The sequence below is a fragment of the Alnus glutinosa genome, chromosome 8 (assembly GCF_958979055.1).
Source record: "Alnus glutinosa chromosome 8, dhAlnGlut1.1, whole genome shotgun sequence".
In the NCBI taxonomy this organism is placed as follows: Eukaryota; Viridiplantae; Streptophyta; class Magnoliopsida; order Fagales; family Betulaceae; genus Alnus; species Alnus glutinosa.
Genome location: NC_084893.1, coordinates 14,952,648 through 15,024,736, shown reverse-complemented (window position 1 = coordinate 15,024,736; position 72,089 = coordinate 14,952,648). Strand labels below are relative to the sequence as shown.

General features: G+C 37.8%; 2 protein-coding genes across 7 annotated transcripts; one reads left to right on the top strand and one right to left on the bottom strand.

The window, feature by feature from the left end:
- Window positions 1–27,190: 27,190 nt before the first annotated feature.
- LOC133876155 (galactomannan galactosyltransferase 1-like) lies at window positions 27,191–28,541 on the top strand. The gene has a single exon (XM_062314438.1). The coding sequence runs from the start codon at window positions 27,191–27,193 to the stop codon at window positions 28,373–28,375; it is 1,185 nt and encodes a 394-aa protein (XP_062170422.1). The 3' UTR covers window positions 28,376–28,541.
- Window positions 28,542–29,367: 826 nt separating this feature from the next.
- On the bottom strand, window positions 29,368–60,245 carry LOC133874892 (BTB/POZ domain-containing protein At1g04390). 6 transcript variants are annotated; one of them, XR_009901404.1, is made up of 9 exons: window positions 60,070–60,245; window positions 49,501–49,630; window positions 48,335–48,842; window positions 48,113–48,246; window positions 47,580–48,022; window positions 46,219–47,367; window positions 45,573–45,725; window positions 30,311–30,403; window positions 29,368–29,576 (listed from the first exon to the last, which is right to left on the bottom strand). XR_009901404.1 is itself a non-coding variant. In XM_062312785.1 (9 exons), exons 1-9 carry the CDS (start codon window positions 60,174–60,176, stop codon window positions 44,382–44,384), a joined length of 2,985 nt encoding a protein of 994 aa, XP_062168769.1. In that variant the 5' UTR covers window positions 60,177–60,245; the 3' UTR covers window positions 44,105–44,381. The 6 variants fall into 6 exon arrangements, 5 of the variants coding, with proteins under 5 accessions (XP_062168770.1, XP_062168771.1, XP_062168769.1 ...); XM_062312785.1 differs by lacking the exons at window positions 29,368–29,576; window positions 30,311–30,403 and adding an exon at window positions 44,105–44,826 and having other exon boundaries at window positions 46,219–47,074; window positions 47,159–47,367; XM_062312786.1 differs by having other exon boundaries at window positions 29,368–30,403.
- Window positions 60,246–72,089: the final 11,844 nt, after the last annotated feature.

The following is a 72,089-nucleotide window of genomic DNA, read 5'->3' as shown; positions in this document are numbered from 1 at the left end:
GAATTTGTGAAGCTCAAAACTGACGCACGGCTACAGCTGGGTAAGACGTGTGTCTTTATTTGTTCTTGCACCTGCTTATGGAAAGAAGACGTGCTGCCCTGTTTTGGAAAGCAAAATGTGTTTTGCTCGATGGGTGCCCATGCCAGAATAATGTGCGTGAAGAATTCGTGGCTAAATATCTGCTCTGTTGGCCCTCTCCCACGTCTACGTAATTTCACAAGAGAAAAAGATTCGGTTGCTCCAGGTCACGTTCGTCAGTTATGGAAAGAATCGCTGCCTCATTCTGGAGAACAAGAACTCAAACAACGCTTCAATTCACATGTCCACATTTACAAAATATGAAGAATATAAATTCTTCAAGTCGGTCCTGGTAGTTCACGTGTTGAGCTGCTGCTGGCTTTTAAAAATTGGCTCCCACATTTCACATTGACTCAAGGAGCCTCCACGTGTGCCTTCAAGAAAAAAGAAACAAAATTAGCTCCAAGTCCCTTGCTCCTGCTAGGTTGTTTGGTCCTCTTAAAAACTTGTGTTTCCTCTTTGACGCTGCAAGAACACGTTCAGAACAAGACAAATTTCTCCATGGTGCCGCAAGATCTGCTTCTTTGCAATTCAACGTAAATATTGCAATTTTCTCTCAACAGTATGTGAAACACTAAAACATTAAAACTAACCAAAAATATTAGAAAATAACAAAACTAAAGGCTTAACAAATGCAAATTAAGGGGTCCAAATATACAATATTTGGCATTCATCAGGTAGAGACAAGGGGGTTCAGAAAGTGGTAGCTCCTGACCCTAGAAACAAGTCAGAGGGTTGCATCTCCTGGGTACGGAATGAGCCCTTGGGGTTGGAGCCTCATTGGGTGGATCAAGTGTAAGTCCAGTGGGTTGTAGCTCTTGGCATCAGAAACTAGTCCTGGGGTTGTAGCCTGGAGGCAAAGAAATAAAAATGAAATAATGAGCATGCATGGCATTGTGATGTATGATTGGTTGTGCTAGACGTATTGGTATGCCTATGTTTCCTGGTATGGGACGGGGAACATATGTATAGTGATATTTGGCTGGTTTGTATGGCATACTATGAGATGACATGTATTCAGGAGTGTATGCAGTACATGGATTCCCCAAAGGTCCAGAATGTTATGTATGCATGTGCGACCGAGTACTGACGTTGAGTAGATTTCATGAGATGGCATGTGTTAGGTGTGCGAGCAATACGTGTGTTCCCCAAAAGTACAAAGCGTTATGTATTCACGTATGATCAAAGTATGACATTGCATGGATTGGTTATGTTGTTTGAATCATATTGATGTAAGGTTTTGGAATGTATATATGCATGTATTCCCCTAAGGTATGGAAGAAATGCATGTGTACATAGCCGGAATGTTATGTCAAACATCTCTATGCGATACCATGTTTGGGAGTGTATGTATATCAGGATTCTCCTAAAGTATGGATGACTCATATGCACATACGGTCGAAACATAGTGTCACCCATTGCTTAGATACTCGTGTGTGCTTGCAATTCCCCAAAAGTACAGAAAGCTTGCATATGGGAATGTCTAAGTCACACATTTTATTTATGTATATTGTTTGTAAACCAATTGCCATGGTTTACTTTATCGACTAAGAAACCTTTTATAAATATACCATTTCACAGCTAACCGTTATTATAAACATATAGAAAAATATAAAGGTCGGCTCACTACGAAAACCAATGAGTATTATACTGCTGAGACCTCAGTTTTACTACTAAGGTGGTGAACTCATACTTTCACCTGTACAGATGTGGTTAACCCCACAACTGTGCAGATATTGATGCTTTGGCTGCAGGTGTAGCAGATGTAGGAGATGACCCCGTAGCACAATATTTGGGATATTGCGACTGAAGCTCGATGCGACAGTTGTAATGTGTTGGACCATGGGTTGTCCATTTTTTGTGGTTATTTTGTATATGGATATTCTCGTTTGTGGCACATAGTTTGATAGCCATTCTTTTGTGGTGTAATTAATGTTAAGTTTAAGCCTTAAACAGATAGACGTATGTATGGCTCTTTTATGCTCTTCTAGGGCATGCTTTAAATGTGGCCGAGAAGGCCATTTCGCCAGAGATCACCAACAAGTTGCCGCCTAAGTCAAGGACCCTAAGCGAGCAACTATCAGCCAAGACAATTTGCTCAATTAAGGTGTGCCCACTCACACCGAGCAATGTCAAAGCTGATGCGAATGCTATTGACGTAGTTACAGGTACTGTACCTATATTCGGTAGTGTTGAGTGCATCATTTAATTTGGGTGCTACACATTCATTTATCTCATTTGCATTTGTAAAGTTATGCAAATTGAGCATCGAACCCCTTAGATTAGAACACATGCGTGGCCACTCTTGTTGCTGACGCATTCACTTGTAGAAAAGAGCGTGGACAAACTGTGCCGATAAGGGCGTAATCATGTACACCGGGCAATGTTCAAACTAATGCAAATGCTACCAATGCTACCAAAGTTACTATACCTTTGTTTCGTAGCATTGTGTGCATTTGATTGAATTTGATTTGATATGAGTGTTGCACATACTTGTGTCTCATATGCATTTGTGTAATTGTGCATAATGAGCACCAAGCATATAGAACTAAAACTTGTACGTGGCCACTTCTATTGGTACGCATTTGGTTATAGGAACATGTAGGTAGTTACCCTAGTAATATAACGTTAAGAACATTGCTAGCTCTAGTGTTTGACATGATGAGCTACAGTGTTTAACTTAATTGGGCTTTGATGTCATTCTGGATGGATTGATGATCAAAGCGTAGAGTGAACATAAGTTGTCATGAGTTGGAAGTTACATTCCAACTGCACGACAGGATAGTATGGTTAAGTTCTACAGGTCTCGTGTATGAGCTACTTCGCTGTTCCTCTTTTCAAACAATAATGAGTGTTTAAGAGAGCACATTTGTGTATTTGGCTTATGTACAAGCCAAGCCCAAGACCAAGTTCAAGTGGGAAAACATTTCGGTAGTGTTATGCTATCCGAATGTCTTCGCTATAGTCATGGTCTATGCGATTGTGCATAGACTATTGTGCGCTAAACCGAGTGGCAAACAATCAGAAGTGTTCCTTATTGAGAACTGACGACTTGTTTAGTCAACTCTAGGGGGCTTCGCTATTCTTGGAGATTGATCTTTTTTCGAGATGCCATTCACTCAAGGTGCAAAAAGAAAATGTGCCATAGTCAGCAATCCGAACATGGTATGGCCAATACGAGTTTTTGGTGATACCATTCAGATTGGCTAATACACCAATGGTATTTGTGGACCTGATGAATCAAGTATTCCATGAGTACTTAGACTTCTGCATAGTAGAGTGTACTGATGACATGTTAGTCTATTCGACTAACCATGTCGAGCATGAAAGACACTTGGTGATAGTGTTGGAAGTGCTTGAGAAAAGAACTTTTCTGCCAAGCTCATGAGATGTGAGTTTCGGTTTGAGCGAGAGACCTTCTTGCTTCGGGTTGTGAACCAGAACGGATTCGTAGTTGATCCAGCTAAAGTAAAAGCTATGGATGAGTGGGATTAGACCAACGAACGTTCGGGAGATCCGAATTTTCTGAGGTCTAGCAAGTTATTACCGGAGGTTCGTTGTGGGATTTTTCGCAATTGTCGGGCCACTCACCACCCTCACAAGGAAGAATGCCCCATATGTTTGGAGTGTCGAATGTTGAAGCGAAAACTCATAACTGCAATTGTGTTTACGCTACCCTTAGAAATTGTTGGGTATGTGATTAGTACAGGTACATCACAATAAGGGCTGAGATGCGTCCTATGCAGCAAGGCTGAGATGTGGCCTATACTTTAGGGCAACTGTGAATCATGAAAGCATAGTCCTACTCATGATTTGGAGTTAGCGGCAGTTGTCTAAGCCCTAATAACGTGTTGGTACTACCTCTATGATGAAGTGTGTGAAACCCACACTTATCACCTAAGTCTCAATGCGTTCCTATGTTGAGAGACTAAAGTATGAGGCAACAATGATGGCTTGAAGTGCTGGAAGATCTTGATGGTAAGGTGTTCTATCATGCAACTTGAGCCAATGTTGCGACTAATGCACTAAGTGGAAATCTCATGTTGGCGAGATTGACTTTAAGTATACCGGGGGCAATTGGCACAATATTTTGCAATGGAGCAAATTGGAGTGTGTTGACAACTTAAGTGTGCGAACCCAAGTGCAAGTTGTCGCGAAGTAGTAATTCTTGGAAGGTCGAGTGTCGAACCATTGAGATTTGGGAAACAAAGAACACTAAAAAAAATAAAATTAAGAAAAATCTATGACAGATGATTTAGTTGAATGATGCAAATAAAATATATAACGTAAATATTTTATGTGTTGGACTGTGATCCATGGTTCACTTCGAAGTTTTGGTAGGGATGGTGAACGGTACTGTAACGCCCCCAAACCGCTAAGGGTTAGGTTCGTCAATTTTCATACACCAAACTGCAAAGATTCGTAAGGTCTGCCAACAACCTAGCTAATATGCTGAATTCAATAACAAAAATAATAAAGATTTTAAAACTCAGAGCTTTAATAAATGCGGAAACAGTTATTTCGAAATGAACAATTATGTTTGATTTAGTAATTGAAAATCTAAAGAAAAACTAAATTTATTGTGCAAGTGCACTTATTAAGGTAACTGAGATGCAATGTCCTAATGCTAGCCTAGATCCCATCCCGGCCGCCTAGGTCTCTCTGCTCATAACCTGAAAACAAAATAAAATAAGGGGTGAGCGAAAAATGCTCAGTAAGGTAACCCTCAACCATAAAACGGTTGAGTTAACTTCATTTTCTTTAAGACAATTATTAAAATACACTTGAAATCTAAATTTCTAGAATACAAATAATAAAGAAATTCGGCATTTTACTTAACACATAAAATTACTGGTTGATAAATAAATTTCTCATATGTAGGGCCCATGTACACTATTACGCCCTGTGTACTAGGGTTGCGCGGTCTACTGCGACCTCAGGCAGGTAAACTGTGGCCACAGGCCCTGCCCCGTCAGCTAATTAATTGAAGTGCACTTAGCATGACATAGGGACGGATCCGCTCTCTCTAAGTCTTTGGGCGGTTGCGCTTCCATCCAAGCAACGGTACCGAGCTTCAACTCTGTAAATCTCTGTAAATATCTCTAGGGCCAAAATAATAATCTTCTCCACACACACGTGCCTCATTTTCAAAAATTATTCTTATTCCTTTGATAACTCTGGAGGCCACGTGTGGGGAGGGTTTTTGCTCTCCTTTTCTCATTAATTTCAAAAAGCTGTAATTTCTCGTCTCGGAAACTAACTACACAATTTACGAATAACTAGAAAATCTTTTATAACCAAAGCTTCTTTTAAAACAGTGATTTCAAGATTAACATTTATACCGACAATTTTTATCTCAAAACTACTTTTAAAACAGTCCTTCATGCATCAATATAATTTGAAATATAAAACAAGGACAATTAATTGTAAATACGCTTTAAACAAAGGATAAAGTAATATGACATAAACAATTTGAGAAGGGGTAGAGGATCCCTTACCTCTCTGATTGCAATAAGTTGCTGGACTAACTCAACTGCTAACTAGTCACCTGGTACAGGTTTAAATAAATCAATACCTCGTGCTAGCCACTAAACTACACACTAACACCACTAGGATTTGTCTTGCTAACCTACTGAGAATGGATTCTCTAGATATGTTTAACGACATTAATTATTCTAATAATAATTAAATCATTAAATAAGAAATAAAACGTTTTCTTTTATTGACATTAGGAATACGACTCCATAAAGGTAATTGTCATTAGAAATATTTTATTTTATAATTATAGAGTTTAATAAATTCCGATATCACAAACTATACCCTTAAGTAAAATAATTTATAAAATGATCCATGATTTTTAAGGAATTTACAAGAACTTTCAAAACCCTTGAATTAAAATTCTTTTTCTTATAACTTTGTGGAATAGATGCGAATTAATTAAAATAATTGGGAAGATAGAAACATGGCATGAGAAAACTTATTGTGAATAGAATGGGATAATTCAGAAGGTCCAAGAGTAAGGTAACAAGAGGGGAAAACCAATGAATACTGGGCTAAAATAATTTCTCCTGCGACTACATACTTGTTCAACGCAGAAAATAAAATAAATAAATAAATAAATGCAAGACTACGGAAATCATACCACAAATAGGGAATCATAATAAAATAAACATACAAATAAAAGTAAAAGGGTGAAAAGGACAAGTCATAATGGCTTGTATTTGAGAGAAGGGGGAGAAAATAAAATTTAAGGAAAGGGAAGAGTGTATCAGAGAGAAGAATGAGTAAAGTAAAATAATGAAAGTCAAGCTTGTGGTCCTACCCATTTGATGAAAGAGAGAAAAAGGATAGCAGCCAAGGGTCACGTCCATACATTGAAGGAGTAAACGAAGGAAATCCAAACAAACAGACAACCATGTACTCGATTTTTTTTTTAACAGATAGAAGAGAACAAAATAAAAGAAACAAAGCGACAGGCCTACTGTGATACGCCAACAATAGAAAAGAAAAGAAAAGAGATTAGAATATACCTGCAATGTTTTTGAGAGAGACAAAGGTTGTAAAAATTTCTTCTGAGAGAGAGAGAGACGCTTGAGAATTTTATGAAGGAATAAGAGAGGCTGACGGCTAAAAGATTTATTTATAGGAGTAGAGTTTCATTCTTTGGCTGCTAGGGTTTTATATACTAAAACAGGTATTTTAATAATAATAAATCAGATATCTAATATTTTTAATATAAAAACTGGTCCTCATATTTTAATATAAATATAAAATATAAAAGTGGAACTTAAATTGATATAAATTTATTAAATTTAAAAGTAGGTGTTTTAATAAAATATAGAAGCAGTTATTTAATAATAAGAAATAAAATTTTCATACGTAAAAATAATCAAGTGTTTATTATTCCCGTCTAGTTATCCATTCTCATAGGTCGTAAAGACTATTCTACCCTCGAAAGGGGGTCGGGGTTATTACAATCTCCCCTCCTTATAAGAATTTCGTCCTCGAAATTCGGTAATCGACTACGACAATAGCTATGAAAGGTACCTGATATATCAAAGTCGTACTTAGTCTGTTCTTCAACTCCTTAATAAATCAGTCCCATGCTTGACGAGATCGGGAACTAGGGCCGTGCGCTTTGGTTCGTCTGGTGTACGCCCTGAGGTTGTTATTGCACATGTTAATCGAATAGTTAACTACTAGGCCTACTCAAATCCAAAATTAGTTTTACCTACCTCAGCTTTCTTATTCTACTAGGCAAACAAATGTGGATAATTGTCACGCATAGTCTCTTCCAATTCCCACGAAGCTTCCTCTGGCGATTGGTGGTTACTCCACATTACCTTTACCATTGAGATTCGTCTCCGACGTAATTCGTTCTCTTTCTTATCAATGATCTTCATGGGTACCTCCTCGTATGACAAATTTTCCCGTATGGGAATCGTTTCAACCTCCAACACGTGTGAGGGGTCTGCGACATATTTTCGTAATGCCGATACATGGAAGACATTGTGCACTCCAGACAAACATGGCGGTAATGCTAAGCGATATGCTAAAGGGCCAACTCGATCCAATATCTCGTAGGGTCCGATGTATCGAGGGTTCAGCTTACCTCTCTTCCCAAAACGTGTCACTCCTTTCATTGGTGCTACCTTAAGAAACACTTTATCTCCATTTGCGAACTCCAGATCTCTCCGTCGGTGATCCGCGTAGCTCTTTTGTCGGTTTTGAGCCTCAGTTAATCTCTGCCGGATTAGTGTAACCTTCTCTGTTGTTTCTTGGATTAGTTCTGGTCCCGTCAATTGTCGTTCTCCAACCTCGTCCCAATAGAGTGGTGATCGGCACCTTCTTCCGTAGAGGGCTTCATATGGTGCCATCTTGATGCTTGCTTGGTAGCTATTATTGTATGCAAATTCTATTAAAGGAATATACTGACTCCAGCTACCTTTGAAATCCAGAACACACGCTCTCAACATGTCTTCCAATGTCTGGATTGTTCTTTCCGACTGCCCGTCCGTTTGAGGGTGGAATGCGGTACTAAAGTTTAGCTTCGTTCCCATTGCGGCTTGCAGGCTCTGCCAAAATCGAGAAGTAAAGCGTGGGTCACGATCTGAAATGATTGACACTGGCACACCGTGTAATCGTACAATCTCACTCACATACTCCTTTGCCAAACGACTCATGTCATATGTTGTTTTAATGGGCAGAAAATGTGCCGACTTCGTCAAACGATCGACCACTACCCATACTGCATCCAGTCCAGTCATCGTCTTCGGTAAACTTGTGACAAAGTCCATGGCTATATGTTCCCACTTCCATTCTGGAATGGTTAATGGTTTGAGCATCCCTGCTGGTTTCTGATGTTCTGCTTTGATCCGCTGACAGGTAAGGCAACGTTCTACAAACTGTGCAACTTCCCTCTTCATGCCGTTCCACCAATAGTGCTCCTTTAAGTCCCGATACATTTTAGTGCTTCCCGGATGTACTGTATACAGTGATTGGTGAGCTTCTGCTAAGATCACCCTTCTTAGATTGTCTTCCTTCGGTACACATAAACGGTTTCGGTATCTTAGCGCCCCGTCTTCAGAAATACTAAAATCTTCTCGTCCACTTTTACCGACTTCCGCCCGGATTTTCACTAGTTCATCATCTACTAGCTGGGCCACTCTAATCTGTTCTAGTAAAGTTGGTTCCAAGGTTAACCTTCCGAGGTAAGACTGCACTTCTTCCACTGCCAGTTCAATGCCCGCTCTATCCATATCCAGAAGTAACTCCTTTTGAGTTGTAAACATTGCTGCTACCCTTCCCACTGTAGTCTTCCTGCTGAGGGCGTCGGCCACCACATTTGCTTTCCCAGGGTGATAGTTGATGGAGCAGTCGTAATCACTGAGGAGTTCTAGCCACCGTCTTTGGCGCATGTTGAGTTCCTTCTGGGTAAAGAAATACTTTAAGCTCTTGTGATCTGTGTAAATTTCGCAATGCTCCCCGTAAAGATAGTGTCGCCAAATCTTCAAGGCGAAAACCACTGCAGCAAGCTCAAGATCATGAGTCGGATAATTACGTTCATGCACTTTTAGTTGCCTTGAGGCATAGGCAATCACTTTCCCGTTTTGCATCAAAACACAACCTAATCCCTTGTAGGAAGCGTCGCTGTAAATTACGAATCCACCAGTCCCGGATGGGAGAGTGAGAACAGGTGCTGTGACCAATCGGTGTTTCAGCTCTTGAAAACTCCTTTCACAATCCTCCGTCCAAATGAACGCCTCATTCTTCTTGGTAAGTTTGGTTAAGGGTGCAGCTAGCTTGGAAAACCCTTCAACGAATCTTCTATAATAACCTGCGAGGCCCAAGAAGCTTCGTATCTCATGGACACTCATAGGCCTTGCCCAATTAACCACGGCCTCCACCTTACTGGGATCCACCGAAATTCCTTCCTTTGATATAACATGCCCCAAGAATGTTACTTCTCCCAACCAAAATTCACACTTCTTAAATTTCGCAAAAAGTTTATGTTTCCTCAAGATACTCAATACCGTAGACAAATGCTCCTCGTGCTCTTCTCGACTCTTCGAATAGATTAGTATATCATCAATAAATACCACCACACACCTATCGACGAGTTCTCGAAAGGTTCGATTCATCATGTCCATGAATGCGGCCGGCGCATTGGTTAGTCCGAACGGCATCACTAGGAACTCGTAGTGCCCATAACGTGTTCTAAATGCTGTCTTTTGGATATCTTCTTCCTTAATCTTGAGTTGATGGTATCCGGACCTTAGGTCGATCTTAGAGAATACTTGGGAACCGTGTAATTGATCAAAAAGGTCGTCAATTCTTGGTAGCGGGTATTTGTTCTTGACGGTTACCTTGTTCAATTCCCTATAGTCGATACACAACCTCATCGATCCATCCTTTTTCTTCACAAATAAAACGGGCGCTCCCCAAGGAGATACACTTGGGCGAATGAATCCTCTGTCTAGGAGTTCTTGCAATTGCTCTTTCAACTCTTTCAGTTCGAGTGGTGCCATCCGGTACGGTGCCTTGGATATAGGTCCCGTGCCCGGTAATAAGTCTATGGTAAACTCGATCTCTCTGTCGGGAGGTAACCCAGGTAGTTCCTCCGGAAACACATCCACAAAATCCCGTACGATAGGAATCTCCACGAGCATTGCTTCTGGTGCTTCTTTTGTCACACACGCCAAGAATCCCGAACACCCTTGCTTCAAAAGCCGAGTCGCTTGCATTGCTGATACTAGCTTGGGTAAGTTGGAACCCCTATTCCCTTGAATTTTGAATTCTGCTGCTCCTGGGGGTCTGAACACTACTTCCTTGCAAAAACAATCGACACAAGCATGGAACATGGATAACCAATCCATACCTAGGATCACGTCAAACCCGCTCATTTCAAATATAACAAGATTAGCCGGCATGACATGACCTTGTATGGAAACAGGGCAATTTCTAACTACTGAAGTACACACTACAGTTTTCCCTACAGGGGTAGCTACTGCTAGGTTTACATCTAACCATTCAGACATCAAGTTACAGTCTCGGGAAAAAGAGTATGACACAAATGAATGCGTTGCACCAGAGTCAAAGAGCACAGTAGCCTGGTGGGATGAAATCAAAAGTGTACCTGTCGCTACTTCGTTTGACGCTGCTACATCACTTGGAGTCAGGGCATATACACGTGCAGGCGCAGTATTCTGTTGTTCCCCTGGGCGATTCTGATTGGTTGGATTATTGGCAGGGGCCCTGCAATCCTTAGCGAGGTGTCCTGGTCCACCACACCGATAACAACCCGGCTGTCCGAGTCGGCATCTCCCATAATGCATTTTCCCACAAGTCTGGCACATAGGGCGTTGTCCACCTCCTCCCTGATAATGAGGCTGCTGATGGGTCGTGTTTCTTCCACCCGTTGGGTTGAATCTTCTTTTGTTGTGATCTTGGGAATTTCCACCATAACGACTCCCTTGTGGAGCACTCCTCTTTCTATGGTTGAAGTGCTCTGCATTGATATTCAGCGTCCGCTCCACCACCGCCGCTTTGTTGACAAGTTCCGTTAGATTTCCAATTTCGAATGCAACCACCTGGTTCATGATCCTTGGCTGTAAACCCCTTTCGAACTTTCCTGCCTTTAGGTCTTCCGTGGGTACTAAGTACGGCGCGAACCTTGATAGTTCTATGAACCTTGCTGCATATTGCTCCACTGTCGACGACCCTTGCACTAGGTCTGTAAATTCTTGTGCCTTAGCCAGTCGAACTGACTGAGGAAAGAAGCGTTCTAGGAATGCATCTTTGAAGTTCTTCCAGGTGATTGGTACGCCTACGCCTACCTGTTGTTGCAGGTGGTCCTTCTTTGATGTCCACCAACGTTCTGCTTCAGCTGTTAATTTGAAAGTAGCATAGTTGACCATCTGTTCATTCGTACAACACATAACCTCCATTAGCTTCTCCATCTGCAATACCCAGTTCTCTGCAGCCACCGCATCTGGAAGTCCTTCAAAACTAGGGGGGTGTTGCTTATTGAATTGTTCAAAAGTACGACCCCGTTGTTCTTCTTCATTCTGTCTCACCTCCCGGTTAGCATTTGCACCCATCTTCAGTAGGTCCACCAGTTGAGCAGCCAATGCGGTCAAAGTCTCGGGGTTTCCGTTCGGCGCCTGGTTTCCCACATTTCCGCTATTCTCGTTCTCAGGGAGATTTCCTTGGTTGCGAGTATGGGGTGCCATCTATACAATTGATGTCGTAAGCGTTAGTGTTAAAAAAAAAAATAGGGAATGATTCCCTAGCACTGAATACAAGACAAGAAAGGACTGACTCTGCTAGGCCGGAATGTGATTCCCCATTACCCCACTAAGTCTATCTTAATGATCTGGCTCCTAAAGTCTACAGAACCTTATAACCTTTGCTCTGATACCAAAACTGTAACGCCCCCAAACCGCTAAGGGTTAGGTTCGTCAATTTTCATACACCAAACTGCAAAGATTCGTAAGGTCTGCCAACAACCTAGCTAATATGCTGAATTCAATAACAAAAATAATAAAGATTTTAAAACTCAGAGCTTTAATAAATGCGGAAACAGTTATTTCGAAATGAACAATTATGTTTGATTTAGTAATTGAAAATCTAAAGAAAACTAAATTTATTGTGCAAGTGCACTTATTAAGGTAACTGAGATGCAATGTCCTAATGCTAGCCTAGATCCCATCCCGGCCGCCTAGGTCTCTCTGCTCATAACCTGAAAACAAAATAAAATAAGGGGTGAGCGAAAAATGCTCAGTAAGGTAACCCTCAACCATAAAACGGTTGAGTTAACTTCATTTTCTTTAAGACAATTATTAAAATACACTTGAAATCTAAATTTCTAGAATACAAATAATAAAGAAATTCGGCATTTTACTTAACACATAAAATTACTGGTTGATAAATAAATTTCTCATATGTAGGGCCCATGTACACTATTACGCCCTGTGTACTAGGGTTGCGCGGTCTACTGCGACCTCAGGCAGGTAAACTGTGGCCACAGGCCCTGCCCCGTCAGCTAATTAATTGAAGTGCACTTAGCATGACATAGGGACGGATCCGCTCTCTCTAAGTCTTTGGGCGGTTGCGCTTCCATCCAAGCAACGGTACCGAGCTTCAACTCTGTAAATCTCTGTAAATATCTCTAGGGCCAAAATAATAATCTTCTCCACACACACGTGCCTCATTTTCAAAAATTATTCTTATTCCTTTGATAACTCTGGAGGCCACGTGTGGGGAGGGTTTTTGCTCTCCTTTTCTCATTAATTTCAAAAAGCTGTAATTTCTCGTCTCGGAAACTAACTACACAATTTACGAATAACTAGAAAATCTTTTATAACCAAAGCTTCTTTTAAAACAGTGATTTCAAGATTAACATTTATACCGACAATTTTTATCTCAAAACTACTTTTAAAACAGTCCTTCATGCATCAATATAATTTGAAATATAAAACAAGGACAATTAATTGTAAATACGCTTTAAACAAAGGATAAAGTAATATGACATAAACAATTTGAGAAGGGGTAGAGGATCCCTTACCTCTCTGATTGCAATAAGTTGCTGGACTAACTCAACTGCTAACTAGTCACCTGGTACAGGTTTAAATAAATCAATACCTCGTGCTAGCCACTAAACTACACACTAACACCACTAGGATTTGTCTTGCTAACCTACTGAGAATGGATTCTCTAGATATGTTTAACGACATTAATTATTCTAATAATAATTAAATCATTAAATAAGAAATAAAACGTTTTCTTTTATTGACATTAGGAATACGACTCCATAAAGGTAATTGTCATTAGAAATATTTTATTTTATAATTATAGAGTTTAATAAATTCCGATATCACAAACTATACCCTTAAGTAAAATAATTTATAAAATGATCCATGATTTTTAAGGAATTTACAAGAACTTTCAAAACCCTTGAATTAAAATTCTTTTTCTTATAACTTTGTGGAATAGATGCGAATTAATTAAAATAATTGGGAAGATAGAAACATGGCATGAGAAAACTTATTGTGAATAGAATGGGATAATTCAGAAGGTCCAAGAGTAAGGTAACAAGAGGGGAAAACCAATGAATACTGGGCTAAAATAATTTCTCCTGCGACTACATACTTGTTCAACGCAGAAAATAAAATAAATAAATAAATAAATGCAAGACTACGGAAATCATACCACAAATAGGGAATCATAATAAAATAAACATACAAATAAAAGTAAAAGGGTGAAAAGGACAAGTCATAATGGCTTGTATTTGAGAGAAGGGGGAGAAAATAAAATTTAAGGAAAGGGAAGAGTGTATCAGAGAGAAGAACGAGTAAAGTAAAATAATGAAAGTCAAGCTTGTGGTCCTACCCATTTGATGAAAGAGAGAAAAAGGATAGCAGCCAAGGGTCACGTCCATACATTGAAGGAGTAAACGAAGGAAATCCAAACAAACAGACAACCATGTACTCGATTTTTTTTTTAACAGATAGAAGAGAACAAAATAAAAGAAACAAAGCGACAGGCCTGCTGTGATACGCCAACAATAGAAAAGAAAAGAAAAGAGATTAGAATATACCTGCAATGTTTTTGAGAGAGACAAAGGTTGTAAAAATTTCTTCTGAGAGAGAGAGAGACGCTTGAGAATTTTATGAAGGAATAAGAGAGGCTGACGGCTAAAAGATTTATTTATAGGAGTAGAGTTTCATTCTTTGGCTGCTAGGGTTTTATATACTAAAACAGGTATTTTAATAATAATAAATCAGATATCTAATATTTTTAATATAAAAACTGGTCCTCATATTTTAATATAAATATAAAATATAAAAGTGGAACTTAAATTGATATAAATTTATTAAATTTAAAAGTAGGTGTTTTAATAAAATATAGAAGCAGTTATTTAATAATAAGAAATAAAATTTTCATACGTAAAAATAATCAAGTGTTTATTATTCCCGTCTAGTTATCCATTCTCATAGGTCGTAAAGACTATTCTACCCTCGAAAGGGGGTCGGGGTTATTACAGGTACAATGGGACCAAGCTGAATGTTAGCACAACGTACCATTTACAAACCGACGGCTAATCCGAGAGAACTGTTTAGACACTCGAGGATATGCGTAGGTTGTACGTGTTGGACCTCATGGAGTTAATTACGATACCTGTCACTAGTTTAGTATACTTGCAACAGTAGTTTTGTATGGGCGCGAATGTGGATTGCCACTTCCTTAGGATGAAGTTGGCGTGAGACAGTTAAAAAGCTCTGAATTGGTGCATGATTCAAGAGAGGATTACATGCATTCGAAACGGATGCTCACTGCTCATAGTCGATAGAAAAACTATGCGGATAAGCATCACCGTATTCATGAGTTCGCATTTTGGTGACCTTGTGTACCCCCAAGTGTCGCCTATGCGGGGCGTGTTACGCTTTGGTGATAGGGTAATCTCAGTTCAAAGTACATTGGATTGTTCCTAGTGCTAAACAAGCGAACCTACAGCGTGCACAATTGTGATGTCTCCTAATTTGGCAGGCATTCATGGCATTTCTCAATTCCTTTAGTAGCAACAATATGTTTCTGACCCCTCACTTGTGATGAGCTTCTTCATATTCAATCTAAATTGACTTATGACAAATTGCAAAGCAAATGTCGGATCGTGAGAAACACAAACTGAGAATTAAAACCATTCTGATAGTGAAACTTCTGTGGTGAAATCACGATGTTGAGGCAGCCACATGGGTGCTTGATCAGCAAATGCGGAAGTAGTTTCCCCATTTATTCAAGTTGACCCGGATATAATTGCTTTATCAAACTACCTTCACACGTGTAATTCGCGTAAACGCATACTCGCATGTGTATTTCTACTAAAATGCATGCTTGTATGTGTATAAAACGATTTAGAGTCCAAATTTCGAGAACAAAATTTTTATAAGGAGGGAGGGATGCTATATCCAAGATATTAATTAAGTGTTTAAAATGTAAATTAGAATAATTAAATGATTATAATTAGTAAAACGTCGAGAAAATGGTTAGAAAACACTTAGGGTCGAGTCCGGGTGTAAAAGAATGCCCAAATGCGCATTTTGGTTGCAGAGTTTGCAAGCTGTCCGGACCCTCATGGGACGCATTTGCTGACTGTCCAGGCCCTCTTGCAAACGCTGAAGTCTGAGAGCTCACATTCGCACCTCGTCCAGACCCTCTTGAGGACGCGCGCGATTTAAAATATGCATGTTCGGACCCTCACTTAGCCCGTCTGGACGGCACCTGAGATAAATGCGAGAATGAATCTTTTTGGACTCATTTCCACCGGATCACACCCCCAAACATGATTTCCTCTTAGGGTTTTCACCTAAAACCCTTGATGATTTCCTAAGCTCCATACCTCAAATCCAACCTAAAAAACATGATCTACGAAGCCTGATCTACATTTTGAGGGTTTTGAAATAAATCGCTAAACTTGTATTTTTGAGATTTTTAGTTAAATCATGTAAAATATGAGTTTAATCTTGATCATTCTTTAGGTTTTGGGCTATTTAGAGCTTGCAAAAATCCCCCAAAATCCGGGTATTGTTTGGGTGAATTTTTGGGTAAGTTTCTTCAAACCCAAGATTATGGATATTTAGTTTAAATAGTATTTTATGAGTTTAACATTTGCATAGTTACTGATGCAGATCTGGAGAATAAAGACATGGACCCATATCCAGTTTTGATGGTTTTTAAAACTATTATCGGATTATTATATGCTAGCCTTGAAATAGCTAGTTGTATTTATGTATGTCTTATCTTTTGGCATGTAAATATTTAGAACAATGTTTTATTTGTTATGCTTTATGTTGTTGCATGATTGTGTGCCACCTGTGGCACTAATGTTAATGCACCTAGTGGGCATGCGATATGTAAAGATAAACCTAAGTAACTTTTAATTAATGTATCGAGGGATTTCAATCAGCTCTAATGCGTTATATTATCAATTCATAAGACTTTAGAAAAAAATATATTCCGCTGCGAGAGTTCTATCTCTGATGTAATAATGTTACGTGACAATTGAAGGTTTCTGCTTACGAATTTGCTGGTTAAAATTTGGGGCGTTACAGAAAACTCATAAAAAACCTATTGAATCAGATTTCCTTATTATTTCCTAAACTAAAGAAACACCAAGAGAACCAAAAGTTGTACTTTAGATCTAGTGAAGCAAAAATGGTTCCCTTAAAATTATTTTAATATAAAAAAATTTATCTTTCCTCTATCATCCTCTACCATTTATTTGAAACAATATTCATATGATTTTTTTTTTTTCTCTCTTTCCCCTAACATTTAATTTAAAGAATATTTAAATGGTATAGGGAAATGATTAGAGTACTAGCAACAGTTTTCCTAAATCTCGTTTCCTTCCCTACATCATATAGAGAAAACTCTTAAAAAATCACTTGAATCAGATTCATTTGTTGTTCCCAAATCTAAAGAAACATCAAACGAATTAAAGTTGTACCCTATATCTAGGGAAGCAAAAGTGTATTTATTTGAAACAATATTTAAATAATTTCTCTTAGCATTTAATTTAGTGGGAAAAAAATAATTTAATTTCTTAAATTGAAGAAAAATTTAAAGAAAGTTGTTATTAGTGCTCAAATATGGAAGCATTACTATCACATGCCAAACATAAATATTGATTTTATAAAGCAAATGGGTAGTTCTTCCAGTTTCTTAACCGCGCTACGTTTACCAAAGTCATTAACAGATTTGCAGTAAATGAACCCTGCAATCTCATTTATCAAATCCAATTTGGAAATATATAGTTAAATAAATGAATAGATCACAAATAATATCTTTAATGAAAAAATCAACTTCAGAAAGTGAAAATACTATAAAAATCGATTTGGTCATAGATCTATCTAGACTTGATGTTAATAAAATTCTAGTCAATTCCTTTTAAACCAATTAACCATTAATTTATGAGTATGGCTAGAAATTGTATTTTTTATTTTATAATTATTCTACAATATTGATGTGGCAGTTTCAATCAATTCTTATATATATTTTTTTAACAAGTACTGATTTAAAAAGCTGCTTATTTCTCTCTAGGAGTGTACATGTAGGCGGATAATAACTGTTTGCATCCGCTATCCACTATCTGCTATCCGCACATGCGGATGCGGATGCATACGCGATTAGCAATATTAAGACAAGAGTTACAAGAACTCAAGAGACAATAGTTACAAACACTCAGAGATAAGAGTTACAAGATTAATTATATAAATTAAATTTATTGTTGTTAATGTAGAAGTAGAAGAGACATGTAACGTTCAGACTCTTTCTCCATAAATAAAGTCTTGTATACAATCAAATGATGAAGGAAAAATGTAGCCAAGAAAAAGCTTTTCACGTGTGGATGTAGGCCATAGCCAAACTACCTTAATTCTCTTTGTCTCTCTTTCTTGTTCTCATCTCTTTTCTAGATTATGCGATCTTAAAACCATAAATCACTATTAGCATATACGGATGCAGATAGTAGTTTTCGGGTATGCGAATGGAGTTCATGTACATCGTTTTTGTTGGTTGTTGTGTTTTCTCGTGTAACACTTGGACAAAAATGCAAAAGTAACGTGAAATCAATATATTTTCAAAATATTAAGGCTTAAAAAAATATATTAAAACAAGCCTAAAATACTAAAAATCGACACCAATTATTTTTAAAGTCGTTTAAAATAGGCTCTAATAGAGAAACAAAGAAGGCCAAAAAGACCCATTATCTAATATACGGATAGCGGATAATAATTACATTTAATAACCGCATGGATGCGGATATTGTAATGTCCAAGATATTAATTAAGAGTTAAAAACACAAATTAGACTAATTAAGAAAGTAATTAGGTAAAGAATGGAAAAGAACACTCAGAAATTTCTTAAGAGTATTAATTTATGAGATGTGTGTCTGATGGGTTAGGCAGTAGGGTCTTGTTCGCTGTCCTTTCCGGACAGCTTGCGGATGGTGTTGGCAGTAAGTCCTAGATTCAACGTGCGTCCGGACGGGACATTTTGGTGTTCGGACGGTGTGAATCGAGAGTCAAGATGCGCGTTTTACTTTGGGCATGTCTGGACAACTCATTAACATGTACGAACAGGCATGGGTAGAAAATGGTTGAACACATTTTCAACTCATTTCTCTCCCACTTCTCTTCTTTGCTAACTAAAATCTCTCTTCTCTCTCCTAGGGTTTGCACCCAAACCTTATATTCTTGTGTTTTGAAGCTTCCAAATTCAAATCTGACACTGGGAACACATTTCTTGGCACATTTTTTTTTTTTTTTTTCACTAATTGGTTTGAGGTAAATTCATAAATCCTAGCTTTTCTTATATTTTTGGTTGATCTTTGGGAGTTTGAGTTAATCTCTCAAGTTTCTCTAGGTATTTTGTGTTTAGAGGTGCTCTAGATAACTTCCAAGCACCGGGTTTATCTTTGGTGAGAAATCAAGGTAAGACCCAAACCCTAGATTTTGTGTAAGTGTTGTAAGTTGGTGATTTTGGTGTCTAACCCTAAGATTTTCTTATGGGTTAGTGTTATTAGTTATTGAGTTGTCAAATGAAACCCTAGATATTCTATGGGTTTACATGGGTTGTGGCTTTTGAGAAAAATCAAAAACCAAGTGGGATTTAGAGTTATAAATGTTGTGGGTTAGTTTGAATGTGTTATTGTAATGTGCAATGTAAGGTACGTTGCAAGGCTTACGTTGAGAATTCCTTCTTGAGCCACCAATCAAGCTGCCTAGGAGAATATTTAACTAACTGAGAAAAGATACTAAGTTATATTTGTTGATACGAGAATGTTATATTTTGTTTAATTTGAGCCGATAATATTTTATAATGTTATATAGTTGATTTTGCTTTCAATACTTTGAATTATGTTATGATATGATTTGATGATAGTTTGTGAGCTTTAATATATGTTTATGAGAATTTTGGTTGAGATATATTTTATGAGCTTTACGATGAGTTAAGATTCTATGATATGTTTGAAAAGAGTATGAATAACATATGATATTAAATGATGCATGAGTTTGTGAAAGTATGTAAATGATGATTAAGACACAAATGCATAGCATGGAACGAAATCATTAACGCTGAATGTAAGACCGTTTAGGTTGAAGTCCTATCGGCAGTTCATGTGTAAGACTAGTTGAGTGAAAGTCCCATTGGCATCACCAACAAAACAAGGAAAACGGATGAAAGATAAGCATGACATGATGTATGATATGGTTTATGATTTATGATGGTTTTTATGCTAGATGTATCAGTATGTACATGATTTTGAGTGGAACAGAAAATATGTATATCGTAACAGCTAGTTTGCATAGAATGTTTTATGTGGTATTACAGGCTAGACAAATTAATATGCCTATGAGTTTGAATGGAACAGAACATATCTATATCATTACGCATAGATTGTATATAATGATTTATGTGATGTTATGCTTAGATGTACACGTATGTCTGTATTTCTTGAAGGTTTGGAAAGCTTGTATTCTAGTATAATTGAGTTATGATGTTGTTTGTTTATTGCTTAGACGTATCGTATATTTGTATTTCCCGAAGGTTTGGAAAGCTTGTATATGAGTATAACTGAGTTACAATATATATATATATATATATATGGTTTTTATGCTAGATGTATCAGTATGTACATGATTTTGAGTGGAATAAAAAATATGTATACCGTAACGGCTAGTTTGCATAGAACGTTTTATGTGGTATTACAGGCTAGACATATTAATATGCCTATGAGTTTGAATGGAATAGAACATATCTATATTATTACGCATAGATTGCATATAATGATTTATGTGATGTTATGCTTAGATGTACACGTATGTTTGTATTTCTTGAAGGTTTGGAAAGCTTGTATTCGAGTATAATTGAGTTATGATGTCGTTTATTTATTGCTTAGACGTATCGCATATTTGTATATCCCGAAGGTTTGGAAAGCTTGTATATGAGTATAACTGAGTTACAATATATATATATATATATGGTTTTTATGCTAGATGTATCAGTATGTACATGATTTTGAGTGGAATAAAAAATATGTATACCGTAACGGCTAGTTTGCATAGAACGTTTTATGTGGTATTACAGGCTAGACATATTAATATGCCTATGAGTTTGAATGGAATAGAACATATCTATATTATTACGCATAGATTGCATATAATGATTTATGTGATGTTATGCTTAGATGTACACGTATGTTTGTATTTCTTGAAGGTTTGGAAAGCTTGTATTTGAGTATAATTGAGTTATGATGTTGTTTGTTTATTGCTTAGACGTATCGCATATTTGTATATCCCGAAGGTTTGGAAAGCTTATATATGAGTGTAACTGAGTTACAATATATATATATGGTTTTTATGCTAGATGTATCAGTATGTACATGATTTTGAGTGGAACAAAAAATATGTATACCGTAACGGCTAGTTTGCATAGAGCGTTTTATGTGGTATTACAAGCTAGACATATTAATATGCCTACGAGTTTGAATGGAACATAACATATCTATATGATTACGCATAGATTGCATATAATAATTAATGTGATGTTATGCTTAGATGTACACTTATGTTTGTATTTCTTGAAGGTTTGGAAAGCTTGTATTTGAGTATAATTGAGTTATGATGTCGTTTGTTTATTGCTTAGACGTATCGTATATTTGTATTTCCCGAAGGTTTGAAAAGCTTGTATATGAGTATAACTGAGTTACAATATATATATATATATACATGATTTTGAGTGGAACAGAAAATATGTATACCGTAACGGCTAGTTTGCATAGAACGTTTTATTTGGTATTACATGCTAGACATATTAATATGCCTATGAGTTTAAATGGAACATAACATATCTATATCATTACGCATAGATTGCATATAATGATTTATGTGATGTTATGCTTAGATGTACACGTATATTTGTATTTCTTGAAGGTTTGGAAAGCTTGTATTCGAGTATAATTGAGTTATGATGTCGTTTATTTATTGCTTAGACGTATCGTATATTTGTATTTCCCGAAGGTTTGGAAAGTTTGTATATGAGTATAACTGAGTTACAATATATATATTGTATGTTTGTGATTCCAAGTGGGAGATTTGAATATATATGTATTCACAGCTATGTAGTATGATTTCATATGTTTATAAAACGTCAGTGTTTACCTTATCAGCCATGAAATGTTTTAAAAAGGATCTATTATACTAATAGTAGCTATTATTGTAAGCGCATGGCAGAAAGAAAGAATTGTCGGCTCAATTCGAAAACTTAGCGAGTTATATACTACTGAGACTATGGACTCATTATTCCACATATGCAGACGTGGCAACCACGACGATCGTATAGATACGATGTTTTGGCCGCAGGTATTGTAGACATCGATGAGGGCCATATGGCTTTGTCTTTAGGATATTACGACAAAAAAGACATATCGTATCGGTCGCATGGGTTGGACTTATGGATAGTCACTGTTGTTTCATTTTTATATATGGCAAAGTGTCACATGTGACACCCTTTTGTATAGCCATTTTTTTGATATGTAAACAATATTTGATTAAGCCTTAAACAAATAGACAACAAAATAGCTCTAATGTTGTAAACAAATAAAAAAATGGGTCGTTACAGATATCTAAAAGTGATATTTGCATTTTGCAGATGCGGTTGCGGATATTGCAAATAACCGCATTTGCATGTACAACCTCTCTCTCTCTCTCTCTGCATATGACTACAATTTCAGAAGTACAAAGCTACGCAATGCTACGAAAAATATTTGGGCTTGCTAGCAATGGTGGGGAAATAAAAAATGCGAACCTTCAAGAGCGTTAAAGACAAAATTTGGAGTAGGATGAGTACCTGGAAGGAGAAGTTTTTGTCAAAAGCAGGGAATGAGATATTTTTGAAAGCTACCGTTCAAGCCATCCCTACTTATACTATGAGCATTTTTATGTTATCTAAAACTTTATGTAAGGATATTAACTCCATAATGCAGAGATTCTGGTGGGGATAGCAGGAAAAAGAAGCAAAGATCTATTGGGTGAACTTGGCAAAAATGGGAAATTCAAAATGGCAAGGGGGTCTATGGTTTCATGATCTGGAAAGTTTTTAATAAGGCACTGCTAGCAAAGCAGTGCTTGAGACTACTTCAAAATCCCAAGTCTTTGGCTGCCAAGATTCTAAAGGTAAAATACTACCCACATTGTTCTATTCTTGATGCATAGTTGGAAAATAGACCCTCTTATATATGGCGTAGCATATGGCTTCCTAAACTCACTTCCTACCTCTTGTCCAATCGCCAAGATGATTGTTAAGCGAAGAAGCAATAGTGGTGGATATTATTAATAAGGAGGATACTAGACGGTGGAATACCCCTTTGATCAAATAGGTGTTTGCGGAGGACGAGGTAGCAAAAATCTGTCAATTTCATATTAGCTCTTTCAATGGTAGGGCCCAACATATTTAGAGATGTACAAGGAATGGAGAGCTCTTAGTTAGAAGTGTCTATCACCTAGAAAAGGAGTAAGGATCAAATAATAAAGGGGAAAGTACACTTTACCCCCCTGATGTATCTACGTATTAGCAATTTGACGCCTAATGTTTAAAAATTGGTAGATGTCCCCCCTAATATAACCAACGTTGGCACTTAAAACTTTCCGTCCACTTAATCCATCCAAAGAGACGGAAAAGAGGTCACGTGCAACGCACATGACCACTTAAAGCTCAGTTTTCCAAAAATACCCCTGTTCAAAACAGTGAGTTTCCACTCTACACTTTCATACATAGCAACTAAGTCCCAAGCCAAGTCGTAACCGCCATGGACGAGTCTCCAGCGGAGCTCGTTGTGGACATGGAGAAGCTCTCGGTGGTGTCACCGCCATCGAACGATTCTTAGCCAACGTAGGAAGAGCTGGCGGCCAAGGCAATCGCTCCCGTAAAGAAAGAGTTTCTTTGTCCTCCACCTCCCAGACCTTCCTCCACCTTTACCAGTCTTCAGTACGTAGATGTGGTCGTTTTCAGCAAAGACTCCACGACCCATATATATAGGACTTAGGAGTAACAACAGCAATGGTGACAACATAGTTCGTGGACGTGGGCATGAACACTATCTTAAGAGCTGCCATGATTGGAGGGATGAGTAACTTGTTTTTGTTGTTCACTAAAACGCCCTTGCCATCTTCGTCCTTCTTTCAGCTTCCATCATCTTTTACAGGTTCACATATTCATCTGCTCCAACTCTCCTAACTCAACAACTACTTTGCACTGCACAGTACTCTTCTTTAACATTTTCTTTTTTATTTTGATTTGCCAAAAAAGAAGTCTTCCTCCAATAACTTCTTCAGTTTTGTGTAGAATCTTTCTTCTTGGCCTGCTAAGGTGCTTTTCTTGTTTAATTGAGATAATAGGAGTTCAATACGCACTCAGTTACTCACTCACCATAGCCATGGCCGCCCATATCAAGCTCCACCCATTCGCCATCATTCTCATCCTCCTCTCCTTCTCACCCTTAAAGAATGTTATGGGTTGTGCATGTTCTCGTGTTTTTATTTAGAAATGCTTAACTTGGACTTTAATACTGTGCATGTTCTAGTTATGGCTGGCTTAATTCAGTCAAGGTCCAAATCCCATTAATTGCACAACAACAGGGTATGACTGAAAATTTGTTCAAAGGGAGGAGCAATGCCTCAAAAGACTTGGGTCTTCCTCCTTTTTCTTTGTGCTCTGTTTTGGGTGGTCTAAAACAGAGCATGGTCCTATGATTTGCATGCACCTAAGGGTTGAGCCAAAGTGGGATGATCATCACTCTGTTCTTTCATGGAACGCAGTTGTACAATGTACGTGACCGACACTTGATCTCATAGGATGTGGATGAGGTGAAGAGCCATGTACTTGAGCCAAAGTGGGACACGTTGCTGGAACAATAGAAGTTTCTGGGCGTACGTGTAGGTGGTTCACATGATGTGGGACACGTTACTTTAGCACTTGGTGATTCACTTGGAAAAAAGGAAGCTTCTAGGACAGCAAGTGTTTCACCCGAAATAGAACACGTCGTTGGATGAAATGGGCTGGAGATAAGAGTTGGTGTGTCCAAAGTGGAACACGTTGCGTCAGCTGCACTTGTTGGAGAAGAAGCTTCTGGGAGTGCTAATTGAGTGGATGCAAGGTGCATGTTTGAGGATCCCGTAGGTGACAAAACACTGATGTTTTGTGGAAGAACCATTTGTACACCATGTGGTACCTGCAAATCAAAAGGATTAGAGGATTCCAGAGCAGCAAAAGGGGTGAAGAACTGATCATGGATGGTTGAGATCAAGTGTCGGTCACGTACAACAGGTTCTTGTACAGGTTCTTAGGTTAATTGTTTTCACTGTTTTTCTTCCAACAGGTTCTTGTACAGTGCACTACGTAGCAGAACTGAACAAAACCAGGCTTGCAGGAAATCAAGGAGGGAAATAATACAAACGCTGCGTTTTCACTTCTTGGGACTTTCTATACACGTCTATTGTTGAACATGCAAAATGGAGAGCTCGGTTTCCAAGCCAAGAAGGTTCAGGGCTCGACTAAGTTCATCGACGGTGATGATGCCATTGTTGTTCTTGTCAAAGAGATCGAATATGCAGCGGTGAAGGTGAAGGCTATCTCAGTGAAAATGTGATACAGATTGCGAATACACTGAATATTGAAGTCGTTGGTGCCGGTGATGAGCCTCGCCGGTAAGTCATTGGTGAAGTTGGAGAGCTCGTTGATGGGAACTCGGCTCCCAGATATCAAGGTACCTGATTCCAGGACGGGGGGCGGCTCGGGTCGGGGTCGTAGGCACGATGCAGAAACTGAGTCGGAGGATGTAGCCTCTCGAGGACCCAAACACGGGAGACCTGATTGGAACGTTCCAGGAGGATGGCAAAGCTAGAGCTTGGGAGAGAAGAGCATGAAGATGGTCCCAGGTGTGAAACTCACCGTTTTGAACAGGGGTACTTTTGGAAAGCTAAGCTTTAAGTGGTCCTGTGCGTTGCACGTGACCTCTTTTCCGTCTAATTGGATGGATTAAGTGGACGGAAAAATTGGTTATATTAGGGGGGACATCTACCAATTTTTAAACATTGGGCGTCAAATTGTCAATACAGGGGATACATAAGGGGATAAAGTGTACTTTCCCCAATAATAAAGGAGAATGCTCTTTAGTAAGGTGGCAAAGCAATGTATGGAAAAGAATATGAAAAATAATTGTTCCCAATACAATGAAGGTGTTTATGTGGAGGGCGTGTAATAACGCATTGCCCACAAAAGCAAATTTGATCAAAAGGAAATTAATAGAGGATCCGTTATGTCAAATTTGTGGCTAAGAGGCGGAGACTACGAGGCATATATTGTGAAGCTGCATGGTAGCAAAAGTTAGATGAAGTATGTATGGGAGGAAACTATAAAAGAACTGCATGGAGAATGAGGAATTTATTCATATTGTGGAGGATTTGCAAAATAAATTGGAAAATGAGGATGTTGAACTCATAGCGGTTGTGGCTAGAAATCTATGGTTTAGGAGGAACTCTGTGATTCGCAAAGAAATTTTTAGCCATCCTACTCAAATTGTGAGGAAAGCATCGGAATCCCTAAATGCTTTAAAAAATGCTAATGCAAGGCGGCATGAAAGAAGGGAAGGGGGTCATATTTTGAATACAAAGTAGACAGCATCTACCGTGGGTTTTGTGAAAGTCAATTGAGATGCAGCTGTGGACAAGGATAAAGTGAAGATAGGCATTAATGTGATTGGGAGGAAGTATATATTGGCGACGTTTATAGCTCCTAGACAACACATCAATGATTCTACAATTGCAGGAGCCACGACGGCACTAAGGGGCTCTACTATATTTGCTAGGGAATTGGGGCTGCAAAAGATAGAGCTAAAATGGGATGCTCTCCAGGTTGTGCAGGCACTAGGGAAGGAAGAAAAGAATTGGTGCAGATGTGGCCAGTTGATTGACGATGCTAGAGTCATGTTGAATAGTTTGCAAAATTTGAAGGTGAATCATGTCATATGGGAAGGCAGATGGAGTAACTCATAGGGTAGCCAACAAAGCGGTTTCTCCTATAGACAAACAAGTTCATATGGAAGAAGTCCCATTGTATTCTGGACATTATAGCTGCTAAACACAGTATTCAAGTTCTTTCTCATTAATAAAAAGATTGCTAGACTGAAATAAAAATAATAATAAAGATGAAGAAGAAATGCAAGTTAGTTAGACTCGTAAGAATACAAAAATCAAAGATTAGATATATAATGGGGTGACTGTAGTAATCCAATGAAACTTTGGTGGTAACTTGGCAAGGCTGGTTGGCTCCTTCCAAGAAGGCAGCACATGCACGCATTAATCACCATTCAAAGCGATTTGCGCTTGGGACTGAAATCATGGGCCGCGATTCCTTCGTTGGGGATCTCCATGACTAGAATCTCAAAAAATCTTTTTTTTTTTTTTTACCTGGTTCCTAAATCAAGCAAATACAAAAGAGGATAGGGGAAGATTATATATACCAGTGTTCCGGATACAGTCCATCGATAACAAAAAAAATGGTGCTGTCTAACTCTCAAACATCGCCTACTTGGAAACACACAGCCTCTTCTTTAGTCGCTCATGGGTTTCTCTTTGTAAGCGGGGTTTCTCTCGTTTGGGCCCTACTATCCTTCGTATACCACCCTAACCCTAATTTTGAAACCTTCAAAACCAATCCTAACCTTTGTTATGATCCCCCTCAAACTACTTTCTATGACGACCCTCATCTCAGCTACGACATTGAGAGACCTATGAAAGACTGGGACATGAAGCGAAGAGAGTGGTTCAAGCATCATCCCTCCTTCAATGCCGGCTTACGCAATAGAATCCTCATCGTGACAGGATCACAACCGTCCAAATGTCAAAACCAAGTTGGAGATCATCTGCTATTGAGACTGTTCAAGAACAAAGTTGATTACTCCCGACTCCATGGCTACGACATCTTCTACAACAACGCCTTGCTCCATCCCAAAATGACCGGTTTCTGGGCAAAGTACCCCCTCATCCGCGCCGCCATGCTGGCCCACCCGGAGGCCGAGTGGATCTGGTGGATCGATTCAGACGCAATGTTCACAGACATGGAGTTCAAGATCCCATTGGAGAGGTACGAAAACCACAACCTGGTTGTGCACGGTTGGAAGCATTTGATATACAGCAAGCAAAGCTGGACAAGTGTGAATGCCGGGGTGTTTCTCATGCGGAACTGCCAATGGTCCATGGACTTCATGCAGGCATGGGCCAGCATGGGGCCACAGACCCAAAACTACGACAAGTGGGGCCGGATTCAGAAATCAACTTTCAAAGACAAGATGTTCCCTCAATCTGATGATCAATCGGCTTTGATTTATCTTCTTCTAAACAAGAATGAGAGAGCAAAGTGGGAGGACAAGATATACGTAGAGAGCGAGTACAGCCTCAGTGGGTACTGGCTGGGAATAGTCGACGATCTTACCAACGAGCGGGGGGCCGAGCTGATGATGGGCGACTGCCGTGGTGCAGTTGGCAGCTGGAGAAGGCCTTTTGTTACGCACTTTACCGGGTGCGAGCCATGTAGTGGAGACCACAATCCCATGTACACGTGGGAAGCTTGTTGGAAAGGGATGCTCAAGGCTTTGAATTTTGCAGATAATCAGGTGCTTTCTACATTCGGTTTCGTGCATCCGGACCTTCTCAATTCCTCCTGGGTATCCAGAAGAGCCTGATTGATTTTTGTATTATTACTTTCCATAATTGACTGACATTTTCAAGTCAAAGAGTACTGTAAAGTAACATAACTTCTGGCTGGACCGGCTAACTGGGTCAAGGCTTTTGGGTTTAGCTCCGTGTTTTTTGAAAGGCCTGATTCGTCTTTACTGTTTGTTTGGCATGATTTGCTTTTCTAGTCGACCAGTGTCTTTTTGGATTGCCCGCATATATTTTCTCAATAACCAAATTAACAAGCAAGCATTTAGATCTACGTACAAACACACAATGTTCTAGAAATAAATAAATAAAAAATATACAATAGTTGGTGGACTGGAATTTACTGAGAAAAACCAGAAGGGCAAAAAAGTGAGAGCTAAGAGTGGCGGATGCAAATGCGTAGAAGGGTGAACATGCGTGAGAAACTAACAAAAATAAAATATCTAGGTGTGTGTGTGTGAGAAAATGTGGACATTTTATAAAAAATTGGATGTGATCAGATTCATGACATTGGTTTTTTTGAACCCTAGAATCAAAATTTGACCCATTGATTGTTACAAAGCAATTGATGTCGATTAGCTTCCGGTCAGGATTTTTGGAACCCATGCAAACCCTATATTTGTAATAACATCGGTCTAGCTGTAGCAACTTGATGCGTGATTTGTGGCGGAAGTATGAAAAACAGGGATGAATGTAGAAATGGAATGGAAAGACGATAGGATTGATAGCTCTTAAGGTAGAAGAACACTACAATACTCCACTTAGGGTAGGAATAAACTATAATTTCTCTAATTCTTTTTCTTCTTTTTCATTAATGACAAAATGGTCTTTAAATAGAAATACAAGTACTATTGAGAAATAACTACAATAAACATAAGAAATACACTTCTACTAACTTAACAACTCTTAAGATAAACTAACTAGAAAGATAAAGACAATACGATAAACAATCTAGAAAGACCGATAATATCTTATCACTAATGAGATAGAGATCAGCTTGAACTAATTCAAGTAGTAGGATTGGAGGAAGACTCCTATCACAACTGCAAAAAACAGCAATGTGACCACCAGACAGAACATCCGAAATTAGATACGAAACAAAACTAGTTAGGATCCAGACCAATGAATGAATTCCCACTATTGAAAGAAGTCGAACGTCTCTTATGCCTGCAACAATACTGCTTCAAACAAAGCTTGTGCTTCCATATTCTCATAAAAAACCTGCAATTGCAATGGAGTATTCCTACTTAGATTACTGCTCTGGACAAGACATTAGCAACATTACCCGTGAATTTCCATTGTACCTGTCATCTAGCCAAGCAATAAAACTGGCTTGAAATTTGGCTTTTGAGAAGCATAGAAGCAACACCAATCAACTTTGGGAGGTTTCCACTTACTGAAATTAATTCACTTCTAATAGGGGATTATGTGCAATAAATGGTTTCAATTTATTACTTGGAGTAAAAAGCGTAACATGTATTTAGTTTTAGTGCAGACATTCCATGTCCTTGGTTCAAGATAACTTTATATGAATGTAGACGCTCCTTCAGATCACCCAATTTCACATCAGGGAGTTGTTCATGCACCATTATGGCGAAAGTGCCAAAACTCTTATGCTCTTTAAGCATAAAAAAGCTGTCAAAGCATACTAAATGATTTATTCATCACTTTTAGTTGGTCACTTATTTTTGACAATATACCTGAAATTCATTCTTAAAAAGAATGATATTCATTATTACCATAAATTTTTTTATTATTTTTTTTATTTTTAAATAGTATTCATTATGTAGTACAAATAAGATACCTGACAAACTATGTGGTTTCCAGATCTTTACCTACAATTATCAAAACAAATCAATAGCTATATAAGAATTTTGTTTTTTTGTAAACTACTCAGCCGCTGTCATTCACATTACTCACCTATTTTGATCCCTAAAGCACTTCTATATAGTTACCTTGTTACTACCACCAAAACTCATAGCGTGCACCTTGAGTTCAAAGTAGCCTTGAACATTCCAATTCAAACATTCCAATCCTCGTTCAATATTCTGTAGTGAAAGGCATGCACACACCTTAGGTAAATGCTGTGGCATTTGAGATGACAGAGTCACTTCTATTAGTAAATCTAGCTGTTTATGTGCAAGAAAGGAAACTTTTTCATTACCTGCCCATGAGATGTTTTGTACCAAACATTGCAAATTCTGAAGATAAATAAAGACACATCATGTGCAGTGAATAAAGCAGAGAATTGATTATCTATATTTCAATCCATAGCATTTGACATTGGAAGCCGTTTAACTGAACCACAAAAAACTTATTACGACAATAGGCAAAAGATAAACTTTGAATAAGACAGCATTTACTAAGACAAAAACATGTGCAGACACACATGCGTGTAGTACGTGTAGAGAGACAGACAGAGAGAGTCACATAGGTCAGTGCATCAAACCTGCAAAAGGTGTCTAATTCTAATTTATAAATTATAAAATCCATGAAGAATGTGTTTGAAACTTGACAAATTACAAGCAGTATAAATTAAAAAACCAAACCTTACAATCTCAATTGGTTCTATGATTCTAAAGGATTTCAGCTCTCTTTTTCTTGTTCCTTCTAATGAGAAATTTAAGATTGGAGCACAAATCAGGGTGTGTGTGCATGTGCGTGCGTTTGTACATACGTCTCTATGAATGTACACTATCTTTCTTCAACAACTAATAATGCATCTTAAATTCCTAAAGAATCCAGGACATTATAAATAAAAAATTAACAGAATTAAACCCAATTCTTAAAAAAAGTATATAAAAATCCTAGTTCTTTTATAAAAGAAACTACAGCAAAGCTTTTCAAACAAATATATAAGTAATTGCATTATCATTAATTAAGCGCAAAGGGGCGTGCAACCCTAGTAGTACACATAGAGTATACAAAGAGAACCCCAAATCTAACAAAAAAATTAAAAAAATCTGCAAAACTAGAAACAAGAAAACTATGATGGGTAGATATCCAAGTATATGAAGTGTGATCACAAACTTCCACAACTCTGTCACCGTTTTCTACATCTTCAAAGCTCTGTGCATTCCTCTCTTGCTAAAGACACAAGATTAAGCACAATAGAGCCAACCTCCATACTTCCATAACCGTACCACGCCCAACCTGTCATTCCCAACTAACTGACAAATCAATCACCCATCTAGGCATAACTCACTCCACACCAAACAGATTAAGAATGAAACTTCATAATTCTCTTACAACTTCACAATGAATCAATAAATGATTAATGAACTTCACAATCTTCTTACACATGCAACACTACTCCACCACCACAATATTTCTCTTTCTCAAATTATCGATCGTTAATATTTTCCCTAATGCTGTTGTCCACACAGAAAAACACCACCCGCGAAGGAGCCTTGACTATTCATATACTCCATCCTATTCTATGCTCCTCTCCTTGTCTTAGTTGAAAAGAATACAACCTCTCAAAGAAAGATACTATCACCTCCACCTCCACCTCCCAATTCTGAATTGGTTTAGTAAAATTACATTCCACTAAATAATCTCTTCCTAAAACTGCATATTATCTACCACCCACGCATCCTTTCTATGAGCAATATTAAAAAAATCCGGATAAATATCTTCAACAGACTATCCCCGCACCAAACATCATGCAAAAACTAACCCTTGACCCAACCCCACCACCTCAAAAACTTCTCTCACCCTTTTCTAACATGTTTCCAAACTCCCATTCCAAATGTTCCAGTTACCTCCTTAGAGCACCAACCGCCCTTTATACACTTTTTTTTTTTTTTTTTTTTTTTAAAATTATTTAATTATTATTATTTATGTAAGTAATAAAAGAAATAACATTAAAAAAGCGAAAATGCGCCCCTAAGCATACATGGAGCATACAAGAAGAATACCAAAACAAAAGAAAAATAAAAAACAAAGGAAGAACACTTGAGAAAACTCAAAAGACAAAAGAAAGGCCACATTAAACCCCCAACCTCTTGCCTCTAACCTGACTAAAACTTGATCGAGCATTCTAGATCCTTGACCTCTCTTTTCCCTTTTTTCTGAGGAGCAGAGACAAAGTGTTGCTCCTCATCAATTAAAGTCAAGAAATCCAGAAAACCCTTCTCAGTCCCCTGGAAAGAAATCCCCATTGAGTGAAAACATGACCTAGCATCTTGCACTACCTTGGGGTATACAACAACCTCTCCCTCAGGATAATCCCTTTTCGAAGATTCACCCACCTTGAAGACCCAAGAAGACTGTTGGTCCCTCCAAGACATACCAGGTAAAAATTGGGGAGACCACCCATGCATCGAGGACAACGGCCTCAGTGGAAACAAGACCCACTAAAAAGGGAGACGAACCCCCCCCCCCCCCCACTCCAAACGGATATGAAAAGGCAAACCCAACACCACCGAACGATGGCTGGGCAACCGAAACCCGTCCCCCACCTAGCGCCGTCAAGGACTGGACCACGACCCTAATAGGGGGCTGAGAAGGAACACCTAAAGACTGTGCTACCAAAACATTGATCGTCGTCACAGCCTCAGCAATTAGATAAGCGTCCACTTGTGCTACACTGCCTTTCTTCACTTTCCAGTAATATCTCTGCACCTGCTTGGAATCTGATGGTAGATGGGAGCCTCACACTCCGACATCACCGGACAAGACAAGCAAAGCCTTTCACCCAAGGCAGCCGCCCCTAAAAAAGTGGCTCCGAAAGATTTAGACCCACCAACAATGCCTACTGGCTTCGGAGAAAACCCCTCAGACCTGAGAGAAGCATTCAACAACTCCTCCGGGGAGAGAAAGGAGTTCCAGTGCACAGAAGGCGCCAAACCTACCCCTGACGAGCACCCCATCAAGAAACCCAAGTCTACCGGCGGCGGATAAAGGAGCTTAGCTGCAAAAAAGACGGATCAGCAACTGAACAGCAACCCAAGGCTACCGCTGTGGAACAGCGGCAAAAAACTTCTCCACTACGGCCGCTGGAGATGTGGAGAGGAAAAGGCGTGCACATAAGACACCGAGAACTCAATTGACGAACAACCCAAAGCTTTCGGAGTCAGAGAAGAAGAACCAACGACGACCGTCGAAGACTTCGAGCCTAAAATCGTACCCAGACTTGAGTTCAAACCCACAGAAAATGCTTTGAAACCATGAACCGAATCAAGACCCAACTTAGTGGACTTTATCGAATAGGACGTAGAGCCCACCCTACTGGACCCAGCCCTTAAACGCATCTGGCCCAACCCAAAACATCTCTTAAGCAACCGGCCCAATCCATTCTTGCCCATTCTCCGCTTCAGCCCAAAAGAAGAATACAAGCCCAATTTAGCCCTATGCCCACAAGCCCAAACTAGCCACACTTCAAAAATATCAAGAAGCTTCCTAAAAACCCCAACTCCTGCACTGATGCGTCAACTTCAAGCTCAACGTCATCCACTGCAACCCTCTTCTTGGAGCATGCCAGACTACACCCTCTGGAATCTCGAATCCTGGAGCCATCAGCATGAAGTCTTTACCCAGACGACCAAAAGAGGACCTCTCCAATGCGAAGCAATCCATTGCTTCCCGGATCGTCTCCAGCTCCCGACCCAGTGGAATGATGTTCTCCACCTCGGACCAAACCGCCGCCGCCGTCTGAACCAGAGCCCCGCCATCTAAGACAGTAGATGGTGAGGGCACCACCTCTGCGAACGACAAAAAGCCCGTGACCTTGCCCAAACTCTTCCCCACCGGAGCGCCACTAGAAGATGAAGACACCATCGTGGTTTCAAAAAAAAGCCAACGCTTTGTTCAACTCCCTAGAAACATGACCCCAACCTTGCCCGTCACGGCCTTCAGGAAACAAAATCATCCCTCTCCGGCCACCCACAATGTACACCGCCGCCTCCAAGAACTGGCCGGAGCTATTCCCACCTCTTCGAACGATGGTTACCTTCGAGCCCTCCCTGAATGAGTTAACGAAATCCTCAAAACAAGGATTTCGTAACACCTCTTCCACCATCAACAACAACCAAGCAACGCAACGCGCTCCCAGCATAACCCACCCTGAGAAACCATTCCTATTTTCCACCACCCTCAACTCAACAGACCCTTTCACCACCTAGAAGATGAAAGATTTAACCTCCACAAAGAACCGGCTCTCCATTCCCAACCACACATGACAACCCCCAAAGGGATTCACAGCAGCCACGCCGCCACGTGCCGCTCACATGGCTGATATCCAAAGTGACGCAAGCTTCCCCCAACTAACAGATGAGAAACTAACCCAACCCAGAACCTAGGCCACTATCCAAAGTCTCCTGAGCAGCGGTTGGTGCGATTGGCCTTGGATAAAATAGGTTGAAAGTTGTCGAAGAGATGTCGCCAGAGAGTTGTGGTCATTTTTGGCAAGGTCTGGCGTGAAGAGAAGTGACTGATGAATGATGTGATCTGTGGTAGAAACTGGGTGCTATCATATTTAGTCACTATCACCATCTCCATAATGCATCTCTATCCATAGCATACCTCCACAATCACTTCTCCCAAAGGGCTCGATTGAACTGAATGAGATTTCTAGCTCCCAACCCACCTAATTTTATAGGAGTGCAAATGCCCAATTCACTAAGTGGAATTTAAACACATCCTCAATACAACCCCATAAGAAATCCCTCTGAAGTCTATTAAGCCTATTGGCCACTCCCACGGGAATAGAGAAAAGAGACAAATAATACATAGGTAGATTGGATAGAGTACTCTTAATTAGAGCCAATCTACCATCCAGCCAACCAACGTTCCATTTTTTCAATAATGCCATTCCAAATAGAAGTAGCCTTATAAGAAGCACCCAATGGCAAACCCAAATACTTCATAGGCAACGAAGAGACTCTACACCCAAGAATATTGGTTAGTTCTTCTACATCTTCTACTTCGCCTACATAAATAATTTCTGATTTTGCTAAATTGATTCTTAACCCCAAAATTGCTTCAAAACATAAGAAAAAACACCGCAAATGACGAATTTGTTCGGAGTTTGCATCACAAAAAATCATTGTATCATCAGCAAACTATAAATGAAACACAAACAACTCTTCATTATTCCTCGACCCCACTGAGAAACCTATCAAAAGACCCCTATCCATTGTTGCAATCATCATTCAACTTAACACCTTCATAATTATCACAAACAATAGCTACGATTAGGGCTGGCAAAATGGGTTGGTGTATCGGGTTCGGGTTGACTCGATTGACCCACTAACCCGCTAGGGTCAACCCGAATATGACACGATTAGATAAACGGGTTGGCACCTTAAACTCAAAAAGGCCACACTAATTTGCCGGGTAACCCGACCTGACCCGTTTAGCTAATGTGTCGTGCCAAGTTGACACAACCCGTATGATGTTAGGGTTAGGAGGTTTCTTTAAACGGGTTGTATTGAAGATTAAGGGCAGACAAGTTTAAGAACTTGGAGAAATCAAAAGGGAAAGGACCAGATATAGCGTTCGATCTTAATTGCCGACAGCCGGCTGAGTGTGTCTGGCGGGATTGGACTACGTAAGCCAACTTCGGGCAATCAGAGTTCAATGACTCTGGAGTGGTCATTGTTACACAACACTCTTGTCCAGTTTTTGCATAAAGAGCTCTGATTCCAATTGAAAGAGTGCGGGTGTGAGATATTATTAAGGACATCAAGCAATGCTTGCTTATCTTCAACTGGGTTGGTAGCAGTGTGCGAGAAAATAAGGAAAATGCCAAGAAAGTGTGAAATGATGTTAGGGTTAGGAGGGTTTTTTTTTTTTTTTTTTTTTTTTCTAAAAAAAAAAATAAATTATTTTAACGCATCGACTCGTTTGACGTGATTATAAACAAGATGACCCGTTTATGAACCAAACCTGATTAACATAAACCCAAACCCTATAATTTCGCGTTAGATTCGTGAATCGTGTAAAAAAATGCCTACCCTAGCTACGATAATGGATCCCCTTGTCTTAGCCAAAGAGAGCCAGAGAAAATCCAAACGGTGTTCCATTCACAAGAATGGAAAAACTTTCGCGTCAGATTCGTGAGTCGTGTCAAAAAATGCCTACCCTAGCTACGATAACGGATCCCCTTGTCTCAGCCAACGAGAGCCAGAGAAAAAATCCAAACGGTGTTCCATTCACAAGAATGGAAAAACGCACCATAGATATACAGTGCTCTATCCAATCCCTCCATGTCTCCCCAAATCCGCATTTCTTTAACAAATAAAGCAAGAAATTCCAATTTACATGATCGTACGCCTTCTCCAAATCCAACTATCTAGATTCCCTTGATCTAATCCGACTATCTAAACACTCATTAGCAATTAGCATTAAATCCAAAATTTGTCTACCTCCAATGAAAGCATTATGTGAGTTAGAGATAATCTTCCTCAACATCGACTTGAGTCTGTTTGCTAAAACCTTGGAAAGAATTTTATTAACCCCATAAAAACTGCCATGATTATTGGGAATATGATTGCAAAATCATGATTGCGCAGCGGAAAATAAAAATTTTCAAACCAAGATTGAACTTTAAAAAGAATATGTGAAGAACTATACTATTTTAAAATAAATAGCAAAAGCAAAAAACACTTACTTGGTGTTCCAACCACACCTTGGCTTTTGGGCAAAATCTTTTCTTCGTGCTCCTCTAATGAAAATCACGTGTAGCCTAAGGGATCTTGAGATCTTCTCACCAATTACTAAATATAACTAAGAGTATGGGCTCTCAACTTGCTCCTCACAATACTTTTTCTTATTCTTGAGAATACTTCAAGAATATTAAGTTCTTAGTAAACACTGAAGAACTGTGAATTAGTAAATTGTGAGCTACAGAGCTATCTATTTATAGGCTTAGGATACTGAGAGAAAAGAATTCCAACCCATGTGGGACTAAAAGTATAATTTTAATCCATGTGGGATTGGGAGTACCAGTATTAAGAAAAAAACAAATCCTAGTACCACTAGGATTCGGCCACAAGGGGAATCAATCCCCTTGTGCCACGCAACCATGGGGAGAAAAAATTCTCCTCGTGCACCTAGGACTATCGCTTTAACCCTAGTCCAATTCCTCTTAGCCCAATGCTTGGGCTTGGGTTTTGTCTCTAGCCCAATGCTCTTTTCAAGACCAAATAAAAGCTTGTACTTGGTTAATTTACATTAGCTTGGTGAGAGACTCAAAGGATAAAATAAAATTAGCTTAAATAGGTTTGTGACCCAATTATCTTTGAAACTGTCATCAGACTCATATTAAATTACATTTAATTCCACTAAAGAAATGTAACTGCACTTTAGTATTTATTTTTTATTAATACAATTAATCCCTTAGACATTCTAATATTGACATTTGATTCCTCTATAAAATCTTCCATAACAGAATTAAAGTCAAAGACACTGTCACTTTAATTCTCTACCTCTTTATCTTTGAGTCACTGATTTTATTTATTATTCTTGTACTTGTGAAAGCCTTATCACCATGTTCATAGTATTTTGCTATTCCTTACCAAAATGCCATTGCCAAGGACTAAAAATAATTCAATCCATTAAATCTATCTCAAGGGAAAATTTATTATCCTTTGAATAAATATGACTTGGATTTCTTCTTTAAAAAAAAGCTTTTCTCATAATGCTACCTATGATCACCCAACACACCGAGGATTTTGATTGCAGTAAAGGCCTCACTCCTAAATACATCAAAATGACCTCCACTTGACATCTGAGTTCACAATCCTCTCAAGATTTAGAATTAATATCATAAGTGTCGGGGGTTACAGTAATTCCTATTGACAGTATTTTTTCCTAAAAAACAATTCACATGATCCGTTCAGTGCAATACACTTACACATCAACCCAGAACCTCCAACTTCACTTGATCAAGATAAATTGATGTGTAACACTCTTTGCAAATGGAATGCTCAATTCTATTACCGACTACGAACTAAAGATTTAAGACTACAAGATTTATGGACTAAGACCTTGTGGGATAACCCAGTTACTCACGCCATAGACCATATTCAATGCAATCTAAGGACCTTTCACATGCACAATATACAGAATCATAATAAGCATGTAAAAATATCATATGTCATATGCACAAATAATTTAATTAGTGAATAACAACTTATATTCATTACAAACTTTTAATGTCAACATAAATCATTGGGATTTAGGACATAATCCCCAATAATGATATCCTCTTTCACTACATCCCAACACTCTTAAAAAAAGCTAAGTGAAACCACCTAGTCCCAACGCTTTACCACCATTCAAATCCCTCACCACCTCCTGCACTTCGTGCTCCTCACAATCTCTTTCCAACCAAATACTCTCATCTGCATCAATGGATAGGAAATGAAGACCATCAACCCTTGGTCGCTAAATAATCTGCTCAAAGTACAAGTTTTTATAGAATTGCACTATATGTTCCTTTACCTCAGTAGAGTTAGAAGACATAGATCCGTTGATGATTAAAGATTACACTTGGTTATTTTTTTATGGGAATCGGCCATCTTATGAAAAAATTGTGTTTTTATCCCCCTCCCTCAACCACAAAGCCCTAGATTTCTATCTTCAACTCACTTCCTCAGGAAGCATAGTTTTCTCCAATTCCTTAAGACATATCTCCCTTCCTCATCCTTTCCTCCTCCACTAAACCACGACCCTCTGCAATTACATCTAGATCCCAAATACCCTCCAAAAGCTCCTCCTTTTTCTTTCCGACATCACCAAATACCTCTTCATTCCATTTTTTCAGATCTGCCTTCAAGGCTCTCAACTTACTAGCCAAAATATAACTTGGTAAACCGGAAAAGTTATATGACAACCACCAAGTTTTAACCTTGTCAACAAATCCCTCTTATGTCAACCACATGTTTTCAGACTTAAAATACATGCTCCTCCTCTTGGCGCCCCACAATCCACAATAAAGGAAATTGATCTAACAAAATTCTTAGCAAATGCCTTTGTGAAACATTAGGAAAATGTTCTTCCCAATCCGAAGATAGAAGAAATCTATCAATTCTAGACCATGTATAATGCCCCCTACAAGCAGAATATCCAAAAGACCTTGCTCAAATATGAAATCTGAAAAATCCCCCATAGCTGAAGTGTGTCTAGAATCAGCTGATTTTTCGCTTCGAAACCGAACCACATTAAAATCTCCTCTAATACACCACGGCTCCCAAAAAAAAGATATTATATATACATAAATAAATAAATCCAAGGAAGAAGAAATACTTAGAAATCGTTAATGCTTAATGATTCGCATCTCACAAATATGAAAAGAACTAGGTTGGTCATTGGGTTCCTTGGCAAAAAGTCAACAAATGGTTGGTTGAGTGGAATTTATATGTCTCACCCTTTTCAATGTGAAGCTTGTTAGCTTAGAAAGCATCATCGTGTGTCTTTTTAGTCTTGGTAAGTCTTGAAATATTCTATTCAAGACCCTTTAATTCATATATGTTATACCTAGTTTGTGTTGTAAATATAATGTTTTGTTGTGTTTTGTCTTATTTTCAGGTCTTAATTGAAAACTAATTCAAAACATTCGAATTAGACTTGAAAATACATCAAGGATGATTTCTATCATTTCCAGAGTTCAAGATTGCTCCTGCCAAGAAAAAAAATCGGTTAAGTATAATCGATCGATCGAAGAAAATTGATCATGCAAACAATCGATCGAGCAGCGTAGGGCAACATCAAAATTGATCGAGCGAAAATCGATCGATCGACTTCGAAGCGATCGATCAACTTCGGATATTTTCGAAAGAACCTAGAACGATGTCGACATTATTTTGAGCGATCCAAATTGATTCATTTTCTGCAGTTCACAGAGGATGTCGACATCCATTTTGTGCGGCTAAAATCAATCTTTGATGATATTTTGTAAATACAATTCTCTATATATATGACATGAGCGTTAGGGATTCATTTTATGCATTTTTTTGGGGTTTCGATTTTCTCAAGTGCATCCCCAATTTATTTTCGTGCTTTTTAGTTTCCTTTAATGCAACTCTCTGGGTCAAAATCCAAAGAGTTTCTTTCCTCTGCTATTCTTCTTGTTTTTACATTTTAGTTTAGGGTTTGTATTCTTTTTCTTTTCTTTCTGTAATCCAAATTTCTTAAGTTTAATATAGTGTTCTTAGTTCATTTCAATCTTGTTTTTTTACTGTTTTCCGTAGATTTTATGCTTAGATTTCATTTTGTAATGTGTAGCTAAGCCCATTCTTAGGGTTTGATCAAGTCTTTTCCAAATATCATGGATTGTTCTTGATGTTTTTAGGTTTTTCTTGATGTGTATGATGATTGCATGGTCTTGAGGATTGCAAAACTATTTTGATTTTAGTCTTGCTTTTAAGATTGCGAAACCGTTTTGTTATTGCTTTTCAAGCTTAAAACCGACGTTTCCGATTTCTATGATTGAGGAAACGATGTCTATGCAATGGTTCCGTTTGGCATGATGCATGTTTACTTAGTAAAGTCGTTTTATAGGGTATTCTAGGGAACTTTGATCACTCCACACCTTTTGTAGTTTAAAACGCTTTTCAATTGTAGTTTAATCTTTACGTAGAGTGATTGGTGCGAAACTGAAATATCTTATCATTATATCCTAAATATGGTGTTCATGTGTTGTGTAGGCTTATTAGGAGGTTTTATGGTCCATGCTAGGGAGTTTAGATCATTTCACAAGTAGTTGTTAGGTGGGTGATTTGGGTGTAACTAGATGGGTTATTATTTTTTTTTGATAAGTAATTTAAAATTCAATAAAAAGCGCAGAGGGGCGCAACCCTAATACACGGGAAGTATACAAGAGAGCCCCTAAACAGGAGGAACAACTAATAAATTAAGAAAGTCTACAAAAGTAGAAACACCTAGGTGGCAAAGATGGGGAGCTATCCATAGATATAGCGTGTTAAGAAGACGCTTCCTTAAAACTACCATTACAGTCTCGACATCTTCAAAAAGCCTCGCATTCCGCTCCCTCCAAATGCTCCACAAAACACAGTGAGGAACTAAACGCCAAACCTTTTTTGCTAGGCCATGCCCTCGAAAAGCACCCCAAGTAGTCAACAAACCCATCACCGATTGTGGCATGACCCATTCAACTCCAAATAAAGAAAACATAAAACTCCAAAGCTCACGGGCGGTGTCGCAATGAAGTAATAGATGATCAATAGACTCCCCCTTCTTCTTACACATACAACACCACTCAATAACCACAATATTCCTCTTTCGTAGGTTATTATTACGTCTTAACAAGGGTAACTTTATGTCGAGGTCGTCATATGGTTGACACCCATTACGCGCTCATATCAAGCATGTTAGGAAGATCCGTGTGAGTCATTAAGCTTTCCATTGGTATGCGGTTTAGATAAGATCATTACCTTAACCTTTCTTTTTCTTTACTTTTACTTTCGTTTTCATCACTTTACTTGTTTTAGTTTCAATACTAAAACTTTTCTTTCTTTTTCAAAGTTAAATTAGATACGTTTTTAGATATTCCATTACGCAAAACAACCCATCAATCATTGTAGTTCGACAACCTCACTATAGTACAAAGACTCGTACTATTGCGAGTGATTTATAAATATAAAATCCACATTCGTCGTGTTGAGCAACGTACCAAGTCTAGTCATGTTATTCGAGTGTCTAGTCCTTTTGAGTTGGTTTATTCAAATGTTTGGGGTCCTGCTAATTTTGCATCAAATGACATTCATTATTTTGTGACCTTTGTGGATGATCATTCTCATACGACTTGGCTATTCTTAATGAACAATCGTTCCGAGTTGTTCTCCATTTTTCAACTTTTTTGTCAAGAGATTAAGACTCAATTTGCCCAGAACATTCGTACTCTACAGTCTGATAATGCTAAAGAATACTTATCTCACCCCTTTACCACTTTTCTTGTTGAAAAAGGTATTGTTCATCAGACCTCTTGTGCTTAGACTCCACAACAAAATGGGGTTGCTGAATGTAAGAATTGTCATTTGTTGGATGTCACCCGGGCTCTCATGATTCATATGCACATTCCAAAACGCTTTTAGAGATATGTTGTTCTCAGTGCATGTTATCTCCTTAATTGGATGCCTTCTTTTGATTTGAACAGGGAATCTCCTCATTCAATTTTATTTCCCCGCTCACCACTTTTTTCCTTGCCTCCTAGGTTTTTTGGCTATATTTTTTATACTCACAACCTTGGACCTAGGTTTGACAAACTCCATTCACGCGCCACCAAATGTGTTTTGATTGGATATTCTCAAACTCAAAAAGGATATCGAAGCTGCAGTCTTGTTCTTCACCGATACTTTGTTAGTACTGATGTTACTTTTTTTGTCTCAACCCTATTTTTCAGATACCTCCTCTTGTGAGGATTCTCTCTTTGGCATCCCTCTCCCTACGCCTGACCCTTCAGAGACGGTGCCACTTCAGAGATTTGCTCCCATACAGGTGTACACTCGACGCCCACGACCTCGTGTCCCCACCACCGTCCCCAGAGTCTTCCAATTCAGTTCCTCTAAACTCAGACTCATTACCTATTGCTCTCCAAAAAGGTACTCAATCTTGTCACCAGGCATCCTCTTGGTAACTTTGTCTCCTATCAATCCTTATCTCCTTTATTTCTTCTTTCATTTCAAACTTTTCTAGTGTGTCTATCCCTAAGACAGTTGAGGATGCGCTATTTGATCTCGGTTGGAGGCACGCCATGGAAGCACAAATGGACGCTCTACATCAGAATGCCACTTGGAAACTTGTTCCTCTTTCTCCTGGCAAACAGGCTGTCGGATGCAAATGGGTATATTCTGTGAAATTAAATCCTAATGACAGTCTCGATTGGTTGAAAGTTTCCCTGGTTGGTAAAGGCTATACTCATACCTATGGGATAGATTATGATGAGACTTTCTTTCTCGTTGCAAAAATATCTTCAATTAGAGTTTTGATCTCTCTAGCAACTAATCTTGATTGGCCTTTCTATCAACTCGATGTGAAAAATGCTTTTCTTCATGGTGATCCTCCGAAAGAGGTATATATTTGGAGCAACCACCAAGGTTTGTTGCTCAGGGGAGTGTGTGTAGATTGAAGAAGAGCCTGTGAACATAAACAAGGAAGTCTCATAGACACTGCACTGGCTCACTTCATTGCTCCCCAGAGTAGCAGATCATGGCTTCCAGAGGAGGGAAATAGGCACTCGAGGTTAGGGTAGAGAAGAACTGCTGAAGTTACGCGAAACCATCACAAGGGTTTATGTACAAAGAACGGGCAAACCCGAAAGGCGTAGTCGATGGACAACAGGTGAATATTCCTGTACTGCCCCTTGTTGGTCCCGAGGGACGGAGGAGGCTAAGTTAGCCGTGAATTTCATAGTAATAGAAATACATGTCCTACCGAGACAGAAATTGTGACCATACATAAAAATGACATTGCCATAAACTGACAAGGTAATATTTCCAGAGAATGAGAACGTAAATGGAAATTGATGAATAGGCCCTTATGGAATAAATATTCAGCCGCTTGTGAGCCCTCCGAATTCATTTATTTTTCTGGTATACAATCGGATTGGAATATCATTTATAAAATTTAAAATTATATTTCTAAATTTTTCTCTTTTTTTTATATATTTTTATTTATATATTTTATATATATATATTTTTATTTATATATTATATATTTCACCTGAATACATTTTCTTTTTTTTTACCGGAGGAATGAGGGAAATTTCCAGTAATGGATTCAGATGGCAAGACAAAAGAGGCTTGCATAACTAATTATTAAGTATGGGATGAACTCTAATTAGGAAGAAAAATCTACTTTTGAATGTTTAAACCTTAGATAAATCTTACACTAAAAAGAGTGCCCTTACTTCAACTGTACAGGAACCTTCCTCGAAAAGAAAAACATATCAATGGATTTGAGCATACCTGACATCCCAATCACAAATTAGGTTTTCAATACTATTAAACCACACTGCTATCAACATCTCCAATCCTCCAAATTATCTGATGGCAGACAAGATCACCTAGAGTTACTACCACCCTCTTGAGAAAGTCGAACAGAGGCAGCACGTACCATGTCAACTAGCATCTCATCCAGTGCTTCAAGTTCACCAGAATCACATAGTTGACGATACGAAGGGGCCATGTAACTAGCAGCAATTTCAGCCAACTTCCACAGAGAAAAATTAGCAGCAATTTGGATTATTTTAATGGACAAGTGTCTGGCAGAATCAAGACAAGAACCAATGACATGTGAACAGGCTTCCTTGACATCTTCCAAAAGCCAGAACTCAGCAAGCCAACAAAGCTCTACATATGGATGCAGCTCGCATAGCTTTTCTTTGGTATCCATATTATCCCATAAACATCCAGAGGGAGGATTCGGCAGCTTGTTGGAGTAGAACCAATCCACTAATTTCACCAATGCTTCCCAACTAACAGGGACCTTTATGGTTTGTGAATGGCTGTACACATGAAATAACATCTGAGGGAGGGGGAAAGAAGACTGGACACAGATAGAATAGACTACTGAAGATGAAGAAAGAAAAGAGAAGTATCGATTGTCTCTGGGGAAAATAAAAAGAAAAGACAAGCACATCAATTCATAAAAGATGCTTCGAAGTACTACAATTTGAAATTAATAAGAAGAAAAATGCAGCCCCCACCCCCCAAATATAATCATCAACACCGAAGGAGAGGAAAAAGTACAAGAAAAAGAAAAGTTGTAGACCGTTAGAGGGAATATGTGTGTGGAATAGTGAGTAATTTCCTAAGAGTATGAGGAGAGGTATGGAGTGGTATGTAAACCTTATAGAAATAGGCTAGATGTACTCCTATAGCTGTCAGAATATTCTTGTACAAACTTCTATTTAAATAAATGAAGGAAGAAGGGGCTACGGTGATTGAACAGCTCCATTTCATTTTCATAGGTTTTCCATTTCAGTTTCATAGATTTCATTTTACAGACACTGAAAGAACCCTAGCAAAATGACACAGCTGTCACATACTAAAAATCAACATAAGAGCCAGAATATGAAAAATCATCATTAATAAGAATCTACAGACTAGCTTCATTACCTCCCTTTCCTGAAAGATCATAAGCTAATGGAAAATGGACATCTGTTGTTATAGTATTTTTCATTTCTTTTTTCCTGAGCAACTTATTTTAATACCAGAAAAAAAAAATAAAAAATAAAAAACATAAATGCACCTGTCCTGCATTCCTGACTGAAACAAAGCCTGCATATAGTCACAGCTTGACCACAATATAACCTTGTGAACATGCATATGTGGCACTGATAGAGAGCAAAAACTGCATGTCCAGCACATTAGCTCAGTTGCTTTAGCTTCCAAGATGATGTCCCTAAGATTAAAAATAAAGTTAATTAGAACCCCAACTTTTTGAAAATGAAATAAAAACAGTGTAAGCATTTAAGATTGTTCTCTACAAAGACTTATTCCCTAAACTAAAAATTCAACTAAACACCTTATTTATCATTCCACAAGCTCCTACTAATAAGTCACTATATTAGGATAGAAAAGAAAACGCTCATTATAATGAATCAATATGGTAAACCAAAACACAATTCTTAGCCTAATATCATGATGATCAATAATCTAGCTGCATTAAGTGACCAGTCACGCAGATATTCCTCAGTTGCATTTTCAATCCAGAGACAGCCTTTTAGTTGAAAAATAAGGAGGCAAAAGGGAATTCTGTATGCTTCTGAAGTGTAGAGCTTAACTAAACTCCTTGTCAAATTCAGAACGGGACCAGGGTTACAAAAATAAAAACAATGCTAGTAAGAAGCAGAATTAAGATGTCCTAAAGTAAAATATAAATGGGAAAATCATACGAGAATGGAAGTCCAGCTGGACCAAGAGCCAAAGAAAGATCAGAGTATGGAAAAGGAGTGCCCCACTTTGGACTTTTCCTAGAAAGCAGCTGTAATAGAGGCTGCACATTACAACGTTTAGCCAGAGTTTTCAACTTCTTCACAAGTTCCTCTCCTGCTTGTAAATATCCCCAGTAAACATATTCCAACAACTTCAGCAACGCCTGATGATCAACATGAGCTGATAAACGAATTTCTTTACGTACCTCTCCAAACGATTTCCTTGTAAAGTCTCGTACTGAAGAACCATCGAATGTATTCTCATCAAGATAGAGTTCTTTAGAAGGCAGGAGAGAGGGACATTGAACTGCAAGAACAACACCATGAACACTCAAAGAATCGCCATTCGTAAGAATGAGGTGCATATCCACATATTCTTTCTCATTGAGTCCTTTCCCAATCCTTTTCCCAATTTTACTAGGAAAACCATAGGCTCCAAAGTAACTAAGAACGTAAGCAGCAAACCATCTGAGTCCAGGAGTAGAAGTGTTGATGCAGATCTCCTGGAGCTTGCTAACTAGTTCAGCTTCAGTATATGCCATCTCACCAGCAAATATGTCTAGAATATTTCTAGCAGAACCAGAATTGTGCATCAACTCAGCTAGTACCCACAAACTATAAAGCAAAGGAATGTCTTTGCCCTCCCAGTCTTCTGTAGAAACCCAGCAACAACACCTCTCATGGAACGTATTATGCAAATGAGGAGCAAAGCTCAGCCTTCCTATATGGACATCATTCTCTAAGCACCACTTTACAAGAACTAGTAGTGTCTTTATCCCTTCACCTTTGATAACGTTCCTCTGATATTGTGGTAAACCTGAATAACAAGTCAAGCCAATCAAGTTAATGACAATTTTAAGTACATTTGGCATTCCAAGGTTGCTACCGGAGGCTGTATAACTTAGGGTATGCAGTACGTGTTTCAGATATTCCTTGCCATTTGGCTTCAGTATCTCGAATAGTGTCAATCTTGCCCTTGAGGCAATATACTTGCATGGAGAGAAAATCATCATGAGAACTGCCCTTGATGCCGGTTCACTTTTGAAGGCATCAACAACATCATTTTGACATATTTGACACCATTTGCGAATTACGTCCACAAAGACCAAGCTATGAAAAAAAAAGACAAAAAAAAAAAAAAAAAAAAAAAAAAAAAAAAACAGAATAGCAAGCAGAAAAATTAATAAGCACCCAAACAATAGAGTTGATGAATCACCAGAATTTAAAAGACATCTTCATCCCAAAAGAAACAAAAGGCTACAAATTTTTTTCAAAAAAAAAAAAAACTAGAAAAAAGATGAGTTTTAATGATGGTAGATTACCATGAACATGTAATAAGGATGTTGAGGTGGAGTTCATTTCCATGTGTGTTGGGGTTGAAATCTTCCCCACAATGTGTTGCAAGCCATCCAAGAATATCCCAGATGTAACCCCTCAACACAAGAAGATAATTGGAACTGAGAACCTTATGCGCAATGGACATTAGCTCCTCCAACGACAAGAAATGTTGATATAAGTTGTCGTGAAAATCTTCTAAGAGAAGACCAAGGAGAACTCTGTCAATCCCTTGTTTCCAAAAATAAATGTGATGCTTGCCTGCCCAACGAGTAATCAGAGCTAAGCGACATGCTTCCTTTAATAAAGATACTTGGTCATTTGCAGCCTTTCCAGAAAGTGAGTTCTGTTTGCACATCTCACTTACTATGGCATTAACAACAGGCTCGCCAAACAAGTTCAACAATTTCAAACAGTTTTCTTCATTTCTCTGATGATAAACGAAACACAATAGGTCATCATAAAGATCTAAGTATCCCAATAGGTTATCTTCCAAGAAGAACAAAGTTACAAATATTACCACTAAACATTGGGCAAGTCTAAATCCCTCCACCTGAACAGAATAAGGGTGTGATCTGCCCATGCATTGCACAGTGATCTGCAGAAAGGCTTCTCCATTATCTATAAGATTCTTGGCCCCACTACCACATAAAGCTGGTAAAGAGAATTAGTAAATTCTTAAACAACAAATTTCAAAACTAAGGAATGTAAAAGGACAAATTTACATATCAAAGTTTCATACCTAAAGCAGAATACAACTTCAAAACTGCAACTTTAACAGATAAATCTGGCCTTGCAAATATAGCCTCCAAAGTTTTCATCAGTTTAGCATCAGTCCAAACAGGATACCTAGATGGAGGCCACCGCCACAATATTGTACTCAATAGCGAAGCCATCTCTTGAAAATGTTCGCTTGGCACCATACCTCCAGAAGTATCTTGTATGTTACTAACAATATGAGCAACAGTTTTTGTTTCTTTCAAAATCTCCCAAATTGCTTTCTCACTCTTAGAGTTCAGATTCAAGAGAACCAGATTCAAAGCAATAACACATGATATAGCAATGTTTCCTTGATTTAAAGATAATGATTTCGAGAGAGGATAAACAAGATCTAACACATAAGGCTGCACTATTGAATTGGGTAAAATGTTGACCAACTTTTCTACCACATTTGCTGCTATATTTAGCATGGATCCATTTCTATATTGAAGAATCCCTACCAATGCCCCAACCATATCAGAAACTGAATCCTGGAAATGAAATGAAAAATATGGATGTAAACATTAGCTGGAATCGTGCATTGCCAAAAATCCCAAGCACATCATATCAACAAGACTAGATTAGCAGTGACCTGGGCACCGCTAACTTTGAAAATATTGATATCATGTTCCGTAACAACGGAAACATGATTGAATGGTGAGAATTATTCCAATAAGTCTTTCCCATTCTTCTTTTTTTCTTGTTTCTTGTTTCTTTTCTTTTCTTTTTCTGACTCGACACTTTTGGTAAACACACTATCAAGCTTCCTCGAAATGATAGGATGGATTTTCTAGATACAGATAAATTTGATATCTCAAGTCCATACACCATATTTTTCCATCCATTTCATCTCTTAAATTGAATTTTAAATTTTGTATAAAAAAAAGCATGGAAGACTTCATACATATGAATGGAGCACCATTGAAGTTAAAACAGAGTGTGTATTCTCAACAGCTTCAAAATTGTCTTTAAGGTGATGGCATATGTTTACAACATCATAGTTGCAGAAAACAAAACACAACCACAGATTTCAATACTCAGAATAAATCAAAAGTCCTACACTTACTACAGCCAACCTAATGCACAAAGGTTTGAGCATGATGAGTGTAATTTTCAGACAAAGTCTAAAATGTGGATATCTTTGAATACCTTTACAAGGGGATGGTGTATTGTATCTCCAGAAATAGAATCAAGAAATGCAGCGATTGAGCGAACCACATGTCTTTGTATCTCAATATCCATAGACTGCCATTTCCTTGTGTTGTCATCATAAAATCTGCTGATGCACATTAGGTCGTTTCAAATTTAATTATTCATCCATGAATGACTTCAAAAGAGGAAAAAAAAAAATCATTTGCAAAATTACAAACAAAAAATCAACCAAACCCAAGATGCGAAGTGATTATCAATCTGAGACCATCAAAGTTACCCCAGATGGCATGGACTATCAATTGGTGAACTAAAACATATGGGAAAATTTATTTTACCCCTCAAACCGACACCCCATTTGCAAACACACCCTAAAACTACCATTTGTGACACTTGGCTTATCAAACTACCAATTCGTTGCAACATAGCCTCTGTTAAATATCTGCGTTAAAGTGGATGGAAAATTGTGCACATAATATAAACGTGAAAATGTTTTACTTGAGCACAAAGGAGTCTAAGCTTCTGCAGAACTCGAAGACAGAGGTTATTGATGAGGCAACTCCTATGAAGGTTGCTGCTAAGAAAACTTCTCCAGCAAGAGGTTTCTTATGGAAGGGATTTCTCAATCCGAGGTCAGTCAGGGCAAGCTTCGCCTAAAGTGTCGGTTGTGTCGTCGTCAACACTTTTGGGTAGTTGCGTCACTCCAACCGCTGATAAGGATGAGGACCTTAGGGTGAATGGTCTGATTTAGTCTCAGAAGTGGCCAGTAGGTTTTGGCCCGCCGGGGCAAGTTGTTTTGGGATAAGGGCGATGAGGTCTAGGATGGGGAGGATGGTGTATCCCCTTTCCCTTTGGATGTTTATCCGCCCGACATGCCTTTGGATTGAGCGGCAGATGGTGAAGAGAATGAAGTTCCGCTTTTAGCTATCTTGGATCCCAGTGTAAGCAAAGAGAAGTTTCATCAAGAAACAATGGTTGCGCGCCAAAAGACTAAAGGTAGGGGGGAGGTGTTGAATTTGAAAAGCTCCATTAATTATGACAATGATTGTGCAACCTCCCAGCGTCGGAAAGGCAAGGCTCACATGATGTAGTGTTGAATGCCTCTCGTGGATCTTAGGTCTTTTGGGTTTTTAGGGTCTCTTTCTTTTTTGGGGCTAGTTTGGTTGTTCCTATATATACTACTTGTGTACCTAGTGGGGCCTTACGCATTTTTTATAAAATTTTATAACTTATAAAAAAAAAATTATATGTTTTACTTGATATATCCAAAATGCCTAAAAAAAATTTAAAGGAAATGCAGAAAAAAAAAAAAAAAAAAAAAAAAAAGAAGAGAAAAATGCAACAAAAAATATATATATATATATATTTTTAAAAAAAGGTTGCTTAACCACCCCTAAAAGCTAGGGGGTGGTTCCCTCGGTCACTTGTGGGGGTGGCTGACCACCTCCTTACCTCTTTTTTTTTTATTAAAAAAATTGTTGCATTTTTTTTTTAATAATTTTTAGGTTAATTTGGGTATTTCAAGTCAAAATTTTGCACATGCATCTCTCATGTGCGATTTTTTGTCTATTTTAATGCCAACATTTAATGGAGGGGTAATATTGCATCGAAATGGTGTTTTGACAAAGCCAAGTATCACAAATAGTAGTTTGGGATGTCTTTGCAAAATGGGTATCAATTTGAGGGGTAAGTATATTTTGCCCTAAAATATAAGTCACGAATCTAAAGAGATCGTCTCAATACCCTTATATCAAATAATTGGGGTTAGCTTCAAGCTTGGTTGTTATCATATACTAGATAGTGAAAACTAAAAAGTGAATGCGATGGCAAGTCAGAGAGGGCATGCAAGCCTAACCCAAAGTATTTGGCATTGGAGGGACTGCACAAGACCAAATAGTTGTTTTACTTTGTTTATTTCCTTTTCCTGTTTTGTCTTTATTATCTGGCTTAACAAGCCCAATTTTGTCTTTAGCACACTACAAATCGCCTATAAAAGGGGGATCTAGGTTATATTCGGAAAACAAAAGAATTTAATTAAAATAAAATAAAATTTGAGGTTTTCTCCTACCCTAAATGAAGACTGAGGTTCTCTCCTACCCTAAACAAAGAGTGGCTGTTTATCAATTGGCATCAGAGCCACGACAACCAACAAGTAGGGCTGAGCATGGGGCGGGAGGGGGGGGGGAGGGTGCGGGGATGCCCCTTTTTTGACCCTGCACCCCGCTAAAATCTCCCTGCACCCGTGCGGGGCAGTTGGGGTTGGGGTGGGGATGCACGGGGGGGGGGGATCAGCGGGTATGCGGAGATCCCCGCGGGTATAGAAAGAGTAGACAATTTTCTTCAATTGCCGTTGCCATCATGATAGAAACTCTACAAATAAATCCATCAATTTAGATCTGAGATTCCTAACAAAAAACATATACGGATATACCAACAAGGACAAAAACCAGATCTAAGATTTTCAACAAAAGCCATATATAGATATACCAACAAAAACCAGATCTGAAATTTCCAACAAAAACCATACAAAAACCAGATCTAAGATTTTCAGCAAAAGCCATATATAGATATACCAACAAAAACCAGATCTGAAATTTCCAACAAAAACCATATACAAAACAGTGAAGTGAAGCTCTAATTCTCTGAAAAATAAAAACACCTGCAAACCTGTTGCGAGCTTCCCACGTTCCCATCTCTCTCGCACCTTCTCTGATAAGTTCTCCCCATTTCTGCTCTCGAACCCATCTTTGTTGGATCTCCGACTAGTGCCCATAACAAAACCCAAACAGTGAAGTGAAGATTGAAGAAGGTAAAGAGTGGTGCAAGGGGTGGCTGAAGTTTGTGAAGAGAAGAGAAAAAATGAAGAGAAAGTTCAGAAGAGATCGAAGTGAAGCTCTGAATCTTTTGATGAGAGGAAGAGGAAGAGTCTAGAAACAAAATGAAAAAATGAAAACAGAGGAGGCGTGCTGGATTTTCTAATTCTTTTTCCTTATGTTTTCTTACGCGGGGCGGGGCGGGTCCCCAAGGTTTTTTTAAAACCCCAACCCGTGCCCCGCCCCGAACGAGTTGGACAAAATCCAACCCGTGCCCGCATAAATACCTTCAAAACCCGTAAAAATAGGGGTGGGGCGGGGCAAGGGAGCCGGGGCGGGGCGGGTCCTGCGGGTCCTGCTCAGCCCTACCAACAAGGAGCGCATTGAGAAACTGGAAGCTGAATTGTTGGAGGTATGTGAGGGAATATAGAGGACGGAAAAATTGCAGGGGCAAGAGGACTCCATGTTCAAGATCCTAGTCATTGCTATCCAATGCCCAATTGCGTCCAGCCATGCTACCCAATTCTAGGCAGATCCCACTGCCAGAGTCAACCAATATTTCAGGGCCAATTTTTTTTTGATAAGTAATAATCAAGTCTAATAAAAGCGTAAGGCGCCACTAAGTACACCAGAATTATACGAAAGGGAACACCTAACTAGAAAGAGAAAAACAAACAAGAAAATCGACATAACAAAGCGACAGTGGGGACACAAAAGCCACCATCTAAAGATATAAAGTATGAAAAAATAAAGCTAAAATATCCTCCAAGGACCTCTCCAAGTCCTCGAAACAACTATTATTTCTTTCTTTCCATACACACCAAAATAGGCAAATTGGCACCATCTTCCAAATTACAGCACTCATCAGCCTTCCAGACATTTACCAACAAGCAAACAAATCGATAACTCTTCTAGGCATAACTCAAGACAAATCAAAGCGAGTATTTCAGAGCCAAATTGATCGTCGGAGTATGTAGAGTGTCTGTCAAGATGTTCTATGAAGATTTCATGAGAAGCAAGCGAATAGAGTCCTCCTTCAACACTCGGGGCAAACCACTTTGTGCCCTGTTCTGACCAGTTTCCACAGCTGGAACATGGAGCAAACCATTTCATGCCCTAATCTAGGCCATTCCCACTGCTGGGGTCTTCATCCAGCTTGGCAGTCCACCACGTTGACTTCCAGCACAACTATGATCCAATGCACTAGGAGGATGGCACAGCGTCCTCTGAGCATGTTTAGCATTCCAGTTGAGCCTCGTCACAAGCAGCAATGCATCGCAGTGAATGAACGTACTTTCCACACGGTTGCAATTCATCACACCACGGGAATGGCACAACGTACTTTCCACATGATTGTGGTCCACTAGGGTGGGCTAGGCTTAGAAGCCAAGGAGCGGCAGCAGGATGGGCGGGGCACATTAAATTGGACTCTATGCAAGAGTTCTTAGACTTTCAGCAGACGCCAATCCAGCAGCAAGTTCCTTTGGTTTCATTTCATCTTGAAGGGGAGGCGAACCACCAGTGGTAGAGGGTACAACGGGTATATTGCGATTAAAAAAAAAAAAATTGTTCTGTCTTGGCAGCGTTCGAGAGAGGAATTATTGTGCCTTCTGGATAACCCTAAAGAATCTCCAACCTCAATGCAAGCCAATCAGCGCACTGAGAACTGATGATAATTTCGCTGGAAAAACTATTTCTCTTCTCCCCCACCCTCGACATCGACTCCCCATCCAGAACTGAGAAGACAAAAATCTTTGACTCCATGATAAAGCTTTTCTCCATCTGAAAACCCACCCAACTCTCAAGCGGCTGACTCAGGAAATCACATTGTCACTGGAAGAGAAGCAACAAGTTTATAGAGCATATTCTATGAAAGCTTTGCAAGTTGAAGTAGGTATGACTCAAATTTTCTGCAGATTCCCCCACTCTGAGAACTGGTCTTTAAATTTGGGAGGGTAACTCAATCAATTCATTCTGCATTTTGATGTCATACCTTTTCATGCATCTCATAGACATAAGACTCCAATGCATTTTTCTTATCTTTTGTATGCTCCATCTTTAAGTCTTGTTGCACCAGCTGAAGTTCTTTCTTTTCAGCGTCTGAGAGCTCCACATTTGCCATTCCACCATAGACTCTCTCACTAACAGGAATATCCAGCCTTTTAACAAACTTGTTTTTTCTCTTTCCCCTAGGTAAATTATATATAATGAAGCATTATCCGCATTCACAACTAGTTCCCTACGTGATTATGCGTAGGAGTTTGAGAGGCCTGCTAACCACGTAGTGGGCTGGCCACAAACCTCATTGATTGTCACGTTTTTGGGTGGATTGCAGGAAAAGATTGCTGATGATATGCGAATGTTAAAACCCTCAACATTGAGAGATACTATTGAGCTTGCGAGAATGAAGGATGATCGGCTTACTAGGCAGCAACGCTCTGACAATTCTGGTAATTTTATACCGGCCGCAAAGTGGTTTCAATTGCAGCCACCACCAATTCTTGATGTGCCACTAAACCCAGTTCCTAAAGTGCCGCTAAACCAGCAAGCAACTTCCGCCAATCCCACATTAAAAAACTTTCATGGGAAGAAATGTAGAAGCGTCATGAACGTGGGTTTTGTTTTAATTGACTCCAGGTTCTCTTGCTTTAGACAGTTTCAAAAGGAGGGGAGGATAATCAGGTTAGGTGCAAAGCCGAATATGGGGGGGGGGGATGTGACACATGATCAAGAGTCTATGCGAACCACAAGGAATCCATGATTAAAGTTGGGTTCTGGACGTTAAGGACAAGGTCCCACTTGAAGGGGGGTGAATGATGGGCTTCACAAGTCAGAGAGGACACGCAAGCCTAACCCACGGTATTTGGCACTAGAAGGACTGCACAAGACCAACTAATTGTTTTGCTTTATTTATTTCCTTATCTTGTTTTATCTTGTTTTATCTGGCTTAATAAGCCTTGTTTTGTCTTTAGATCTATAAGAACCGCCTATAAAAGGGGTGAGCTAGGTTACATTCTGAAAGCATAAGAATTTAATAAAGAAAAAAAGGTTATCTCTTATCCTAAATGGAGACTTGGGTTGGTTTGGTAAAGTTTTGAGAAGTGTTTTGGGTTTTGAAAAGAGTTTTAAAAAAGGTTAAAATTGAGAAATGATGTGATGGCACATTTGAAAAAAAAAAATTGTATTTGAGGTCTACAATAGAAAATTTGTTTGGTAAAATTTTGAGGACTGTTTTTGAAAAATGAAAAGCTAAAGAGTGTTTCCATCAAATAAAATAAAACCGTTGGAGTTAGACTCCACTGTGGTGGCCGCTTGGCGGCAGCCACCCCAGCGGCTGCACCAGACTGTCCTGGCGGCCGCCACGAGGTCGCCAAATGATCCTAGCGGCCAACATAGAGCCACCAAACGCTTAATGGCCGCCACGAGGCCACCGGACAGATCAGCAGCCACCGAGGTGGCCGTCGTCGTCATGTGTTAGGTGACTACTAGTGACCACCATGCCAGCCTCTATTTTTTTTTTTTCTTTTTTTACATGTAACAAAAAGGGCCTACACCACCTGAAAGAAAATGTACAAAGAGTGTCTCCACACCAGGAAAAAAAAATGTAATATGTTTAGTTATTTTTTTAAAACTGTTTTGTATTTTTTTTTTTTGGTTGAGAAATGTTCTATGAAAAGTGTTTTTTTTTTTTTAGTTTGCTTTGAAAAGCGTGTTAGTGGTGGGCCACCTTTGAAAATCTGTATAGATAACTGATGAGAAGAGTTTTCAAAGAAAAAAAAAGTTTCACGAAGAGCATACCTTGGACCAACTCACCAAATGAAATTGGAACTCTTCACCTAGCCCACCCCATAAGAAATCACGTTGAAACTTCTCAATGCGTTTAGCAACACTCGCTGGGAGATGGAAGAGGGACATGTAATACGTGGGTAAATTAGTAAGGGTGCTCTTAATAAAGGTGACTCTGCCACCCTTGGACAGATACATCATTTTCCAATTGGCCAACCGATATTCTATCCTCTCAAGAACTCCATCCCAAATATGCTTTGCCTTATAGGAAGCCCCCAATGGGAGACCAAGATACTTAAACCGGCAGTGTGGACATCGGTTGAAGCTTTACGATCTGTGGCGCCGTATTGTGCGCAGTTTATGGGGATGCAGTCATGTGGACTGGGTTTGTTTGGATTCTAGTGGGGCCTTTGGGGGCATTCTGATCATGTGGGATAAAAGGGTTGTGGAGAAGATAGATGAGTGTGTGGGAATCTACTCCTTGGCCGTCTCCTTTAGGAACATTGTGGATAGTTCCGTTTGGGCTTTTGCAAGTGTGTATGGTCCGAACTTTGATAGTGATAGAAGACTTCTTTGGGACGAGTTGTTTGGCGTCCTCAGCTGGTGGAACATGCCATGGTGCATAGGAGGAGATTTTAATGTCATTCGCTTTCCTAATGAAAGATCAAGAGGTGTTCCTCTTTGTTCTGCTATGTTGGAGTTCTCTGATTTCATTTTTTATCAGGGCCTAATGGATTTGCCTCTTGTGGGAGGTTCTTGCACTTGGTCATTATCTCATGATCCTCCCAAGTGGTCTAGGATTGATCGTTTTCTGGTCTCCCCAGATTGGGAAGCTTGGTTCCTGGGTGTCTTCCAGAAAAGGCTTTCCCGCCTATGTTCGGATCACTTTCCAATCCTTCTTGATTGTAGTGATGTTTCGAGGGGGAGCAAGCCTTTTAAATTCAAGAACATGTGGCTAAAGGCAGAAGGTTTTGTGGGCTTGGTGAAGCAGTGGTGGGATTCTTATTTGTTCCAAGGTTCACCAAGTTTTGTCTTTGCCCGTAAGCTCAAAGAGTTAAAATTGGACTTGAAAAAATGGAATGAGGAGGTGTTTGGCAATGTTGAAAGGAATAAGAGGATTTAGTGGAAGATCTTCGAGCTTTTGAAGCTTTGGAAGAAGGAAGGGCCTTGGGTGAGGAAAAGCTTTTGAAGAAGGCAGAGGTTATCAAAGAGTTAGAGGAATGTACTCTTAGAGCACTAGCAGCAGTTACCTAACAATTTTCTCTAAATTTAGGGAACAAAATTACTTTTTGCTTCCCTATAAAAAAATATTTCACAATAGATTCTCTTATCTTTCCCTATATCAATTAAGTACTCTTTTTTACTCTTATTTTATTCTTTTTTCTCTTTCCTACTTTTTGTCATTTTATTTTACCAACCAACTCTTTTTTTTCTTTCTTACTTTTTATCAATTTTTTATTATTATAAAGTATATTGGGTAGCTACAGTGCTACCCAATACAAAGGGAAACATTGTAGCTACCCAAGGGAAACATGTATATTTAGAGCATCTGCTGTGGGAACTATTTTGAACTTTTTACTGAAATTTTCTCTATATTTAGAGAAGGGAACCATTATAGGGCATCTGCTACTAGTGCTCTTATGGAGGAGATGAGCTAGAGGCAAAAATCTAAGGTTTTGTGGTAGGCGATAAATGCACAAAATTCTTTCACTCTATAGCCAACTCTAACAGAAGATTTAATTCCATCGATTCCTTATTGATTGATGGTAGGACTTCTTCAAATCAGACAGAGATAGTGTCCACATTATCAAGTTCTATCAAAACCTCTTTACTGAACAATCGTGCTTTTTTTTTTTTGATAAATAAGAACTCAATAAAAAGCGTAGAGGGCGCAACCCTAGTACACAGGAAGTATACAAAAGTGCCATCAGAGGAAAGAAACGAATAAGAAAGTAAAAAATCAGCGAACGACATACTACCTAGGCTATGTGCCGACACCCAAAGATATAACATATTAAGCACATTTCTACAAAGAGCCCCAACCGGTATCTGTTAGGTTAGTGGATGTGGCGCTATGGGATTAAGAGAGACACTTGGTGGAGAATTGTGGTGGATTCAAAATATGGCAGCTTCTGGAGTGGGTGGTGCTCTCTTAAGCTTGCAAGAACCTTTGGGGTGGGGTTGTAGAAGAACATTAGAAAAGGCTGGGAGTCATTCTCAAGCTTTTCTAGACTTGTGGTGGGAGATGGGACTAGGATTAGATTTTGGCATGATCTATGGTATGGGAATATTGTTCTCAAGGATGCTTTTCCTGTTCTTTTTAGTATTGCTCGGTCAAAGGACGCCTCTGTTGCGGCTAATGTGGAGCTCCTAGGCGGTTCTATTCAGTGGAACGTGAGCTTCACTAGAGAGGCGCATGATTGGGAGATGGGTGTTTTTGCGTCTTTCCTACAAGTCTTGCATTCAGTTACAATGAGAAGAGGTAGTGAAGATAAGCTTTGGTGGGTTCCCTCCAAAAGAGGTCTTTTCAAGGTTAAGTCATTCTTCTGTTCTTTGTGTTCTGAAGGGAGTCGCTTTCCTTGAAAGAGCGTGTGGCAGACCCAAGCTCCTTTGAGGGCGGTCTTTTTCGCATGGTCGACAGCTTTAAGCAAAATTCTTACTTTGGATAATCTCTAGAAACGACGTGTTATTGTCATAGATAGATGTTGCATGTGTAAGAAAGATGGGGAGTCTGTGGACCATCTTCTTCATTGTGATGTGGCTTCTGATTTGTGGAGTGTTCTCCTTAGCTGCTTCGGGATATCTTGGGTTATCCCTAGACGGGTTAACGACTTGTTTGCGTATTGGTGGTTCGCTGGAAGGCCTAGGAGTGTTTCGGTGTGGAAAACGGTGTCCACTTGCCTTTTTTGGACTATTTGGAGGAAGATGAATAATAGGAGCTTTGAGGATTTGGAGAGATTCTTGGAGGATATTAGTTCCTCTTTCTTCCATACTTTATACCTTTGGACTACGGCCTTTGTGTCCCCTCTGACGATTAGTTATGATGATTTTTTTTGTTCGCTTTTCTCTTTCTAATCAGGTGTCTCCTCTTGTATACTACTGGTATACTTAAAGGAGCCTTACGCTTTTAATAAAATTGGTTTATTACTTATTGAAAAAAAAAAAAATAGTTTTCAGAATTTATGGGCATGTTTGGGTAAGACATTTTTTTATATATTTTATTATTTTTGAAATACATGTTTGGATTGTTTTGCTAAATTTGAATTCTACACAAGTTTTATTTTACCTTTTTCAATTTTGTCTTAAGTTTTTTAAATCATCCAAACATAACTTCAAAAAATAAATTTTTTAGGTATTCACAATTTTGAATATAGTAAAGAAATAGTATAATATAATACAAAAAAAAAAAAATCAAACACCCAAAGGTGCCCTAAGAAGCAAAAACTGTTTTCAAAATTTTTTGCAGACAGGCCCTGAAAACTCCTTCCCTAAACAGAGACTATGTTTTGGAGAGTGGATGTTTATCAGAATCTCCTCTTAAGACCTCTGAGCTTCAACACAAACCACGCATAACATTGTTTCCAATTACAGACTCGTCACAGAAGCTTCTAGTGATCAAATATCCTTAGTATGATCAAGATAAAAACATAAGCTGAAACGAACTACTCAATTTTGCAACAAATTAAGGAAAGTACAAGGAAGAACTAGAACTTTTACGCAAGACATAAGTACCCACAATAATAATTGACGAAAATTAATAGTACGGAGACAATTCCTAATTCGAAAATTGTGAAAAAGAAAAATAGTCATGAAGATAAATACCATTATCCCACAATCTAATCATCAAATATCTTAGTCATAAAGACATGATACAAACAGTTTAATTTCACCTAATTATTGAAAGAAAAAAAAAATCATAACGAGTTAACGGGTATTCAAACAAATATAAGATGAAGTACGTGGAGGTGACCTGGTGCCAAGGTTGAGAGCATGGTAGAGACGCTGATGGAGGGTGTACATCTGACCGCTGATGCTCCTCCGATTGTTCTCTGATGCTCTGTGTTTTGATGATCTCATCTTCTGCTACTATGCAAATGTGGTGGCGCTTTTCTTCTTTTCCCTCTAAAATTAGACAAATTGATCCCTCTACACCCCTTACCCGCCTCCGTCCACCCCTGCCTACGTGGCAATTGTCTTTTTTTTTTTATAAAAAAACAAAAACAAAACAAAAAACGCTGAAACCAGCGTGGGGAAAAATTGGGAGAAAATCCCCCCGAAATCTCCCCTCTCTCTCGCCGTTGAAGCCACCGGCGGCGTTCGTTCTTTCTCGGCGGTCGTCCACCCTCCACCGTTTCTTTCTCTCCACGTTCTCTGTTCGGTCTTCTCTCTCTCTCTCCATCTGTGCATTTTTATGGGATTTGTTATTTTTCCTTGTAATAGTTAAAGACTGCTAGGGAAAACAGTTTATTATTTTGAATAGTGCATCTGAAGGTGAAGAGTAAGCTGGATCTTCTGGTATACTGAAGTGTTGTCGGTATGTCAAACCAAGTTGAATTAAAGCTTCTCCTGAGTGTGTTGGCTCAGCCGTTGCTTGAAGATTCTGCAGAGTGAATGCTTGTGGTTGTATGTGGCTGATGTGGGGCTGTCGGTACTGTCTGTATTGTAGACAATGCAGATAGACTTACACTGCAGAGACTGCATGATTTGCTTGTTTTTTTGGAACTTCAGCTTTTTCCTCTTTGAGCGATTGAAGAGTTTTTAGTTTTGTGTTGTTTAGCTTGGATACCTTTCACTATAATGCCGGTAAAATATTTTCAACTAAATTATTTTTTTTAAAAAAAAAAATTTAAATATTTTTTATTATTTGGCTTTTACCAAAAAAAACATCAATGACATAAAATAGAATCCAACAACCACTATCGGAATCTGGCTTAGTTTGATCGGAATCCGACATAAATTTCTAAATTCCGGCCAAACTTGCCGGAATTCGAAAATACAACCAAAATCTGAATGTACTAGCCGGAATCTGGTCTGCCAGAATTTGGTTGTACTAGCCGAATTCTGGCCGTACTGATAAGATTCCAGCCAGTTTGGCTAGAACCTGGCTTGTCGGAATTCGGCCAATATCGCTGGATTTTGGCGACCATCCCTGGAATCGACTAGTGTCGCCGGATTCTGGCAATCGAATACCAAAATTTGGGGATCTTCGGTGGTAAAGTCGGACTACCAACAAAGTCAAATACCCAGCAGTAGCGGATTCCCACAAACGTGTGTGTAAGAATGAAGAGTTTAAATCTAAAAAATAATCCAAAAATTAAAGAGGCTTTTACGGTCAAAACGGTCAAAACTAAAAATGATTTCCGTTGACCCTTATTTTCGCCCTCACCAAACATAAAAAAATGCTGAAAATATTTTCTAGAAAACATTTTATGCGGAAACAAACAAAACATAAGTCTTTTTGGTTAAACGGAAATCATATTCAGGTTGACTATTATTTTCGTTCCTACCAAACACTGAAAAATACAGAAAACATTTTGCAGAAAATATTTTACGCCGAAACAAACGGAGCGAAATTAAAATTTAGGGAAAATATAAAAAAGTTTTATGAACTAGCAGTAGATTTTAAAATAGCCCCTTAAAATATTCAAGTGTGCTAAAGTGATCTATTAAACTATTAAAGTGTGCCAAAAAGATTATTTTTATCATATTTCTATAATACCCATATTCTCTTTAAAAAAAAAAAAAAAAGATAAATGCAAAATTAATTCATGTGGTTGGCATAAATTACAAATCCCTCATTGCAGAATAAAAAAATAATTCAAATGTCTTTAAGGTAAGCAAAAAATAACAATTTTGTCATTTAGTCAAATTTCGTCAAAATACTTGATGTCAACACCAATAAAATGATAACTTGTGTCACTCTTACTAAAAAAATATCAATATATTAAAAATATACATTTATAAAACTAAATCACTTCTGCAATTAAATTCCATCAAAACACTTGAAAAATTCCGTTAGTGTGCCACGTAAGCACCAATAATTTTTTTTTTAAAAAAAAAAATGAAGTTTTTAATAATTTCTTTAAGTTTTTATTTTTATATTAGTAGTTTTTATTTTTAATTTGTTTTCTTTCTTTTTTTTTGTTTAAAAAGATGTTTTTTATTTTAGTTTTAAAAGAATAATAGTATTATAGGAATTTAAAAAAAAAAAAAAAAAAGCATTTTTGGCACATTTTGATAGTTTGATGAGTCACATTAGCATACTTAGAAATTTAATAGACTATTTTAAAATTAATTATTATTTTAATGGGCTTTTTTAATATTTTTCTCTTAAAATTTTGAAATTTCAGAATCAGATTTTGATTATTTATTATTAGAGTCTGACTGTAAAATGTCAAACCTTAAAGATTTGAATGATCATTAGCAAGTGTAGAAGTTGCTTTGGCATGGGTGTAGAAGCTGCTTTGACAAGTCAAATGACTCAAATGTATGTTTTGTACGCAAGTCAAATGTATGAAATTGCTTTACAGCAAGGAAAGATAAAACACATACAACATTAACACCAAAAGCCATCACTAAATTCTGTAACGATGGAACCTAAATTTTCACGTCATCAACTATTAATTTTTTTTTTTTTTTTTTTTTTTTTTTTTGACATCTTCAACTATTACATTGGTCCATAACAAAGAGATCCGGAAAAAAAATATTTATAACAATGGAACATAAATGTCTATAAAAATCATACATGATTTTCCAACGTGAAAGTAATAAGATGTATTAGAAGACAGATACTTGAGAGCTCTGCACCAATAATTGCAGACAAGTTAAGTTGATGGATGAATATGGCATAGACTTCATTATAGATTGTAATTGATATATATGTTATTAGCAACGTCTGTCATCCAAGCAAATTTTTGGGCTGGTTTGTTATTGATATAATAGGGTAATTGCCGCAACAGATGGAGCAACACTACTTGGCTCTATCCTGATCTGTTAAAATTGCTCTTGGGGCTTGGTCATTCATTCATCCAAACCAAGAATTAAACAACCACACAAAGCGCATGAGCACCACATAATTGAAAGCCATCATTTTGCTTTTACATTCTATTTAAATAATCACAAAGTGCCTGAGCACCTCATTTACCAAGCTGAAGCTCTCTTGCCTTGTTAATAAGATTTCGGCAATCTCTCTCTCCAAAATAAATACTCCCCCCCCATTTCAACAACCAATGAATTAAAATTCTTATTGGTACGTATTCCTACTCTATCATTTAGCTCAAGTCTTTTTTTGGCAGCATCATTTATAATCTTATTGCATCTAAAAAAATCTTACTTTGCCCGGGCTTAGTTAATGATTTTGCTCAAGCACAACTTTACTCAAAAACTATGTTCCATCAACATATAACGATACAAAAATCCTCACATGATGCCTCGTTTTATTAGTTGTTGGAGTTAGCTTCGCAGCATTACTTGTATTGGTTCGTTCTAGGCCTTCATGACTACATGTAAAGATTAAGTATCTTGGTTGACCAGCTTTTTTTTTTCTTCTTCTTCTTTTTGAGTGGTTCTTCTTAGCACACAAAAACCAGCTTACTTGGCAAATATCTTATAATATGAGCAAACTTCTTTCAATGAAGTAAAGGTTATTGAAGGCTTTGGTTCTTCAACTTTTTTATCCCCATCGATCATCTTCAATAATACAACATTGTATTCCTTATTATTCAACTCTTCGTCCGAACTAAACGTCATTGATTCCTTCGATTCTTCAATTATTTCACCCACATCTATCCAAAAAATAAAAAATAAAAAATAAAATTAAGCCATCTTGGTGGGTCAAAACACAATTACAAAACAAACAAAAGTGAAAACCTAACCATTTTGAGGGCCATCTTTGTGGATTAAAGCATCGTCATTTAGAGTATGTGTATAGAGAGATTCAACTACGCCCTTGTTATCCAATCATGAGCTTGAAGAGCCCATTTAAGAAAGTGCTACATCCAAAAGTTATATTTTTCAACATAATAAAAGAAAAGAAAAGAAAAAAAAGAAAAAAAAAAAAAAAGAAAAAGAAAAGAGAAAGGAAAGTGCTATATATATAAAGCAAGACCTATTGTACATATACAAAAGATACATAACCAATACGAACGCAGTCTCAAACATGCTCTAAAAGCGATGCACACTATAATAATACTATCAAAATAGTTAGAATGGCTATCAAAGAAATTATTTCATAGATTATCGATTAATGGAACATTGAGCTTCCTTCAAGCTTTGAACTTCATAAAAGTATAAAGGAGAGTCAACCACAATATGCACAATCATTCTAATATATATATATATATATAATTGATAACAAAAATATATAAGTTAATTGAATGAGAAAATGTGAGAATTTGTTAATAATAAGTTAGTACTTTTAACATTCTCCAAAATATAATACAATAGAATCATAACAACATATATTCCATATATTGTTCGAATTATCTCGGATATCATCATATAACTTCAAATCCAATCAAAGTATCTTAACACCAAATTATCATATTGTAACTAATTTCCAAAATCTAAAGTGAACTAAAATGTTTCTGACAATAACAAATAGAGCTCTATAATGCCTACCTTGTATTCTTGATTCGATGGCTTATAGTGGTATATGATGATTTTTTTTTCTTTTTCTTTTTAAAGCAATATTAAGTAAAAGGGGAGCATTCGCATTTGCATTTGCCGCAGGATCCACTTTGGTTTCGTCCCTAACCTCCCCTTGACTTAAAGGTCTGATTATTGGGCATCCAATATTTTGAAGAATCGTTTATTAAAAACACTATAACTATATAGATCTTGGATTGCTGTAAATTTTCACATCCATTACGAAAATAATCCAATGCCAAACACCAAATATCCATACCCATAGAAATGCTTAACAGAAACCATGTATTGCAAGAGAGAGAGAGAGAGAGAGAGAGAATACCGGTGGAGGGTGGCCGACCACCGAATAAATAGAGAATGATGCCAATGTGTCTGAACTCCGAACGCTGGTGCCGATTGAGCTTAACGGTGAAAGAGAGAGAGACTCTCTCCGGTGGCTTTAACGGTGAGAGGGATGGCCAGCGAGCGAAAGAGAGTGAGAGAAAGAGAGAGAGGGCGGACGAAAAGATTTGGGGGAAAATGGGTGTTTGATAAACATTGTAGTGTTTTTATTTTTTAAATAGTAAAAAGAAGTGAGTGATGTGATATAAAGTAGTAAGAAGTTTTGAATTTTTTTATAAGAAAAAAATGAAGAATGTTGTTAAAAGTAATTGATGTGATATAAAAAAATGAAAAAAAAAAAAGAAAAGAAGAAGAAAGTTAAAAAGTGATTGATATGGTATAAAAAGTATGAATGTTTTGAAGTTGAATTTTTTTTTATTTTTTTTAAGAGAAAAGTGGGGGAGGGGGGAGGAGTTGCCAAACAGGCCATGTTTCCCCCCACGCTGCTTTTAGATTTTCATTTTTTCATTTTTTTTTTAAAAAAAAATTGCCACATAGGCAAAGAATGGACGAGAGGTTGGTAAGAGGTTTATAAGTATCATTTCTCCTAAAATTATACCAAAAAAAGCAATATAAAAGTGATATGTGTTTTGCATTTGTGAGAGTTTTAAAAAGTGTACATACCCCTAAAACTAGTACTCATATTGTTAATATCATTCCAAACTATCATAGCTAGGTAACGCTTGTTTGGCCATTTTGCACAACATATATATTTGTCATTGTATTGCCTGATTTCAGAAGTTCCAACATACACAACGTATCAGTTTGTCAATTCACTTCAACTACACACAATTTCAAATCAAACCATCGAACCCAAATACTAATTAATACCAAGGCAACATACAAACCAAACATCACATCAAATCCAAAATACTACTCATGACTTAAAACCCACATTTAGAAATAAGTAAATAACAAATCAATATATATATATTAGACATTTTGTATCATGGTTGACTTAATTAGCATGTGGAGATTAATTGTACGGCATTTGGGTTCTGCATAAAATTAAGCTTACCAGGCCAGCGGCCTCCCAGCTCCTTGAGAGTTGAGACCCCCCATGCCAGCTCTGCCATCCCCCCCCCCCCCCCCCCCCCCCCACACACACACACACACAAATACTAATTAATACCAAGGCAACATACAAACCAAACATCACATCAAATCCAAAATACTACTCATGACTTAAAACCCACATTTAGAAATAAGTAAATAACAAATCAATATATATATATTAGACCTTTTGTATCACTGTTGACTTAATTAGCATGTGGAGATTAATTGTACGGCATTTGGGTTCCGCATAAAATTAAGCTTACCAGGCCAGCGGCCTCCCAGCGCCTTGAGAGTTGAGACCCCCCATGCCAACTCTGCCATCCTACACACACACACACACACACACACACACACACACATATATATATATATATATATATATATATATATATATATATATATATCTACGCATGCCACATGCACACATATGTTATTGATTAATATAGAATATTGATACTAATTAATAATGACTATATATATAGAAAAACAGGCCGAAGATACCTTCAGTCGATGCATGTTCGATCTGCTTATGCTCATAGGGACGGAGCTCCAGCAGTGGGACTATGATGGTAGTCCGGGTTCGAGAGTAGAAAGATAGCAGAATTAATGCATATGGGGAAACATCTTTGTTTCGTCGAGAAAAGTTGGATAAATTAATGAGGCCATGAGCAGCTTAAATAACGAGGAAGAAATATTGGAGGGAATTAATGTGAGGCACTTGTGAATTTTTTTGGAATTTGTCTTAATATACCTTTGTGGAGGCTAGCCAAGCCCATCAACTTAAGCTTTTGGGCTAGAAATTGTTTCCTAATATATATATATATTACATTAATCTACTATTCTTTGACTCCCTTGGTGATTCCAGATTTAATTTCAATTTCTGTCTATTTGTCATGGAATACTTGAGATCACAAATTAAGATTTCAAAATAGGTTTAATTTCAGTTTTTCTATCTTTATTTGTCTATATATCTTAATTACGTATATGTAGTATAATCGATAATGTTTGGATTAATGTTTATATAGTTTTTTGCCATATTGATTTGGCTGCACAAGTTTTGGTAATTGTTCTCAAATACGTTTTCCATGATTTTCTAACCAATTTTTTTTTGAACTCTTGAATTTCCTACCTACGAGAAATTCTGGTTTTCAATTCATGTCTTATTGGAATTGGTGTCCAAAATTCCAATTGCATTGACGATGCTTTTTTATAATTGTATAATATTGAATATTGGATATACACATTAATGTTTTACATGTACATATATGTTTAAATATTTTTATATTATATACGTGTAAGGTCCTTAAGTTACATTATATTTAACTATGGTGTGAGTGATTATAGTCATTAGCCCTTGTAACTTATAAAAGATTGTTCATAATCGTAAATAGAACTGGAAAATCCATCCAGACTATAATATGTCAACCTTAACGATCTATTTCGATTAGGAGAAGCAAGTAGGGCTTTGGGTTGCTATGTTGGTGTAAAATCAAGGTAGTGACATGCACCAAACGGACTATGTGACTCATCATTCTTTCAACACTGTGATAAAAGAATTATGTACGTACACAACAGCTTATAACAATTACTCTAAATCCTGAGAATATTGTGAACTCAGATGTAACGTGTAAGTTACTTTTATGTATTTATGAATGATATCAATCTATGGTCAACATATCTGTGCATTAGGTGATCGCATGTAGTATTGTGGGAACACCCCCTTACAGAAGGAATCCAAATCCTTTGACAAGAACAAAGTGATAAGGAATATTCCCCTTGATATAGATTTAATAAGAACGATTATCATAAAAGTCCGGGCCTGAATGTTTCAGTGGGATTTATTGAAACTTAATTTCTGTGCAATGTGAGATGAAATCTCACAGGGCACAAAAATGATAATAATTTAATTAAATTAGGTTATCAAGGAAAATAGCTAGTGAACAAAGTTACAGCGTGTTGACTTTGGTTCAACTATAGAATGATTCCATGGAGGGGTTGTGACGACCCATTTTTTGTTCTTTATACAAAACGAATCACCACAGTGGCATAACAATTATTCATAAGCCAACAACAATACAACACATTCATAACATGTGCATAACATATCAAAGACTAAACTCATAGCAAATGAAAACTTCTAACATTATCATAAATAGAATAATTACAACATCAGAGCCATTTAACTATCTATCGGATTAGGCTTCATCAAATATTGTTTACACAATAAAAGAATGGCTACACAAAAAGAGTGTTACATGCGACACATGCCATGTATGTAAAATGTTCTCAAAATGGACTATTCACAAGTCCCCCACAAAAGACTGACACGATAAGCCTCGGCCATAATTTCCCAAATATAAAGCCACATGGTCCTCATCGACTTTAGTCGTACCTGCGATAAAAAGTCTACGGTCTCAGTAGTATAAAACTCACAAAGTTTTGCAATGAGCCGACATTTCGTTCTTCTACCATACGCTTATAATAAAAGCTACTTTTAATAATAACACTTCTTTTCTTAAAACGTTTCATAGCTGATAAGGTAAGCACTAGCATCTTAGAAGCAAATAACATAATTTATATGCATAAATATCATGTGACTCAGCTATACTCATATACAAGCTTTCCAAATCTTTGGGAAATACAAACATACGAATATATCTCAGCATAACATCACATATAAATCACCATATGCAATCTAGCCGTTATATATATATATATATATATATATATATATATATATATATATATATATATATATATATATATATATATATATATATATATATATACTCTGTTCCATTCAAACACATATACATATTGGTACATCTAGTCATGAAAACCATGTCACACATTATCATCATGCTATGATTGCCTTTCCTTTATTTCTCATAGTTTTTTTGTTGATGCCGAAGGGACTTCAACCCCACCGGTCTTACACTTGAGCTGTCGATGAGATTTTAACCCAACTGGTCTTACGTTGCCTTGTGCCGATGTGACTTCAATCCTAACGGTCTTGTTGCTAATACCAATGAGACTCTCATCCAACTGGTCTTGCACATGAGTGGCCAATGGGACTTTAACCCAAGCGATCTTACGTTCAACATTCATGATTTCGTTCAATGCTATGCATCCATGCCATAGTCATCATATACATGCTTTCACACATTTCTGCATCATTTAATATCATATGCTATTTGTTCTCTTTTCAAACATATCATGAAAACATTAGTGATCAATCATAAAACTAATAAATCTTGTCTCAGACTTGTTTCCATAATCATACTAGAAACTCATGAAACCTCTTCAAATCAAATCTCAACATAATTCAAGATATTGAAAGCATTCTCACAATAAATATTATCAGAAAATATTATCGGATAGAGCTGTCGCAAATATAGTATTTTAAAATATCACAAAACCACTAAAAATTAGTATATTTTCTCAGTGAGTTAAATACTCACATTGGCTGCTTGTCTAAAGGCTTATGAGGAAGTTCTCCACGCAAGCCTTGGAATGTACTATTATATAATACATTGCAATGACACATTAAAACTAACCCAACATATTTCTAACTCTAAATCCCTTTTAGGTTCTTTATTTTCCCAAGAGTTACAACCCATGGAAACCCATAAAATTTCTAGGGTTCCATTTGACAACCCAATAACTAAAAACACCAACTCATAAGAAAATCTTAGGGTTAGACACAAAAAATTCCAATTTACAACACCTAGTAAAAATTTAAGGTTTTGGGACTTACCTTGATTTCTCACCAAAATGAAACTCAATACTTGAAAGTTGTCTAGAACTCAACAAACACACGAAATACCTAAATCGATTTCAGATATTAAGCCCAACCTCTAGAAATCAAACCCAAATGTAAGAAAATTTAGGGTTTTCGTATTTTCTTCAAACTAATCGGTGAAAACGACAATTTTGGGCTAAGGATTGTGTTTTCGGTGTCAGATTTGAGTTTTGAAACTTTTAAATACAAGGAGGGTTTATGTGTAAACCCTAGGAGGGAGAAAAGAGGATTTTCGTGAGAGAGAGAGGAGAGGGAAGAGAGAAATGAGTTGAAAATGTGTTCAACCAATTTCTATCCACACCTATTCGGATAAGTTAATAAGCTGTTTGGACACGTCAAAGTGATACGCGCATCTTGACTCTCGGGTCGCACCATCCCGACACCAAAATGTCTCGTTCGGACGTGCATGAAGGAGTGAACTCTCGGCCCACACTATCCGCAAGCTATCCGAATAGGGCAGTGAACAGGACATTGTTGCCTGACCTGTCTAGACACAAAGAATGCCTTGTCAGGAAACCTAACCCAGAAACTAAACTTTAAGCAATTTCTAAGTGTTCTTTTTCATATTTTACCTAATTATTCACTTAATTAATCTAATTTGTGTTTAAAACTTTAATTTAATATATTGAACGTTACAGGGGTAATATTTATTAAATAAGTACGTCACAAGAATTAATTCATTAAATCGAAAATACATATTAGAGTGGAGTTACATTTGTTTAGTGGAATCAATTGTAATTAATAGTACAATGTGAAAATTTTCATAAGCCTATTGAAGCTAATTTTGTGTGTGTGTGTGTGTGTGTGTTTGTTTTTTTTTTTTTCCCTTTAGGTCTCTCTTTGAAATGATGTAAATTGACTATTTGATTGTGGCATAGATTATGCATTTATTTATTTGGATTGTTTTATTTGATAAAATATGGGCCAAAGAAATGTAATTCTTATGTGGCTTATTACTTAGAGATAATCTGGCTTAGGAATTTATTTCATAAGAGCTTAAGCAATTAAAGAGCTTTAGGCTCTTAGAATTTACTCCAAAGGGCTTAAGTAGAGTTACAGATCATTGGGCCTAAGGGACAAAATCCAAGCCCATACTTAAGAGTGAGTAGTAGTGGGCTAAAGTTAAAACCCTAACTCTAGGCACCCGTGTGATGTAAGGGCAAGGGGAGTAATTTTTTCCCCTTGGCCGTGCACCCTAGGGATTAGGACTAACAATCCTAGTTCTTCCATGGCTCTAGTCCTAGTTCTACTATGGTTCCAGTCCTAGTTCTACTACAACTGTAGTTTATCTTCTATCTCACTTATGATTGTAAATCCAAGTCTATAAATAGAGGACCATAGTGAAGCATAAATTACACCTTTATTGATTCATAAGTTGAAAAATTGCGTGACTCAAATTTAATCAATATTTTTATGAAAGACATAAGGACTTGCAAGAGAGTCGTGAGAAATATTCAAGAGAGATTATTTGGTTTTCTCAAGTTTATGCTTATTATACCTATTCTATTGATTTAATAATAGTTTGTGAGTCCACACTCACGGTCATAATCAGTCATCAACGAAAACATATGAAGGTTTAATTAAGAACAAAAAAAACATCAAGAATGTGTTCTTGATCATTCAACATGCAAGGAGAATCTTAGCTAGAGTTATATAGCCCTACATGCATAGGAGAGGCCGAATTCGATTGTAAGTAACACGAACTTGTGTATTTGTTTTATCCAGCCTTGTTTATCTTGAAGCCAAATTTTTCCTACGATCGGTTTTCACTGCGTGTACTCTATACATGCATAATCCCTTAACAAGTGGTATCAGAGCCAGCTTCAAGAAAACCTGGTTTATATTTATACACTTGTTCTTCATGTTTTTCGGCCTTTTGCTATATTGCTTGTGTTGGTTTTTTAATCCAATAGCTTTAAAGATTTTGATTGATTGTTCTCGATCCTGAAACATGTTTATTAACATGTAAGGATATGATCTGGAATGCTTCAAGTCAATAGGAGTATGTTTGGTATTTAAATTGCTATTTACCATACGAAACAATGTTGTTTTATTTTTTTACAGCAAGGGCTGTTGTAATTACGAATTTTTATGATATTTTAGAC

Coding starts and splice junctions, on each gene's coding strand:
- LOC133876155 (XM_062314438.1), top strand. CDS start 27,191: ATGGTGCTGTCTAACTCTCAAACATCGCCTACTTGGAAACACACAGCC.
- LOC133874892 (XM_062312783.1), bottom strand. CDS start 60,176: ATGAGATCATCAAAACACAGAGCATCAGAGAACAATCGGAGGAGCATC. Junction 49,631..60,069: donor GCTCTCAACCTTGGCACCAG/GTCACCTCCACG, acceptor AATGTGCATCAG/CAGATTTTATGATGACAACA. Junction 47,368..47,579: donor ATCCTTATTACATGTTCATG/GTAATCTACCAT, acceptor TTTTTTTCATAG/CTTGGTCTTTGTGGACGTAA.